The sequence below is a fragment of the Acipenser ruthenus genome, chromosome 58 (genome assembly GCF_902713425.1).
Source record: "Acipenser ruthenus chromosome 58, fAciRut3.2 maternal haplotype, whole genome shotgun sequence".
Taxonomy (NCBI): Eukaryota; Metazoa; Chordata; class Actinopteri; order Acipenseriformes; family Acipenseridae; genus Acipenser; species Acipenser ruthenus.
In genome coordinates this window covers 2,818,005-2,890,093 of record NC_081246.1, presented here as the reverse complement: position 1 = coordinate 2,890,093, position 72,089 = coordinate 2,818,005, and the positions used below count along the sequence as shown (strand labels likewise).

General features: G+C 38.3%; 2 protein-coding genes across 3 annotated transcripts in view; both read left to right on the top strand.

Annotated features, from left to right (window-relative positions):
• Nucleotides 1-7,021, top strand: part of LOC117407755 (myosin heavy chain, fast skeletal muscle) — a 21,550-nt gene extending 14,529 nt beyond the window's left edge. Inside the window, exons 31-39 of the mRNA XM_034914723.2 lie at nucleotides 2,519-2,643; nucleotides 3,322-3,630; nucleotides 3,726-3,929; nucleotides 4,021-4,146; nucleotides 4,378-4,548; nucleotides 4,625-4,729; nucleotides 4,860-4,955; nucleotides 5,849-5,980; nucleotides 6,503-7,021. Coding sequence (XP_034770614.2) covers nucleotides 2,519-2,643; nucleotides 3,322-3,630; nucleotides 3,726-3,929; nucleotides 4,021-4,146; nucleotides 4,378-4,548; nucleotides 4,625-4,729; nucleotides 4,860-4,955; nucleotides 5,849-5,980; nucleotides 6,503-6,523 — 1,289 coding nt within the window. The 3' untranslated portion in view covers nucleotides 6,524-7,021. The remainder of the gene's footprint in view (nucleotides 1-2,518; nucleotides 2,644-3,321; nucleotides 3,631-3,725; nucleotides 3,930-4,020; nucleotides 4,147-4,377; nucleotides 4,549-4,624; nucleotides 4,730-4,859; nucleotides 4,956-5,848; nucleotides 5,981-6,502) is intronic.
• A 20,425-nt stretch (nucleotides 7,022-27,446) lies between these two features.
• On the top strand, nucleotides 27,447-51,759 carry LOC117407654 (myosin heavy chain, fast skeletal muscle-like). 2 transcript variants are annotated; one of them, XM_059017920.1, is made up of 41 exons: nucleotides 27,447-27,478; nucleotides 28,566-28,615; nucleotides 29,676-29,891; nucleotides 30,272-30,415; nucleotides 30,507-30,663; nucleotides 30,974-31,001; nucleotides 31,087-31,201; nucleotides 31,293-31,385; nucleotides 31,494-31,557; nucleotides 31,650-31,748; nucleotides 31,842-31,945; nucleotides 32,019-32,157; nucleotides 33,052-33,170; nucleotides 33,263-33,412; nucleotides 33,507-33,677; nucleotides 33,763-34,066; nucleotides 34,420-34,493; nucleotides 34,618-34,705; nucleotides 34,791-34,908; nucleotides 35,018-35,141; nucleotides 37,640-37,776; nucleotides 38,191-38,446; nucleotides 39,337-39,579; nucleotides 39,672-39,848; nucleotides 39,937-40,082; nucleotides 40,247-40,337; nucleotides 40,426-40,815; nucleotides 40,897-41,023; nucleotides 41,113-41,231; nucleotides 41,323-41,519; nucleotides 41,608-41,791; nucleotides 43,017-43,182; nucleotides 45,981-46,105; nucleotides 47,790-48,098; nucleotides 48,194-48,397; nucleotides 48,490-48,615; nucleotides 48,847-49,017; nucleotides 49,094-49,198; nucleotides 49,340-49,435; nucleotides 50,608-50,739; nucleotides 51,278-51,759. In XM_059017920.1, exons 3-41 carry the CDS (start codon nucleotides 29,688-29,690, stop codon nucleotides 51,296-51,298), a joined length of 5,817 nt encoding a protein of 1,938 aa, XP_058873903.1. In that variant the 5' UTR covers nucleotides 27,447-27,478; nucleotides 28,566-28,615; nucleotides 29,676-29,687; the 3' UTR covers nucleotides 51,299-51,759. The 2 variants fall into 2 exon arrangements, with proteins under 2 accessions (XP_058873903.1, XP_058873902.1); XM_059017919.1 differs by having other exon boundaries at nucleotides 51,275-51,759.
• The last annotated feature ends 20,330 nt before the right edge of the window (nucleotides 51,760-72,089 follow it).

The window sequence follows — 72,089 nt, the reverse complement described above, 5'->3', positions numbered from 1 at the left end:
AAAATTGAAAGCATATGAAAGAAAAGGTTTTTTTACAAAATGTACACAAAAAGTTTAAAAGATTAAAAAATCTTTTATTTTCACGACGTTTCGGGCAAAATCCCTTCTTCAGCTGTTTAAAAAGAGAAGTAAACACAGTGCAGTAAACTTGTTGTTGTTCAAGAATTGTAATTATACAAAAGTTCTGTGGATGGTGTCATGATTATTAGAATGGAATGTTCATTCCCAGAGGTTCCAAAATTCCCAGTTTGAAGATAAACTCTCTTTCCATTCGTTTCCGAGCAACATTTGTTCCATAGCACTGATTGATCACACAGACTGTGATGTCTTCAGCAGTGTGATCATCACTGTTGAAGTGACGGGCTACTGGAAATGCAGTGGTGTTAATGCGAATGCTTCTTAAGTGTTCTACAAACTGGTCTGCTAAACGCCTTTTAGTTTCCCCAATATACAATTTGTTGCATTTCTTGCAGATAATGCAGTAGACTATTCCTTTAGAGGTACATGTAAAATGTTAATGAATGTTGAATGAATATTTAATGCCTCTAATCTCTGCTTTAGAATGAATGTATTTACTGATATTACATTGTGGTCTATTACATGGATATGTGCCTTTCAAAGGTTCTTCCGAAAGAACGAATAGCACTGTGTACCACATATTCTCTTATATTCTTGTCTCTTCTATATGACATCAAGGGGGGAGTCTTGAAAATAGATGCTGTAGATGGGTCTTGTTGTAAAATTGTAAAGTCTCTTTGCACGATTGTCTGTATCTTTCTGTTGGTAGGGTGGTAAGTGAAGACCAGAGGGATTCTATCATTTGTGTTTTGTATATTATTATTATATAAAGCATTTTTTCTATTTATATTTGAAATGCAGGATTTAGCTTTAGTCATGATCTTGTCCGGAAAGCCACAATTTCCAAAAAATACACACATTTCCTCACTTTTGACGAAAAAATTTTGATCGTCTCTGCAGATACGTCTGAGTCTTAACAGTTGTGAATAGGGAATCGAGTCACGGCAAGCCTTAGAGTGTGAGGAGTCATACTGCAGATATGAATGAGAATCAGCTGGTTTGTAGTAGACAGTGGTGTTAGTGGTGGAATTCAAAACAGTGATGGAATGTCTAAGAAAGATATACTGTTGCCAGTTTCTGATGTGTTCCATGTGAAATCCAGGGCTGGGTGGAAATGTGTTCCTGACTGAATGAACTGTTTTAAATCCTCACTGGAGTTGGTGAAAATTCCAAAGATGTCGTGAATGTACCTAAGAGATAGGTTAGGTGTGCTTCCATTATATTGCTGTAAAAATTTGTTTTCAACCGATCCCACAAAAAGGCAAGCATGTGATGGTCCCATTTTAGTTCCCATGCTAACAGCCCTCAATTAAAAACAAAGAAAAAACAATTAAATGTGAGCACAAGTTCAGCCAGTCTCAAAAGGATATCTTTGGAGGTTCTTTCTCTATCCGTTCATCAAGAAAGTGCTTTATTGCAAGTAACCCTTCATTATTCGGTATAACAGTGTAGAGGTTTTTAAATGTTGATTGTAAAAATAATGATATTATCACAAGGGTGTACTGTTGCTCCGCCCCCTTTCTAGATGGCCGACTTCCACCTTTCCCTGGAATGAATTGTCAGACCATCCAGTCCGGGGCACACTGTTCCCTTTACACAAATCAATGTCTAGTGTGGCATCCACGTGTTTGATGTGTGTCAGTTTGTTGTGTGGGGGGTGTGGAGCTGCATGCAGGGCAGCATGAGGGGAAGTGTATATGTATGGTAAATAGGGAGATACAGGTGCATGACAGAAGGATTACCAATAGTGCTTTAATATGAATCTATGTGCTAGCATAACTTTCTGTTTGTATGGAATTGCAGATGTTCAATGGCATACTACAGTCTTTTGCAACGGAGGAATGGGTGATGGGTCGGCATTAGCATGCATAATAACTTGTATAGGGGGAATGGGAGCACTTTAAGAACAGGACACGCATGTGACAGATGCATGACACAATGATATTGTCTCCTGCAAAAATGGTGTATGAGGTCCACTGTTATGAATCTGTGTCTTACATGGGTGAGTGCATGCCAGTTTGAGAAGGCAGCACCAACAACACAGATCAAACAAGTGTTTTTCAGTGTCATGCTAGATAAGCAGCAGAATACAGTTTAATGGGAGGGATGGCCTCACCATCACAGCTGTGCTGTATACGTTGTGGATCATGATGATGCATGTCTTGGAGACATTCAGACGCCATGCCATGGCGGACTGAGATTCGAAGGCTTCCAAATGTCCAATAGCATTATTCCGTTGAGCCACTGTAAGTCTAGGCATAACTTCAAATGTGTCTACAGCGAACACCAATAAGACATGCAAGCTTTTTTTACTCATATTGTCCTGTAGTAAAAACTGTAGTGTGTCTTTCACGACTGTAGGAGCCAGCAGCGTTATAGTCCATGCCTGTTTTAAAGTGCTCTGATATTAACAACATTCTTCATCTTCTTCATCTTGTAGAGGAGATCTCTGATCTGACTGAGCAGATTGGTGAGGGTGGGAAGGTTATTCATGAGCTGGAGAAGTCAAAGAAGCAGATTGAAACTGAAAAGTCAGAAATTCAAACCGCCTTGGAGGAAGCAGAGGTAATTCTTTAAAAACACACACCTTCTCGTCTCCATTTTCTGCATATCTCTCTCATTTTCATTCTCTTTATACTTTATAAGGCAAATGAAATAAATGCAGGAATGGGCTGCATGACTGTTCAGTCAAAAAAAAAAGTCAAAGTAAGCATCCCATAATAAAACACTACCAGTATACATTTCATGATCGCCTAGCAACTACAACAATACATACAACAATACATATTTTACAAAGCTGTGTAAGGTAAAGCAGAGTATGACATGTTAATAAATCACCATCAGGAAAAGGTAGCTTGTTAGGTGTGATTGTCATTTCCAATCATATGCTCACTATTATCACATCTGTTTGCATGTGCTACTGTTAAACAAATATTTTTCAAGTAACCAACGCTGTTGGAAAACATTTAAAAAATATATCCCTGCATCACATTTGTATAGGAGCAGTCTCGTGTAAGTACAATTATTTTAAATTAAATATTGTTTACTTGGTATAATTGGTGATGACTTCAGCATGATGTCATGTTTTTAGGTATGATATTAGGTATGATTTTTGAAACCTTACAAATGTAAATGATTCAGGTATAACAAAAGCTAGGGTAGCTAACCAATGTCTTTCTTACAACTGGAGTAATGTAAACACAGACATGTTTATAACAACTTTTACAATACTTTTTTTTATAGGCCTCGTTGGAGCATGAGGAGTCAAAGATTCTTCGCATCCAGCTTGAGCTGAACCAGGTGAAGTCTGAGGTTGACAGAAAGATTGCCGAGAAAGACGAGGAGCTTGAGCAGCTGAAGAGAAACAGTCAGAGAGTGATCGACTCAATGCAGAGCACTCTTGACTCTGAAATTAGGAGTCGCAACGACGCCCTGAGAGTGAAGAAGAAGATGGAGGGAGATCTGAATGAAATGGAAATTCAGCTGAGTCACTCCAACCGCCAAGCAGCTGAAGCTCAGAAACAACTGAGGAACGTCCAAGGTCAACTCAAGGTGCGGACTGTTTCTGTCATTGCAGCTATTAAAGAACACTTCCATTGTCTTAAAAATGTTCCTAATGATTTTACTAATTTCTATTTTCTATCCAGGATGCCCAACTGCACCTTGACGATGCTCTCCGAGGACAGGAAGACATGAAGGAACAGCTCGCCATGGTAGAACGCAGGAACACCCTGATGCAGGCTGAAATTGAAGAGATGAGGGTTGCTCTGGAACAGACAGAGAGAGGCCGCAAAGTGGCTGAACAGGAGCTCCTTGATGCCAGTGAGCGTGTGCAGCTGCTGCACTCCCAGGTTGGAAGATTTTCTTTCACACCTAATTTTTAAATTCTTGTTCTTTTTTATATTTATCATTGTCATCAACTTACAACCTTTACCTTGACAGAATACCAGTCTCATCAACACCAAGAAGAAGCTTGAGTCTGACATTTCCCAGCTGCAAGGTGAGGTAGAGGATGCCATCCAGGAAGCAAGAAATGCAGAAGAAAAAGCCAAGAAATCTATTACTGATGTGAGTCACAGTGTCTGTCCGTATGTCTGTCTGCCTCTCCAATTTTGACCAAGCTATTCAACACACCAGTGTAAGGTATACATTTCTGATTATAGTGTTCAGGGTCAGAGCCCTACCATCAAGCTATTGAGGTTAGCACCAGTGGCTAAATCCCTTACAATCCCCCCACTCCTACTGCTCCTACAGTTCTAAATCACTTCATTCCATTCATCTACTTTCTTCAAATATCAGGCTGCTATGATGGCAGAGGAGCTCAAGAAGGAACAGGACACCAGCTCTCACCTGGAGAGAATGAAGAAGAACATGGAGCAGACAGTGAAGGACCTGACCCACCGTCTGGATGAGGCTGAGCAGCTGGCCATGAAGGGTGGAAAGAAACAGCTCCAGAAACTGGAGACCAGGGTGAGCTGAACATAGAGACTAATAATTCCCTTGTACAAGAAACTGAACTGGGTTTAATATTTACAATAATTTCCAGGTGCGCGAGCTGGAAAATGAGCTTGAAGCTGAGCAAAGACGTAGTGCTGAGTCAGTCAAAGGACTCCGGAAATATGAAAGAAGGGCCAAGGAGCTCACCTACCAGGTAATACAGCAGCTTCTGAAAGTTTTAATGATGTTTCAGCATTACATTATCAGGCTTTGACATTTATTATTATTATTATTATTATTATTATTATTATTATTATTATTATTATTATTATTATTGCATGCAGGCTGAAGAAGACAAGAAGAATGTGTTCAGACTCCAGGATCTGGTTGATAAGCTGCAACTGAAAGTGAAGGCTTACAAGAGGCAGGCTGAGGAAGCTGTAAGTGACACTTTTGTTGTTTTCATATATTCCCTTTTTTTAGGACATTGTTGTTTTCTTGAATTACTACCCTTAAGCCCTTTGCAGACATATCATTATAATTTTGATACAATTAAATCGATGATGTAATTGCATGCAAAGTTTTTTTTTTTTTTATTAGCATAAAAGACTGGTATTTTTAAATTATTTTTATAAAGCAGCTTTTTTTCTGCTGGGAGATTCAGCGATCAAAAGGCAAACTTAGCAGAATTTACACTAAATCACCCAAAATGTTCATAAACCAAATATAAATTAGCAAGATATTTACTGCAGTGAAATATCTATAGGAGAAAATTCTGAGATAAAGCTCAGATAATGCATTTTACTAAGCCCCAAGCCAATAGAGATACTTTTTAATGTGGTGCAGCATTTCAGTAGCTATGGTTTGGATTACTGTATACCACGGCTTAAAAGTGCAAAAATTACTGGAACGCACACTAACAAAACATTCTTTAAAGTTTTATGATAGGCGTGATTCCCTTCTCTTAGCACTTTATTTATTTGCATGTCAAAACATATTCAACATTTAAAATGGCAGCTTTACCTACTAGTTAATTTGATTTTAAGAAACTGAATTCAAATGGATACACTCAGTGTTCATTTACACTGGCTAGTGCATATTGTTCATATCAAGTTATGTTTCCAATTGCTCCGGCACGCTCCTGAGAATGTGTTATAAACAGAAAACATGATCCATGGCTTTGGTGATGCAAAGAAACTGACAATTAACACACAGTCACAAGATCTGACAGTAACAAATTACTTTTCATTTTAATTCAACCCCTGATGTATTTGATAGGCACTGGCCCTCACAAGTAAACCAAATGTTCCTGTTCATTGTATTTGCCTTTCAGGAGGAACAAGTCAACACCCACCTGTCTAGGTTCAGGAAGGTGCAGCACGAGCTTGAGGAGAGTGAGGAGCGCGCTGATATCGCTGAATCCCAGGTCAACAAGCTGAGGACTAAAAGCCGTGATATGGGAAAGGTAAGTTAAAAAGTGAAATTACAGTGGTAGGGATGTCACACACAGTTTCTGGACTACAGTCTCACTACACCACCATGTTTATGATATGAGATACCTAAACAATTACTGATTACTCAAAGGAGTAGCCGAAACACAGTTTACATCTCAGAACTTGAGTGTAGTGTTACACACTATATAAAGTAACCTGCAACCTAACAGAGGTGTGCCTCAGGGTGCACACTATGAACAGGGTCCATGCCTGACTGTATAGTCTTTGCTGTCAGGTAGTGACACAAAAGGATTTGGCTGTTACACAATAACAAACAAAGCTGGCATAAACAGTGAACTCTGGAACAGTAACAACATGTAAGCTCATATTTTTCATTACATTAATTAACTATATATAAACAGGAATATCTGTGTCAAGCAGTGTGTCCTGTGTAATGGTCTAGCGTTTCTGTTTTTTAATTACTAGTTCAACAGTAAATCTGTGTTTGTGTTTTTCCTCAGTATTTAATGATACATTTATTTATTTTTCAAAAGGTTAAAGAAGCAGCAGAGTAGAAGAGCAGCAGAAGACTCAAGCTGAAATGTAGAGAGATTCATAAAATATGAATTTCACAGTGAGCTAGTTCCTGTAATAGCGCTGGTAGTTTTTAGTGTTGAAACAATAATTGATTATTGTGATGTTATCGATCATAATGTTCTATATTTGATTTATCAGCTGATAATAAGGCTGTCCAGTGGTTAAATAAAAGGGGCTTGTAACCAAGAGGTCCCTAGTTCAAATCCCGGCTCACTCACTGAAGCACTGTGTGACCCTGAGCAAGTCACTTAACCTCCTTATGCCCTGTCTTTCTGGTGAGACGTTGTTGTAAGTGACTCTGCAGCTGATGCATAGTTCACACACCCTAGTCTCTGTAAGTCGCCTTGGATAAAGGTGTCTGCTAAATAAACAAATAATAATAATGATTATTGTGATAATTTACAGCCGATAACAGAAAATGTCATTATCGTCCAGCACTAGTAGTTTTGAGAATAAAAGTGGCATGCAAGCATCTACTCAAGGCTTTGTGGTTTGTGTTTTTTTCTGCTAGTCTTTATTCTGCACATGAAACAAATTATTTAATTATTGGGCTGCTCAATATGAGAAATATATTTTATTAAAGAGTAAAAAGCATTGTTTGAGCAAATATATTGCCTTGCTGCACACATCAACTGCATAGACATCACTTCACTTACTTTAATAGGGAATCTAAGAAAACAGCAATTATGTAAACTATGATCTTGAGCTGGCCATTTCAAAACAGCTCAGAGATTTGAAAATATGAATTAAACTCAATATTTGAGCAGCTGCACTCAGACCTACTTGGAACGATTGCAGAGATCACAAAAAAGAGAGGGGAATTTGATAGGGTAGCTGATTCAGAAAATAGCACCAACACTGAATGAGGTCAAGGATGTCTGCTTACATTTATCTCCTAAAGATTCCAACAATGTGTTTCCTGGACCCCTTTAAAACGGGATGACTTACACAAGGGGTATATTCCTAGTAATTGAAATGTAAGTAAAATGCATAAAAAGAACAAACAAAAAAATGAATAAATGAAAATCCCCAGCAGTTTGGTAGCATTTATGCCAGTGCTGGAACAGCGCACTCCACAAACTGTACCTACAGCCTACCTCCTTGTCTCAGGGCAGCTTAAATTTGTCAAACGGGGTCAATTAACTGATCACCCCCAATCGACATATGTGTGATGTTCTGTTAGTTGGTGTGACAGAAATACAATGATTCTTGGTTGTAAATCTCCCTCCCGACCTGTGAGGGCGCTAAGCAGCGAGAACAGAGATCCCTGGATGGGCTGGCCTGACAGTTCTTTCCCAGGGTTCAAGGGAAGTCAGCCAGCTAGAAAGGGGGTGGGACTCCGTTGCATTAACGCATTGACCCGGAAGGGGAATGACGTGTCAGCAGCAAATTGAAGAGGCGGTTGCACTCGTTTAACAAGGGGTCATTTTGACAAAGTCCCGCATAAAAGATTAAGAAAGTTTACAAACGAGAGGAGGCCATTCAGCCCATCTTGCTCGTTTGGTTGTTAGTAGCTTATTGATCCCAGAATCTCATCAAGCAGCTTCTTGAAGGATCCCAGGGTGTCAGCTTCAACAACATTACTGGGGAGTTGGTTCCAGACCCTCACAATTCTCTGTGTAAAAAAGTGCCTCCTATTTTCTGTTCTGAATGCCCCTTTATCTAATCTCCATTTGTGACCCCTGGTCCTTGTTTCTTTTTTCAGGTCAAAAAAGTCCCCTGGGTCGACATTGTCTATACCTTTTAGGATTTTGAATGCTTGAATCAGATCGCCGCGTAGTCATCTTTGTTCAAGACTGAATAGATTTAATTATTTTAGCCTGTCTGCATACGACATGCCTTTTAAACCAGGAATAATTCTGGTCGCTCTTCATTGCGCTCTTTCTCGAGCAGATTCTGTGGGGAGATTCTGGGATCAATAAGCTACTAACAACCAAACGCACAAGATGGGCCGAATGGCCTCCTTTCGTTTGTAAATTCTCTTATGTTCTTCTTATGTTCTTATGTATGTACAGTGCCTATAGAAAGTCTACAAGCCCTTGAACTTTTTTGACATTTTGTTGTGTCAGTGCCTCAGAGTTTCATGCATTTAAATAAGGATTTTTGTCCACTTATCTACATACCATACTCTACACTGTTAAGGAGGAAAAAGTTTTTATTGAGAAAAAAATTATATATTAAAAATACAAAACTGAAAGTCATAATTGGATAAGTCTCCACCCCCCTGAGTTAATACTTGGTGGAAGCACCTTTGGCAGCAATTACAGCTGTGAGTCTGTTGGGATAGGTCTCTACCAACTTTGCACACCTAGATTTGGCAATATTTGACCATTCTACTTTACAAAACTGTTCAAGCTCTGTCAAATTCCTTGGGGTGCGTTGATGGACGGCAATCTTCAAGTCATGCCACAAATTTTCGATTGGATTTAGGTCGGGGCTCTGACTGGGTCACTCAAGGACAGTTACCTTTTTGTTCCTTAGCCACTCCAGTGTAGCTTTGGCTGTGTGCTTTGGGTCGTTGTCATGCTGAAAGGTGAACTTCCGTCCCAGTTTCAGTTTCTTGCAGAGGGCAGCAGGTTCTCCTCAAGGACTTTTATACTTTGCTCCATTCATTTTCCCTTCTATCCTGACAAGTGCCTGTGGCAAAGTGATTAACAGTGTGCAGATGAAGGTGATTAAAGAACAGACAGACAATTGTAATCCAGGTGTAAAGGTTTGTTTTATTTGTTTTTGTCCAGTGCCTGTTGGCCAAACAAACAGTAAACAATAATGAAGGTAAGTAATACTGCAGCGTGTGTTACTTCATTTATAATCCCCGGGTTTGCCCAGCAAATAATAGTCCTGTTTTTATTATACACCCACACAAAACACAAAACACATACACAAGTCTGATACGAGTGCAGTGCTGTTCTGGGTTTGTGCTGGCCTCTGGCGACAGCTCCGGAATGTGTTAGCTGTCTAGTGAATACAAACAAACAAATAGACAGAACAAGAGAAACAGTCACAATTTTCACAAAAATAAAACACTGGTCCTTCCAGGTCACTTCTTAATAACCAAAAACGAAGGAACTGATTACAAGTCTCCGTCCCCTTTTTATGCTGTCACACATGACCCCTTGGTAAACGAATGCAGCTGCCTTTACAATCACCGGCTGCTACATTGTTTACCTTCCGGGTCAATACGTTCTTTCAGCGGAGTCTCATCTTCTTTCAGACTGGCTGACTCCCCAACCCGGGAAAGAACTGTCAGTGCAGCCTGTCCTCGCTGCTTAGCGCCCTCACAGGTCGGGAGGGAGATTTACCACTAAGATTCATTATATTTCTGTCACAGTGCCCCAGTCCCTGCTGATGAGAAACATCTCCATAACATGATGCTGCCACCACCATGCTTCACAGTAGGGATGGTGTTCTTTGGGTGATGCGCTGTGTTGGGTTTGCGCCAAACATAACACTTTGCATTTAGGCCCAAAAAGTACAATTTTAGTTTCGTCAGACCACAAAATTTTTTGCCACATGGTTACAGAATCTCCTGAGTGTTTTTTGCATACTTTTTGGATTCAAGGTGGGCTTTCTTGAGTAATGGCTTCGTTCTTGCCACCCTACCATACAGACAGATTTGTGGAGTGCTTGGGATATTGTTGTCAGATGCACACTTTGACCATTCTTGGCCATAAAAGCCTATAGCTCTTGTAAAATTGCCTTTGGCCTCTTGGTAGCCTCCCTGATCAGTCTCCTTCTTGCTCGGTCATCCAGTTTGAAGGGACGGCCTGATCTAGGCAGGGTCTTGGTGGTGCCATACACCTTTCACTTCTTAATAATCATCTTGACCGTGCTCCAAGGGATTTTCAAGGCCTTTGATATTATTTTTATACCCATCCCCTGATCTGTGCCTTTCAACAACTTTGTGCCGGAGTTCTTTTGAAAGCGCCTTGGTGTGCATGGTTGAGTCTTTGCTTTGAAATGCACTACCTAGGGAACCTAGCAGTGTGGAGTAGTGGTTAGGGTTCTGGACACTTGACCGGAGGGTTGTGGGTTTAATCCCAGGTGGGGGACACTGCTGCTGTACCCTTGATCAAGGTACTTTACATAGATTGCTCCAGTAAAAACCTAACTGTATAAATTGGTAATTGTATGTAAAAATAATATGATATCTTGTAACAAATGTAAGAAATAAATAATAATACAGGAACTGCTGAATTTATCCTGAAATCATGTGAATCATTACAGTTTAACACAGGTGGAGGCCACTTAACTTTGTGTGTGATTTTGAAGGTGATTGGTTACACCTGAGTTAATTTAGGATTGCTATTACAAGGGGGGTGGACACTTATCCAACCAAGCTATTTCAGTTTTTATTTTTCATTAATTTACTACAAATTTCTAGAATATTTTTTTCACTTGGAAGTTGTGGTGTAGGATGTAAATAAATGAAAAAAATATTTTAATGCATTTTAATTCCAGGCTATAAGGCAACATAAGGTGAACATTTTGAAAGGGGGTGTAGATTTTCTATAGGCACTGTATATATGCATATACGTATTCAATAAGGCCTGGCTGGCCATCTGTATACGCTGAATATACGGACACATCGGGGTGTTGTGAGGCACTCGGAAGTCTGTATAGTCAGCATATACAGGACACCCTAAAGGGCCTTATTGCATTTATAATCCAAGTAAATCCACAGTGGATTTGAAGAAAAAAAGCAGAAATCATGATTGAGGCAAAAAATGTGTAGTGTTTTTTTTTATTAGATACCTTACGCCAAATAATGTAGCTCCATGTATAACTTTTGAACTACACACTAAGTGGAGTACATAAACTGAATTAAAACATGGAAAAGAAAGTAAATCTTTTTTTTTTTGATAGTGTGCACATTGCCATTGAAAAGAATACACCAGGGGGCAGAGTTGAGACGGCACAGTTTTATTTTTTTCTTTCTGTCAGTGCAGACACACTGAGCAGAACAGACGTGAGGAATAAAAAATAAATTCAGTGACGTCTCGGATTTTAATAATTTGTTCAAGATCTGTGTCAGAGAGGGGTGGATAATGTGCACACGTGTCTTTTTGTGTTTTTCTTTAGCGTTTACAAACCTCTAATAATACATTATTTGAAGTGTCAGTCGGGGTCACTGAGCATAAAGACAGTGATTTTCTTATTTTTTTTCTGTTTTGATATCTTCCAGTTGATGTAATTGTTCTTCAATGGCATGTCTACTTACTATTTGGGATTTTTTGAAGGTATACACACACACACACACACACACACACACACACACACACACACACACACACACACACACACACACACACACTGACACACAAGAAGAATCATTCGATCTCTGTCACACTTCCCCTGTGATATTATCTTGTACATGTGAGATAGTTTCTTGTATGTACAAGATAGTTTTCTCTTACGTACGAGAAACTATCTCTTATGTACGAGATAATCCCATTGAATTTATTTTTCACCTTGCGGTTCAGGGCTTACGTAGTTATGTACTATGTATAGCTTTACAGTGCGATAATAGGACAGAAAATGTACTGAATGATAATACACAAAAATAATCATAATATTTTTAAACAAAAGTAGCCGGCACAAATATAATTTTAGACGGTGAAGTGCGCAGTCGCTGGCTTATTTTGAAAACCTTGGTATCACAGTGCTTAAAAAACTTAGAACGCGGTTTAAATAGTAAAGAGAAAGGCTTTTTAAAAGCCAAATAATGACTCACTTGTTTACCATGCTGACATTATTTATTCCTCATCAAACCTAATGCAATACAGAAGAAATAAAAACTTGGTCTGCGATAGCTGCAGTTGGATTTGTGTGGGGGTGTGTTTACGCTACAACCTAACTCACTTCCAATTTCTTTTTCTTACTATGATTGGCTGCAAAGACAACATAGCTAACTAGTGATTGGATAGTATTTCGTTAGGTGTTTTTTTATTCTGCATATTTTCCTATGAACTGAAATATTACTTGTGTAATAGAAAATAAAAAGGACTCATCGTTAATATCGCCAAGTCACGGAGCCCGAATGTTCGAGTTCGTGTATATGTATGTATATATATATATATATATATATATATATATATATATATATATATATACACACCCATTTACACAGCTGGGTTTTTACTGGAGCAATCTAGGTAAAGTACCTTGCTCAGGGGTACAACAGCAGTGTTCCCCCACCTGGGATTGAACCCACAACCCTCTGGTCAAGAGTCCAGAGCCCTAACCACTGCTCACCTTTACAGTAGTAGCTTATTATTATTTGTTTATTTTGCAGAGACTCGGGTGTGTGAACTATGCATCAGCTGCAAAGTCACTAATTACGTCTCACCCGAAAGACGGAGCACAAGGAGGTTAAGTGACTTGCTCAGGGTCACACAGTGAGTCAGTGGCTGAGGTAGGATTTGAACCAGGGACCTCCTGGTTACAAGCCCTTTTCTTTAACCACTGGGCCACACAGCCTCCTACAACGCTTGCTGATAGACTTTTCACAGTTGCACACCCGAGATTAGCCAAGCCGAGCCCAGCCGAGCCCACCCAGCGCAGCTCGGGTTTGTTCGCACTACTGTTCAAAGTACAAACTGCACTGGGGAATGTGACGTCAAATTCAGTGGACACAGGCGCACAGAGGAGTGGTGTGGATTTGTTTTTGAGAATGGATCCCGAGGTCGCGGTTCTCTTCTTGTTTGTATTTATCAAAGTTAGATTAATAACTACGACTACTAATAATAATAACTTTAAAAAGTTACAGATAGTGCTTGGAAAATTTCAGTAAACACTTCAGAAAAATAGATTAAAGTCAATTAAAAACAAAATCTAAACGTAACATATTTAAAGATATTTTTCTTGTGTATGTTTTGATACATGCGATGTTAATATATGGTATTTTTTAATTACCATATTGAATGTGATTTTCAGATACTTTACACATTTCCAATATATGGAGCTTAATTTTATTTTCATTTTTTTCTGTTAAGGTCTGGTTTCTAAAGGAAACAAAAAAGACGCGCAATTACTGATCACTTTATTAATTAGAAAAAATATATGGAATACAATTAATGAAACAACAGTAGATCTTGCAGTTAAATTCTTGCAATGTTTTGTCTCTGTTTTAAATGATACCTGTCAGCGTTAAACAATTTAAAGGAGAAATACTTTTTTTAAAAAAGTGGCAAAGCTTAAAGAATGTTGTAATAATGTTGTCAAGAGCCCTAACCACTACTCCACACTGCTGCCACTGTGTGTGTACACACACACACACACACACACACACACACACACACACACACACACACACACACACACACACACACACACACACACACACACACACACACACACACACACACACACACACACACACACCTGTGCAAAAGTCTTAGACATGTTGCATTTTTCTACTCTGATGCATTATATGCATTATGAACATCAATAATTTACTCGAAGCCTCCACTAGTGTTTTCTACTATTATAACAACCTTGACTTGTATAAAGAAGGGAAAACATTGAATGAAATAGCTCACATCACTAGATTTTCAAGGTGTGGTATCCAAAGCATAATCAACAGCTACAGAGAAACATCACCTGTAATTGACAAACCCAGGACTGGAAGACCCAAAAAGCTGTCTAACAATAGAAAGAAGACAAGCGTTGAATTGCAACAGAACTGGCAGAAGGCACAGGTGTCGTTGTCCATCAAATCAACAGTACGAAGGTCACTCTTGAAATCAGAACTTAAAGGATGTGTTGCAGTAAGAATACCTCTGTTAAGAAAGGGGAACAAGGCTAACATATGCACAAGAACACAGAAATTGGACTCTGGAACAATGGTCAGAGGGGCTTTGGACAGTTGATGGATGGACAACGACACCTATATAACACCAGCTCTATTTGATTATATTAAGCTGAGTCAAAAAATATGTCCCTCTTAGCCACATATTATGTTAACATTTCAGTGTGTTGTCAATGGGTCAGTTTAACTTCATATACAAATGTGTGTTAAAGTATTTGACAAAGAGTGTAGGGGGTAATCATAAGCCTTTGAATAAGACCATTAAGCATACAGTAGCAAGTCTAGTTATTTTCATTTAAATTCAATATATAATAGCCTTTGGATTTTGTTACTGTAGAGTTTTAGAAATAACCATGTTTAAAACATCATGTTCATCATGTCACAATGGGGGAAACTACTGGGCCAGTAGATAAAGAAAAGGGCATGTAACTAGGAGGTCCATGGTTCAAAGCCTGCCTCTCTCACTGACTCACTGTGTGACCTTGAGCAAAGTCCCGCATAAAAGATTAATTCTCAAACTGAACGCAGTAGGGATTCAAGGAAATGCATGCACATGGATGAGGGAGTGGTTAACATGTAGAAAACAGAAAGTACTGATTAGAGGAGAAACCTCAAAATGGAGCGAGGTAACCAGTGGTGTACCACAGGGATTAGTATTAGGTCCTCTGCTATTCCTAATCTACATTAATGATTTAGATTCTGGTATAGTAAGCAAACTCGTTAAATTTGCAGACAACACAAAAATAGGAGGAGTGGCAAACACTGTTGCAGCAGCAAAGGTCATTCAAAATGATCTAGACAGCATTCAGAACTGGGCAGACACATGGCAAATGACATTTAATAGAGAAAAGTGTAAGGCACTGCATGTAGGCAATAAAAATGTCCATTATAAATACCACATGGGAGATACTGAAATTGAAGAAGGAATCTATGAAAAAGACCTAGGAGTTTATGTTGACTCAGAAATGTCTTCATCTAGACAATGTGTGGAAGCTATAATAAAGGCCAACAAGATGCTGGGATATATTGTGAGAAATGTTGAATTTAAATCAAGGGAAGTAATGTTAAAACTTTACAATGCATTAGTAAGACCTCACCTAGAATATTGTGTACAGTTTTGGTCACCTCATTACAAAAATGATATTGCTGCTCTAAAAGAGTGCAAAGAAGAGCAACCAGAATTACCCTGGATTTAAAAGGCATGTCGTATGCAGACAGGCTAAAAGAATTGAATCTATTCAGTCTTGAACAAGAAGACTATGCGGTGATCTGATTCAAGCATTCAAAATCCTAAAAGGTATAGACAATGTCGAACCAGGGGATTTTTTTGACCTGAAAAAAATGAAACAAGGACCAGGGTTCACAAATGGAGATTAGATAAAGGGGCATTCAGAACAGAAGATAGGAGGCATTTTTTTACACAGAGAATTGTGAGGGTCTGGAACCAACTCCCCAGTAATGCTGTTGAATCTGACACACTGGGATCCTTCAAGAAGCTGCTTGATGCGATTCTGGGATCAATAAGCTACTAACAACCAAACGAGCAAGATGGGCTGAATGGCCTCCTCTCGTTTGTAAACTTTCTTATGTTCTTATGTTCTTATCTGATACATAGTTCACACACCATAGTCTCTGTAAGTAGCCTTGGATAAAGGCTGTGTGTCCATTGGTTAAAGAAAAGGGCTTTGGGCTTGTAACCAGAAGTACCCTGGTTCAAATCATGCCTGTCTCAATCAGTCACTTAACCTCCTTGTGCTCTGTCTTTTGGGTGAGATGTTGTTTTAAGTGACTCTGCATCTGATGCATAGTTCACACACCCTAGTCTCTGTAAGTCACCTTGGATAAAGGCGTCTGCTAAATAAACAGAAAATAATACAATGGAAGCGGTTGTAGGTATGTCACACTTCACACATTTCCCGTTTAAAATTAACACAACACTTTCTACTGTCCTTCATTTATTTTGAACATCTGTAGAACCATATACAGTAGGTAGCCATGAGAATATTGATTTAATTGAAACAGAATTGAATAGCATAATTTGTTTTTTCATTCAAACTGCAATGATGTTATACAGTAGTTTTAGTACAACCATGTTATATTAAATGCTCCATCAATAAAATCATTTTATTTTCATATGGTAAGCTGTAATTCTACCTATGATGAGTCCACAGTTTATTGAAATACCAGCAGCATGATTTATAGTTTGTAATTGGCAGTAAACGTACATATCAAGGGGCTTAACTTTCCACTGCCATACATGGTAGGAAATATCGGCCATAAAACTGTTCCCTTGACTGCGCTCTACATTTGGATGTGTGACAGAATCTTAGAATATTTTTCTGACAGGTTCTGCTCGGGACAAGCAGAAGGCAAAATGTGTTTACCTCTGTCAGCCAAACTTTTATAGATTGAAACACATCCCACATAAAACGTTACAACCACCTGGTGCATCAATGCTTGCCTATATCCATGTATTTGATTAATCTTTCCTACCCTCCTGTCCCTACCTTTATAAAAGTTTCCCACAGTAAAAGCATAGCAAATTGTAATAAGCCATAGTGAAAGCATGTTAAAGTATACAGTAGCTAAGCATTGTAAAGCACAGAGAGGTGTGGTGGTGCACCCGATTTGTCTAATCAGTGCATTCCATAGGCGTACTCAAGTCACATTAGACGCATCTGAATAGTCTATGTGGTCCGCCATGAGCCACACATGGGGTCCGTAGGTGATCATTAACACATTAAATGGTGTTCACAGAATTTATCTTTTGTAGTTTTTAAGATATTATTGTTTTTGTAAAATAAATGCTGTTTAGCTTATTTGAGTATGTGTCGCTGACGTCACTGAGACAGGCAGAACAGTCTCTTCTGTACCAGCGTCCCCTGGTGGGCATTTTCCCGAAGGTGTTTTTGACAAAGTTGTATATTGGGATTATAGACACCATTATAAAGCGTGTCTTTAAAGTGACATACACCTAAAAATACTTTTTTTAAAGGATAGCAGGAGGCTGTGTGGTCCAGTGGTTAAAGAAAAGGGCTTGTAACCAGAAGGTCCCCAGTTCAAATCCCACCTCAGCCACTGACTCATTGTGTGACTCTGAGCAAGTCACTTAACCTCCTTGTGCGCCGTCTTTCGGGTGAGACGTAGTTGTAAGTGACTCTGCAGCTGATGCATAGTTCACACACCGAGTCTCTGTAAGTCGCCTTGGATAAAGGTGTCTGCTAAATAAACAAATAATAGCAATTGGGCATGCTACTCTGATCACAACACACTTTGAACAGAGTGCCTAGGTGCTGCGCTTCCAGATATACGGCTTAAAAATCAATATTAGGGTTGTGTTCAGATTAGGGTTGACAACTTTGCTTTTTTTTTTAATCGGACACATTTATAACAATCAACACTAACATGTATGCAAAAGCCAGCAAAATATTTTCTACACAATTAAAATGAACTACACTTTATTGTAGTAAAATAAAAATAATAATACATGACCTTTCACGGAGCATCTAAATATTTTATTGTGGTTACTAGTTCTAGTCATACACTGAACATGGCTTATTTTTTTACAAGAATTATACACTTATTCCATGAGAGAAATGTTTTATTCACATATATCTGTATACATTTAATTGCATATATATATATATATATATATATATATTATCAATATACTGTATATTAGCAATTGACCTTGATTCTTTTTGCTTTCTGTTTTTAAGGAACATAAAGCAGACAGACTATCACAGAACCAGCTGGCTTGCTACACAATGCAGACACTGCCTCTTCCTCTGTTTGGCTGCTAGCAAGATCTTTACAGCGATTTGCTGAAAATAATTGAAAGGCAGCATATATTAAATTATATTGCTATTAGAAGCTTAAATTGTGCTGCACATTGTGTTGAGATCAATTTGTCCAGCTCTTTCATTGTTTTAGCAACAGCAATTGATAATTAAAGACACAGCAGTCTGTAACAAATTTACACCACTGGCACAGAGCTTCGGCAACTTTTGTTAATGGAGTGTTAACGGGCAATGCGTGTCTGGTTTTCAGTGTACTAGAAAGGCGGTCAGCAAGTTTAAATTCTGGACTGTCCGGGCTAAAACCGGACAGTTGGCAACCCTACTTCAGATAGCTGCTGCACGGCAACCAAACAAGTCACAAACCTGAGCCTCTAGATAGATTATCTAGACACACTGTTATGCTATAAACATTCTCTGAGTTTCCAAATCTTCCCCCGTTCGAGGAGTTATAAAATATATTGTTTTCTATGGAAAAATACAGTTAGGCCTTGAGGCCTATGTAAAAAAATATATTTTTAGTTACTTCTCTCTCTTGTAATTCAGCGACCCCTGGGAGTTTTTCATGTGGGTGGTCTTTAGATGCATAAGGGTCTAAGGAAACAAAAATGGTGTTTTTCCGAACGTGTTTAAGTTCCACAAAATGTGACTGTTTATCAAAGTGTTTTTTCATAGAGATTCACGATCGGGGGAGGGGCTCGTATTTTACCCCTTAGCTCAACACTCCATGGGGCAACGAACTCGAGGGAGGTCTCTATATGTCCAAGGGTCTAAGGAAACAAAAACAACCTCTCGAGTGTCTACGCCCTTCCACTGACAAATGTCGGGCGTTTTCCAGAAGGTGTTTATAATGCGGTTTGCCACAGACATTTCTGGGAGCTGTATCTTGGGTCCTGGGGGTCCCTGACACTTCAGATTCACCACGGGGGTCGCACTCAGGCCCCTGGTCAATCCTTCCAAGTGACATGCCCCCAGCTGGGAAGGGCCCCAATTCTGACTTTTTTTGCCACCTGAGCTGAAAAGGTATTAGAAATCTACGATCACAAGTCCACTTGAGCGTGAAACTGTGAAAATAGGAAAATTTGTTTAAGAACGATAGGATGCCATTTGGCCCATCTTATTTGTTTGGTTGTTAGTAGTTTATTGATCCCAGAATCTCATCAAGCAGCTTCTTCAAGGATCCCAGGGTGTCAGCTTCAACAACATTACTGGGGAGTTGGTTCCAGACTCCCACAATGCCTCCTATTTTCTGTTCTGAATGCCCCTTTATCTAATCTCCATTTGTGATCCCTGGTCATTGTTTCTTTTTTCAGGTTGAAAAAGTCCACTGGGTTCACACTGTCAATACCTTTTAGAATTTTGAATGCTTGAATCAGATCGCAGCATAGTCTTCTTTGTTCAAGACTGAATAGATTTGATTATTTTAGCCTATCTGCATATTATTTTTTATTATATTTATTATTATTTATTTCTTAGCAGACACCCTTATCCAGAGCGACTTACAGTCGTAAACAAAAATACATTTCAAGAATCACAGTACAAGTATTAATACAATTAAGAGCAAGGTAAAATACAATGACTTTGGTTCCAGCAAGTACAAGTGTGACAAAATATGATTCAATAACGGAGCAGATAACAGTGTCAGTGATAGTTACATCAGGATATAATTAAATACAAAAAATACTACAGATTAAATTACACTTGGCAGATTACAGTACTCTAAAGTACAGGATTAAATGCAGTAAAATAGGGAGCAAATAAGAGCAAGTAAAGCGCATTTAAGGAAGAGTTGGAAGTGTCCAGAGGGAAGAGGAGTTCTACAGGTGCTGTCTGAAGAGGTGAGTCTTGCGGAGGCACCGGAAGGTGGTCAGGGACTGGGCAGTCCTGACATCTGTAGGAAGGTCATTCCACCACTGCGGGGCGAGGGTGGAGAAGGAGCGGGCTCTGGAGGCAGGGGAGCATAGAGGAGGTAGAGCCAGTCTTCTAGTGCAGGAGGAGCGGAGAGGTCGAGTGGGGGTGTAGGGGGAGATGAGGGTCTGGAGGTAGCTGGGTTCAGTCTGGTCAAGGCATTTGTAGGCAAGTACAAGAGTCTTGAACTGGATGTGAGCGGTGATCGGAAGCCAGTGGAGTGAACGGAGCAGTGGAGTTGCATGGGAGAAGCGAGGCAGAGAGAACACCAGGCGAGCAGCGGAGTTCTGGATGAGCTGGAGCGGATGGGTGGTGGACGCAGGGAGGCCAGCCAGCAGGGAGTTGCAGTAGTCTAGGCGGGAGAGTACCAGGGCCTGGACCAGGAGCTGGGTTGCGTAGCTGGTGAGGAAGGGTCGGATTCTTCGTATGTTGCTCAGGAAGAATCGGCAAGTGCGTGCCAGAGTGGAGATGTGCTGGGAATAAGAGAGGCAGGGTTCCAGGGTGTCTCTGAGGTTCTTAGCTGAGGAGGAGGGAGAGAGTCTGGTAGATTCCAGAGGAACGGAGATAGAGAGATCAGCGGAGGGGGAGGAGGAGGAGGAGGAGGGAAAGAAAAGGAGGTCAGATTTAGAGAGGTTGAGTTTGAGGTGATCCGAGTGCAACCAGGAGGAGATAGCAAACAGACAGGTAGAGATACGAGAGGGGATGGTGGAGTCAGAGGTGGGGAAGGAAAGGCGTATAACATACCTTTTAAACCAGGAATAATTCTAATCGCTCTTCTTTGCACTCATTCTACAGCAGCAATATCCCTTTTGTAGTGAGGTGACCAGAACTTAACACAATATTCTCGATAAGGTCTTGCATTGTAAAGTTTTAACATTACTTCCCTTGAATTAAATTCAACACTTTTCACTATATATCCGAGCATTTTGTTGGCCTTTTTATTGCTCCCTCACAATGTCTAGATGACGATATTTCTGAATCAACATAAACTCCTAGATCTTTTTCATAGATTCCTACTTCAGTTTCAGTATCTCCCATATGGTATTTATAATGGACATTTGTATTGCCTGTGTGCAGTACCTTACACTTTTCTATATTAATTGTCAGTTGCCATGTGCCTGCCCAGTTCTGAATGCTGTCTAGATCATTTTGAATGACCTTTGCTGCTGCAACAGTGTTTGCCACTCCTCCTATTTTTGTGATGTCTGCAAATTTAACAAGTTTGCTTACTATACCAGAATCTAAATCATTAATGTAGATTAGGAATAGCAGAGGACGTAATACTAATCCCTGTGGTACACCATTGGTTACCTTGCTCCATTTTGAGGTTTCTCCTCTAATCAGTACTTTCTGTTTTCTACATGTTAACTCTCCCTCGTCCATGTGCATGCATTTCCTTGAATCCCTACTGTGTTCAGTTTGAGAATTAATCTTTTATGCAGGACTTTGTCAAAAGCTTTCTGGAAATCTAAATAAACCATGTCATATGCTTTGCAATTATCCATTGTCAATGTTGCTTCCTCAAGAAAATCAAGCAGGTTAGTTAGACATGATCTCCCTTTCCTAAAACCATGCTGACTGTCTCCCAGGATATTGTTCCCCTATAGGTAATTTTCCATTTTGGATCTTATTATAGTTTCCATAAGTTTACATTTAATAGAAGTCAGGCTTATTGGTCTGTAGTTACCTGGTTCGGTTTTGTCTCCCTTTTGCTATTAAGTATTACGTTTGCTATTTTCCAGTCTGTCGGTACAACCCCTGTGTCAAGAGACTGTTGCATGATCTTGGTTAGCTGTTTGTAAATAACTTCTTTCATTTCTTTGAGTACTATAGGGAGGATCTCATCCGGCACAGGGAATTTGTTTAATTTAAGAGCTACTAGTCCCTTTAACACTTCTGCCTCTGTTATGCTAAAGTTATTTAAAACTGGATAGGAACAGGTCAACATGTGGGGCATGTTGTCCGTGTCCTCCTTTGTAAAAACCTTTTGAAAAGTAATCATTTAATATATTTGCTGTTTTTTTTTCTTTGTCTATGATTTTACCATTTGTGTCTCTTAGACATTTAACCTCTTCGTTGAATGTTCTCTTGCTGTTATAATATTGGAAAAACATTTTAGAATTGGTTTTAGCCCCCTTAGCAATATTGATTTCTATCTCTCTCTTGGCTTTTCTAACTTCCTTTTTGACTTGTGTTTGCAGTTCCAAGTGCTCTTTCTGTGTACTTTGTTTGTGGTCCTTTTTAAATGCTTTGTAAAGTGCCTTTTTTCGCTGAATATTTTTTTTAATTGATCTATTAAACCATTTTGGCCATTTTGTTTTAGATTTAGATTTGTCTACTTTTGGGATGTAATTGTTTTGCGCCTCTAGTACTACATTTTTTAAAAACAGCCATCCCTTTTCTGTGGATGTTTTCTCTATTTTTCTCCAATCCTTGTCTGTTAGTCTCTGTTTCATACCTTCATAGTTTGCTTTTCTAAAATTGTAAACCTTAGCCTTAGTCATTACTTTTGGGGTTTTAAAAATCACTTTGAATGAGACCATGTTGTGGTCTGAGTTTGCCAATGGCTCACTGACCTCTGCTTTTTTTTTTGCTACAGGATGCAGCCTGTCTCTCTGTGCACACCATTCAGTGTGTTAATGATCACTTACAGACCCCATGTGTGGCTCATGGGGGAACACATAGACAATTCAAATGTGTCTGATGTGTCTTGATTACGCCTATGGAATACACTGATTACAGTCAAATCGGGTGCTTTACCACACCTCTCTATGATTTACAGTGCTTACCTACTGTATACTTTAACATGCTTTCACTATGGCTTATTACAATTTGCTATACTATTACAGTGGGAAACTTTTATAAAAGGTAGGGACAGGAGGGTAGGAAAGATTAATCAAATACATGGATATAGGCAAGCATTGATGCACCAGATGGTTGTAACGGTTTATGCGGGATGTGTTTCAATCTATAAAAGTTTGGCTGACAGAGGTAAACACATTTTGCCTTCTGCTTGTCCAGAGCAGAACCTGGCAGAAAAATATTCTAAGATTCTGTCACACATCCAAATGTAGAGTGCCGTCAAGGGAACAGTTTTATGGCCGATAATTCCTACCATGTATGGCAGTGGAAAGTTAAGCCCCTTGAAATGTACGTTTACTGCCAATTACAAACTATAAATCATGCTGCTGGTATTTCAATAAACTGTGGACTCATCATAGGTAGAATTACAGCTTGCCATATGAAAATAAAATGATTTTATTGATGGAGCATTTAATATAACATGGCTGTATTAAAACTGCAGTATAACATCATTGCAGTTTGAATGAAAAAACAAATTAAGCTATTCAATTCTGTTTCAATTAAATCAATTTTCTCATGGCTACCTGCTGTATATTGTTCTACAGATGTTCAAAATAAATGAAGGACAGTAGAAAGTGTTGATTAAATTTTAAACGGGAAATGTGTGAAGTGTGACATACCTACAACCGCTTCCATTATATTATTTGTTAATTTAGCAGACGCCTTTATGCAAGGTGACTTACAGAGACTAGGGTGTGTGAGCTATGTATCAGATTCAGAGTCACTTACAACATCATCTCACCCAAAAGACAGAGCACAAGGAGGTTAAGTGACTAAGGGTCACAGAGTGAGGCAGTGAGACAGGCAGGATTTGAACCAGGGTCCTCCTGGTTACAAGCCCTAAGCCCTTTTCTTTAAATGTGTTCTGCCATTGTTATAGCGATCCAGATGTTTTGACATCTGCACTGCTGGACCCATGCATTTTGGCAAGCTGGGCTTTCACGTTGATAAATGATATTGCCATGTGAAAGAAATCCAAAAGGCTCCATTGAAACTTCAGCAGGAAAAATTATTTAATTTCCTGCTTTAACGATTGGACAGTGATCAAAACACCTTGTTTCGTATACGCAACGTCACTTCTTATGAAATCAGCTTGTGTCAAGTCCCGAGTCAGATTTTTAAAATGTTTTTGCTGTGACTATGTAGAGATCCAGTGCATTCAAAGTGTCTGTTTTAACCTCTGGGCCTAGCCGCTGTTTTCACATCTCACAAACACAGGAGCTCTGAAGCAGTTCAATCTGACTCCTTTCATCTTGTTTATTATCCCTCTCTTGAACTCGGTCAGTGAACAGGCCCAATTTGTAGTATTGATTATATTATGCACATATTTAGAGGTGAACTCTCGACTGCAATGTTATTTTCCAGTAGGATTCTGGGAAGGAGAAGGACTGAATCATTAGGGACTGTACATTCACACGAAAATGGGGCAGAAATCAGGAGTTCACTGATGAACAGAACAGTATAACGAGACTTAAATGTATGATTAGCCACATATTAAAGCAGTGGTGGGCAACCTAAGCTAATCAGAGGGCCGCATGTCGAGCCCTCAAACAACTCCAAGGGCCGCAAGACCCCCTTTACCGCAATTACAAGGCAAAATGAAACATTTTAAGTTAAAGAGCTATATATTACATTATATAAGCATTAAGAATGAATAAAGGATTGAACACATCAATACAAAAGAAAAAGCATATAAAATCATAAATATAATATTTACTGAATGCGACTTCTCTGTGATCATATTTTCTACCAGCTTTTTTATGTTAGGAGTAAGGCAGGTGCAGGCACATCGCACCTCAGCAGTGAGGTTTCCATCTGTCAGTCTGTTGTGTTTGTTGTTTTTGATGTTTCCCATCACAGACAATGTCTGTTCGCATGTATAGGTTGAATTAAAAATGGACAACAGCTTTGCAGCGCAAAGGCGGAGAACAGGGCCTGGAAAGGTTTGCCATAGTTGCCCTCTTTCTTCAGCTGGTTGATGACGTCTTCATCCAGTGCACGCATGTGAAGGAGTTCCTCCTCAAAGTTTTTCTTGTCAAGCCCAAGCCTCTGGCACACAGTTCCACTGTTAGCAAAGTCAAATCCGAACTAGTTTGTAAGCAATGACATAACTGGCTTCAGCTCATTCAGTGATGAAAACCGTTTCTCAAAATGCTCCGCCGGCATCAGAGCAGTTTGTTGCTTCTTTAAGATGCTAGAAATGTGTGAAATCGTGAAACTGCAGCTGAGCTGACATTAACTGTAAATGTAGGTGATATCAATGAGAAATTCCAAATCCAGCACTCACTGTTCATTGTCAAGTTCAGCCTGTGCATGGGAAAACTGAATAAGAAACTGGTGCATAGATGGGATTAGTGTAGTGAAATGTTCCAGTACCTTTCCCTTGCTTAGCCAACGTACTTCAGTGTGGAAGATGAGGTTCCCATATTCAGTATCCAGTTGATTCAAAAGTTCGATAAACAGCCGATGGTGCAATGGCCGCGCTCATATAAAATTAACAGTATGCACCATTTTGTCTATCACAGCTTTCAGTCCATCTCCCTAGTCTAGCTTTGCACAAAGTGCCTCCTGGTGGATTATGCAATGCACCCCAAAAGTGAGGTATGTGAGATCAAAAATGTCACAAATCAATCTGTTTATTTTTTCTCCTTTTTTTGAAACTATAATTATTACCACAGAGAAGAATTCAAATAAACTGTCGGGTTTAACCAGCAACAAAACTCTTGCGTGAACTGAAATGTCATACCTTGCAACAGCACTCTGTTAACACAGTAAATGATTCACTTTTTAAAGAAGCAGTGTACGTTCTTGTTTTGATTTTATATTCATCAATGGAATAGAGCATTAACTCACTTTCGTTCTTTGGGAATTTTTTTTGGGTGGATGAGTGGGGCAGGTAGATGCGGGCCAAGGGGTTTGTAATTTTGTTTTTCATCTGGACGAGGGGGCCACAGGTACATGCTTTGTGGTCTGCAAGTGGATCACTAGCCGTGGGTTGCCCACCACTATATTAGAGCAATAAACACTAAATGCCTCCAGAAATGTCTTCTTGGTCCTTAGCTTTACAAACTACTTCAGGCAGTTCTAAATTGGAACAACCAGTGACCCAACAGATTAGTATGGGACTAGTACCAAGATTGGGTAAAGTTACAGGGTAATTAAATGCAAAATATCGAGCCAATTCTTTTTGGATAGGCTGACAAGATTCCTTTTGAGTGAATGTGTGTCTGCTAATGTCCAAAACAGCTGTTTGACTACATTACAAGAAGTGAAATATTCATTAGCCTTGCAGTTAGCACATAATCAGTACAAAATGAAGTTATTTTAATGTAAATGCTGAAATTTTTCTAATAAACTAATGCAGAATTTTGTAGCCTAAAACTGAAAACAATTATTCCTTAGTTTTTCATTAACTACAATGTACTTCTTTAATAAAGTGGTGACTTACATCTTCTTTTGGAAGATATAGTTTCACACATTTCACTGTAAACAAAATCTGCTGTATATAGGCTGAAGCTATCCTCCTAACGAGGAGTTCCACACCGTATCGATGGGATTCCTATTCAGTCAGCAGGTGGTACAAACCCTGTTGTTTCCACAATTCTGTTATTATTTGTTCTCTACTTACCATTTGTCGATTCCTATTTACCTCCATGGAGATTTAAGCTGCTCGGCTTCTCCCAGCCTGTTCATTCTCACATTGAGCGCTCCTTGGGTGTTACACAGATCAAAGCTAGGAACCCCCTTTCTTTCCATTCCCCGCTCACTTTTAAACTTGAGGGTCACTTGAGTGCCCACCTGCTGGATGAATATTGCTCTACTTCAGTGTCCCTGTTTTGCTGCGCACATGTGACACTAACTTTCTAACATTCACACACAGCCTGAGGCCAAGTTGCCAAACATAGGTAAAAGTTAACTCTTTCTTAGAGTTCCTATAGCAGGTAACAATAGGTAACTTCCTCAAACCCACGATGATCCATGGAAAGTAGGCAACCTTAATATCTATAGAATTATAAAAAAATACAGCTTCATGAGTAGTAAATTGCATCCTCATGTATGTTTTTAATGTGCATGGTCATGTTCTAAGTGACTGTGTGTGTGTGAATGTGTTAATATTGAATTAAAACAAGGAAGAAGTGAAAAGTTGAATGGTGTCTGTTCTGTTAATTTGGGTAAGTTCTTCTTTATAAGCTATATTTACTGGATGCATGTAGTTTACCCTGATAAATCCGATAGGGGCCTCAGTCATTAATGGCACAACATCTAACCCCCAATATGACCTGCCTATGAGGCATAAATAGAAGATCATATGAAATAACAAACTTAACTGGATCAGTTTCAATAAATATTGTGTTATCATCATAACCTTTAGCCAAATCTTGTGGACACACGCAAATAGTAAATGGAATAAAGTTTCATATGGGTGTGTGGGTATCTTTAGTGAGTAAAGTTTCATGACCTTATACAGAAGCCAGTTTTGCTGGGCTGGCAAAATGTTCTTAATAAAATCAGAAGAGCAGAGCCTTCACCCTCACTGATAGGCGTGTCAAGTAGTGGTAAGTTGCTTTAGGTTTAAGTGTCTGTATTAAGTTGTTGTACTTTGATGGCAGCCTTAGAATAAGCAGCACAGCTAATAATACAGAGTGAATATGTTAATATTAGAACAATATATGGATTAGCATTTGAACATGATTAGGACAGAAGTGTTTACATGCTTGGAAGAAGAATTTGCAAACACAAACAAGTTGCACAGATTACTATTTGTCAAACTGTTAAAACTTAATCTATTTAGCCTAAAACAGAGAAGATTTTTAAAAAGCACATATAAATAGATAAACACATAGATATATCTCACATTTTTATAATTCAGGGCTTTAAACATTTGCAAAATAAATGAGATTTTTTTTTTACGAGAATGCTTTTTTGAAATTACAAAATAATGAAAACTTTCAATACAATAAAACGAAAAATAAAAGCATATATAAGAACATAAGAACATAACGTTTACACACGAGAGGAGGCCATTCGGCCCATCTTGCTCATGTACCAGAAAATGCTAAGCTAGAAAAAATATGTATTATTATGTTTTCTTTTTTAAATCTATATTATTTTTATACATGAATTTCTTTACATCAAATTCCATAATTTCTTTAAATGGTTTGGTATTGTGTTTTAATCTCTAGATATTACTGCTAATATAATCCCACAACATTGCATAATTGCTAATTCGACAACCATATTTTTTGTTATGATTTACTTTATTGTTCTTTGTAAGGATAGGTCAGCTCATTGTGGATTAGACTTGTGTTATGAATTTCATTACTAGACATTGTAAATATATACATTATTGTTTATACCTATCAATACGACTAATAATGTCACATTAATATTGTTTTTTTATGGCCATGCTCTAAACATTTCACACAAACTTGTGTGTTTTAATTGGGTTTCATATCACTGGAGTGTTGTATTTTCTTCATTTCAGTGGTCTAGTGGAGTCCAGTGAAAACCTCTATTGAGAGTTATCTACAGTGACAGGGAGTCAGTATTAATGCACTGAATAAATGGGAAGTCCAGAACGAGCAATATAAAAAAAGAATCACAACAGGAAGAATAAATTGCTTTTCTCTTTTTTATTTGCAGTGCTGTGGAGTATCAAAATTATCATCTTCCTGCGCATGTTGTGAAGGAAGGTAAGGAATATTTGTAAAATCTGCCTTGTGAATGATATCATTGATAAGATCATCTGTGATGAGTCAATTACAACACAATGGTCTTTGTCTTGGTGAGCCTGTTCCAGTTATATCCCCCCCCCCACCCCCATTGGGTATTTGGAGCTTATATTTTTGTGACTGCCATTCAAAACTAATGTCAAATGTTTTTGTATTACTGGGGTGGCTGAAATCGTATCAGCCAATCACCCAAACTTTGTGTCATCTGAAAATTTGACAAACTTGCTAATTATTCCCTGATCTAAGTCATTGATGTAGATCAGTGGAAACATCAGTGGTCCAAGGACAGAGCCATGTGCCACCCTACTTTGTACATTGCCCAGACAGAGGTTTCACCTCTTAAAGATACTCTTCGCTTCCTATGTTTTAACCAGTTATGTATCCATTTGCAAGTATTTACTTGTATTCCTATGGCAAAATCCATATGTTAAAGGCAATAATTAATTTTGTATTCAGTGACTGGAATGGAAACATCTCTTTTTCATCTGCCGAGTTCTAAAGTACTGTGTTTTGCTGAATAGTGTTGTTATTTTTTAACACAAGAACATAATAAAATGTACAAACGAGTGGAGGCCATTTGGCCCATCTAGGCTCATTGGGATCCTAGTAGCAGATCACAGAACTTTGTCAAGTTGGGTCTTAAAGGATCCAAGTGATTCTGCCTCAACAACATGACTAGGTAGCCATTTCCACACACACGCCACTCTGCGTGTCTCATTCCCTTTGTCTTATGTAAATCTCCAACTGTCATTTTCAACTCTGTCCTCTGGTCCTGGTTTCTGTACTGCACTGATTGGTTTGGGTTAACTTTTTCCATGTTTGAGATCAGATCTATTGGACTTGGCAGGAGGGTGTCAATGTTATACGTAGAATGGAACCACAAGGTTTAAACCAAAACAATTGATTTAATTTGTTACACCAGCTTACCACTGATCACTGGGTTTTACATTACTGTACTCCAGATATAATATAATAATGACCAACATGTTCAGTTTGCTGTCTTCATTATGCATTTCCACAGTAAACCGTCATCATGAGTACGGACGCAGAGATGCAGTTATACGGGGAGGCGGCCATCTACCTCCGGAAGCCCGAGAAGGAAAGAATTGAGGCGCAAAGCAAACCCTTTGATGCAAAAACTGCCTGCTACGTAGCAGATGCCAAAGAGATGTACTTAAAAGGTGTTATCCAGAGTAAAGAAGGTGGCAAAGTCACTGTAAAAACTGATGAAGGACAAGTAAGTCACATTAGAGTAAAAACAGCATCTTCTTATTGGCTTAGATTTCTATTATTTACTACTGCATTGTATACTGCATGCACTTTCCTTATGCTAGATAAATGCTTCCAATTACCTGGATAACCTTAGTTTTTTTTTAATAGTTTTCTAACATTGAAATTTTGTTTAAAAAACATGCAAATTGCATATTAGTGAGGATATACCCCAATATTCTGAGTACCAGCAATTATAATATCTTGATATGAAACACATAAAAATGGTTATGAACTTACATAGACAGTTACAACAATTGTGTTGTAAATATGTATGATGTATTAAACCTTTGCCTTTCAAAAACTTTTGTTTCTCAGGATTTAAGTTTGTCTTTTTTTGCATTTCAGACCGTCACTGTTAAAGAAGATGACGTCTACCCTATGAACCCTCCCAAGTATGATAAAATTGAGGACATGGCCATGATGACCCACCTCAGTGAACCAACTGTGCTGTATAACCTCAAAGAGCGTTATGCCGCATGGATGATCTACGTAAGAGTGTTCATACAAAATAAATAAATACAATCAAAAGACTATTTACTTATGAATGAACTGTATGTAATATTCCATTGTACAATTTCAGACTTACTCTGGGCTGTTTTGTGCTACTGTGAATCCATACAAGTGGCTTCCAGTGTACGACCAGTCTTGTGTTAATGCATACAGAGGCAAGAAGCGTATGGAGGCTCCACCACACATCTTCTCTGTCTCTGACAATGCCTATCAGTTCATGCTTACTGGTAAGTATTTCAAAAACAAGCTGATTTTATCTGGGGTAAGTACATTAAATTAATTCCTTCTGTTTCTATATCTCATGCCTTTTGGTGAAGTAATGGATCTTATATCATGCAGTTCTGATCCTAAATGGAATGAGTTATGAAAAGCATTGTTTTTGTAAATTCTAATATCATGACAGGGGAAAGAAATTAAAATATGGACATTGATTTACTGTGACCCCACACTGGATCTGTTACTCATTATTATCAGTTAAACTAAATAATAATTCAGATACCATCTTTAATCAAATTCTTAATATAATTACCTTTACAGATCGTGAAAACCAGTCAGTCCTGATCACGTAAGTATGGGTAAAATTACAAACATTATTAAAAAATAAATCTCTCAAGAAATATCATCTTAACATGTTTTTCTGTTTTATTTAGTGGAGAATCTGGTGCAGGAAAGACTGTGAACACCAAACGTGTCATCCAGTACTTTGCGACAATCGCAGTGGCTGGTGGTGAGAAGAAGAAAGAGGCGGCTCCTGGAAAAGTCCAGGTTGGAAACTATTGCCATTGACATCAAATAGTACGGAACATTCAATGGGTTCCAGTTCCATTATCTAACTCTAGGATTGTGTCTTATACAGGGAACCCTGGAGGATCAGATCATTTCAGCTAACCCTCTGCTGGAAGCTTTTGGTAATGCAAAAACTGTGAGAAATGACAACTCGTCTCGCTTTGTAAGTGACAATGCTTTTGTTCCCATTATATTACTACATGTTTGGACTTTCATAAACCATTAACAGTGCATTAACATATGTGCGTGATTTTATTTTATTTTCATTAAGGGTAAATTTATCAGAATTCACTTCGGAGCAACAGGAAAACTGGCTTCCGCTGATATTGAGACATGTACGTTTATTTCTTCTACTGTAGTATCTCTTTACATTTGTGTCTTAGTTTTAGACATTTCAAATTCTGACTGTAATACTTACTCATCACAGACTTGCTGGAAAAATCCAGAGTCACGTTTCAGTTGAAAGAAGAAAGGAGCTACCATATCTTCTATCAGATCATGACCAACCACAAGCCAGAGCTTATTGGTAGGTGAAACTAAATCATTCTGTTAAACTGGCTGATTGATCTGTCTGTCTCAAAATAACCAATTTTGTGTTTGTTGCTGTTCTTCCTTCCAGACATGCTTCTCATTACCACCAACCCCTATGATTTCCCTCTGATCAGTCAAGGGCAGATCACCGTCGCCAGCATTGACGACAAAGAGGAGTTGGATGCCACAGATGTAAGTTCCATCGATTAGCTTTGCTTAATGATTTCATTACCTTTATGTGCCTAATGTTCTTTTTATTATCCAGTCTGCCATTGACATTCTTGGATTCACCAATGAAGAGAAAATGGGCATCTACAAACTAACTGGTGCGGTGATGCACTATGGTAACATGAAGTTCAAGCAGAAGCAGCGTGAGGAGCAGGCTGAACCAGATGGCACTGAAGGTAACTTTGATTTACAAGCACAGGCAATATGTGCTTTAAATCATACTTAAAAAAACATTTGCTGTTCCTATCATAGCTATCTTAATTCATGTTAATTATCATTTAGCAGTTATCTGAATATGCATTATGTTGTCATTAACATTATATTCAATATAATGACTTCTTATGTTGTGATCACAATATTAAAAAAGCACTGCTTGTTCCTGCTCATAGATGTACCATATTTGGTGAAAGATCATTTGTTACACATTTCAATACAATAATATGTAACTATTACATCAATTTAAAGATTGAAATGGATTTAGGATCTAAACTGGAAAGTACAGAAAATATCTTCTCTTTCACTGGTAAATAAGTCAGTTATCTAGTGGGACTAAAGTCAGCCGAATTGCTGAAAGCCTTATGCTACCCAAGAGTGAAAGATATCGCTATTGCTTTATTCTGGTACTTGATGGGACATTAATTTATATTATAAGCCTTCGGATGAGAAGTAAAACTGAGGTCCTTTTGTAAGTGACTTTTCAGCAGCAGTAGTTGAGATGCATAGTTCTCACCCTGGTCTCTTGTAAGTCGCTTTGGATAAAAGCATCTGCTAAATGACTAATTAATAATAATAATAATAATAATAATAATAATAATAATAATAATAATAAAAAGTTGGAAACTAAAACAACCTGATTGATTACTGAACAGGTGTGATTCTCTAGAAATGGTCTGCAAAGCCCAAAACATTTACATCACAAAACATTCAGCTTACATGACAGTTAAAAAGAGTTTGAGAAACACATGGGCTAACAGCTATGAAATACAGATGTAGATATTCTATCGATATCAACCCATTTAAACATCTAAGATTACCAGATGTCATCAACAAGATTTTGTGTTTGATTTCAGTGGCTGATAAAGTCAGTTATCTGATGGGATTGAACTCAGCCGACTTGCTCAAATCCTTGTGCTTCCCGAGAGTGAAAGTGGGGAATGAGTATGTGACCAAGGGGCAGACTGTCCCCCAGGTAATGTGTTTGCTCTAGACCTCCATGCACATTGCACACAATTCAACTTCATATTATTTTCATTTAACAATTATTCTTGTATCTTTTATTAGGTAAATCATGCTGTTGGTGCTCTCTCTAAATCTGTCTATGAGAAATTGTTCTTGTGGATGGTTATCCGTATCAACGAGATGCTGGCTACAAAGCAGACAAGACAATTCTACATTGGAGTCCTGGATATTGCAGGATTTGAGATCTTTGATGTAAGTTTAATTTGTCATACTGCTTATATATTTTTTACTCCTTTGTTTTATTATTGCTATTGTTAATATTCAAATATTTCATACATGTATTTAGTACAATAGCTTGGAGCAGCTGTGCATCAACTTCACCAATGAAAAACTGCAACAGTTCTTCAATCATACCATGTTTGTACTGGAACAAGAAGAGTACAAGAAAGAAGGGATTATTTGGGACTTCATTGACTTCGGTATGGACTTGGCTGCTTGTATTGAGCTTATTGAAAAGGTATGTAAAAGAACATAGTAACCATTGCACCATCCTTGGTCTCTTGCTATTCTCTTTTTAACACTTGAATTTTAATTCTCACTAGCCTATGGGAATATTCTCCATCCTTGAAGAGGAGTGCATGTTCCCCAAGGCCTCAGACGCTTCTTTCAAGAACAAGCTGTTTGACCAGCACCTTGGCAAGAGCAACGCCTTCCAGAAACCTAAACCAGTCAAAGGCAAACCTGAGGCCCACTTCTCCCTGGTGCACTATGCTGGCACTGTGGACTACAACGTCACTGGCTGGCTGGACAAGAACAAGGACCCACTGAACGACACTGTAGTGGGGCTGTACCAGAAATCATCCATGAAACTCCTGGCCCACCTTTATGCCGCTTTTCCAGCTGCAGGTGCTTGAAAAATGCCATACCTTCATTCACCTTTGAAATCACATTATGTGTGACTCATTTCATTACTGTAACACTTTCACTTATTATACTGAATGTTCATTGCTGTTTAGGGCGTTGAGTGTATTTTCTTTTTGACAGCGGCTAAATGCTATTGTTATTCATAATATCTAAATGTGTTTCAACGCATCTTAGAAAAGTAGCATTATTACCCCTCTTTTCAGGTAGACACATGTTCAGTTCAAGCACCCCCCTAGAAATAGGAACAGATGCTAGGAATCAATTTTGGAGTATTAAAGATTGTTTTAGAATCAATTGTATCATATCAGTCTGAAGTTTATTCTTTGTATTTAAAGAGGCTGCTGCTGCAAAGGGGGGTGGAAAGAAGAAGAAGGGTGGCTCCTTTCAAACAGTGTCAGCCCTTTTCAGGGTATGTGTTTTTGCTTTCTCTTCTGCAGTCTTGTCAGTTTATTTCTGATCCTCCCACCATTTAAAGTCTGTGCTAGTTATTAAATTACAAATGTTAAATATATCATATATTTGTCACTCTATAGGAGAACTTGAACAAACTGATGACCAACTTAAGAAGTACCCATCCACACTTTGTGCGTTGCTTAATTCCCAATGAGACAAAGACTCCAGGTAATTATAATATGATCATGTATGTCTGTGACAGGTATCATGATTTTAAAATAAGTTTGTGACACACTTCTAATTCTAATTGTAGGTTTAATGGAAAACTTCTTGGTCATCCACCAGCTGAGATGCAATGGTGTGCTAGAAGGTATCAGAATTTGCAGAAAGGGATTTCCAAGCAGAATCTTATATGGTGACTTCAAGCAAAGGTATCAACACCATTGAGTTTACCCTCTCATTCATGTTTTTTCTTTCTTTTACAATTCTCTTTGCAACTATTAAAAGTATATCATCACACATATTTGCTATTTTTGACAGATACAAAGTGTTAAATGCAAGTGTCATCCCTGAGGGTCAGTTCATGGACAACAAGAAAGCATCAGAGAAGCTTTTGGCCTCAATTGAAGTAAATCACGAGGAGTATAAATTTGGGCACACCAAGGTTAGTATACATAAATATATCTTTGCAATTAGCATTACCTTGAGAATAGTATTGCATAGTGTAACAGGGTTGGAACAGAGTCTGGAACCAACTCCCCAGTAATGTTGTTGTTGACACCCTGGGATCCTTCAAGAAGCTGCTTGATGAGATTCTGGGATCAATAAGCTACTAACAACCAAACGAGCAAGATGGGCTGAATGGCCTCCTCTCGTTTGTAAACGTTCTTATGTTCTTAAAGTCTGGAAAGTAGGGATTTATTTTGCTTAAAACTTTTATTTTGAACCTTGTTCTTGTGTTCTTTATTTATTTATTTTTTTCATTCCTTGCCATTGCCATTTCTTCACAGTAAACAATGGCCATAGACATGTTTTGATAAACTAATAATACAAGGTTTACTTGTGACTTTTTGTAGCTGAACAAGCAAATGAAAACTGAAATTTAAACTTTAAACACTTCAAATAAAACAAAAGTTGGAAATGGCATGGTAAAATTAAAGGTAACAAAAAAACTCAATTTTGCTTCTCGTTTGTTACATTCCATATAACAGAAAGTCACAACAAAAAACAGTAGTGAGGATTTGCTACCTGCCAGGAAAGTAGGTAGCAATATGGTCTTATTCTGTAGCGGTTTATTCCACTAAATTTTATATATAAAAAAATTAAAAAAATAAACACCTACTGACTCTTTTAAATAGTGAATAACCCAAACTATCACATACTTCACAAAAGGGGGAGGGGAGGGCAAAGAATGCATTTGGGGACCCTCTCCAGAATAATAAAACTCTGCAACAAATGTACAAAAGAAAACCTCAGTCACATTGCATGGATAAACCTAGTGAAGCAGAGGATATCGTCTAGGCTTCATGTCAGATATCAGCAGAACCACCAGTTACTACAGCTAGTAGTTTAAAGCAAAGATATCAGCCAGAACAATCAATCTTTTTTTACCAATAATTTTCAGCTGCCATTACAAGCAGTTCACTCAGATGAGGACTGGTCATGGAAGTTCGTAAATAGATTTTAACCAAACTTAAAACAGAAAACAGACGTTCATTGCTTGCAGTGGTTACTGAAAGAGTGATGACTACCTTGATGATTTTAATAATATATAAGTATAAGTAATAGCAAGTATCCTTTTAGAGTTGTACCAGCTCAAAAAGAGAATAAAAACTACCGGTGGCGCGAGTTTAGTTTTTTGTTCCCCTCTTCAACTCAGTAACTTCTTAATTAGTTAAAATGGCACTGCTATTATCAGGGCTGGCACCAGGCTTTTGTGGGCCTGGGCAATGGACCTACGCGGTGATCTGATTCAAGCATTCAAAATCCTAAACGGTATAGACAAAGTCGACCCAGGGGACTTTTTTGACCTGAAAAAAGAAACAAGGACCAGGGGTCACAAATGGAGATTAGATAAAGGGTCATTCAGAACAGAAAATAGGAGGCACTTTTTTACACAGAGAATTGTGAGGGTCTGGAACCAGCTCCCCAGTAATGTTGTTGAAGCTGTCACCCTGGGATCCTTCAAGAAGCTGCTTGATGAGATTCTGGGATCAATAAGCTACTAACAACCAAACGAGCAAGATGGGCTGAATGGCCTCCTCTCGTTTGGAAACTTTCTTATGTTCTTATGACTGAGTCGTCGATAGACAAACCACAGCGTTAGGTCCAAATTGGTGCATCTCCTTTGCGAAGCCAGGTTTGAAACACAGCAAATAATGTCTGTCACTGGTCACAGGTGTGAGGGAAGCCTTAAAAATTACTGGGCACCTTCTTCAAATGATCACAGACAGTGGAGCCACACTCTGCCCTACACTTCCTTAGACAACGACAAGGACAACAATGATCAAACACCATGTTGCTCAAAATCGCTTGTACGGTGTCCATATTAGGACATCTTTGTACATCAGGCAAAAAGGAGTCATTATGTGCTCCCTCCTCTGTAACTCCCTCCTCCCTCCTCTGAAACCCCCTCTTCCCTCCTCTGAAATTCCCTTCAACCTCCTCCCTTCTCTAAAACTCCCTCCTCCCTCTATCATGCTCCATGATCCCTCCTTCGTCCCACATCATTGTTGCTGGTCTGAAGAAATCAGCCAATAAATAACCGTTTCCAACTTTTATGTGTTTTCATTGGTGTATATTCCACACCCTGCCGTGCCTTATTGCTTACATATCACACATAGTTCTTTTTCATTTGCCATTTCTTATACAGTCGTGCAAATTCTGGTGAGGCGGTAAATAAGTGCAAGGTATTTTTTGTCATTTGTAGCGAATACGAACACCTGATTTTTGTATCTGAATACATGTAAAACAATATTCGTTCGGATATTCGGATATTTGTCCCAGCACTAATTTATAGGTCAATGTAAAGCACATTACACTTATGAAAATCAATCATTTTCAAGATGTTTATTACATGATTAAGTGAACTCCCTTCTCTTAATTGAATGTGGTGCCATGATAAGACAAAACCATATTTTACCGTGAATCTCTTGAATACAGGTGTTCTTTAAAGCTGGTCTGCTGGGTGTACTTGAGGAGATGCGAGATGAAAAATTGGCCGCACTCATGACTACTACCCAGGCTCGCTGTCGTGGGTTTCTGATGAGAAGGGAATTCCAAAAGATGATGGAAAGGAGGTGAATGAAGAAATACTGTAACCTCAGAAGAATTGCAAAAACATTTGAACTGCTTGATTTATTTGAGTTACTGAGGAGATTCATTTCAAGAGATAATTAAAAAAGTAAACCCCCCAGATCAATGTAATTATGTAATATGACTGAAAGCAGGTCATAAGAGGTATTAATATATAGTCATGACTACACCAAGGCTTGTTCTTAATAGAGTCAAAAATCAGTTTAACTAACGGTTCCCCACGCTATTTTTTTTATTTTATTTTTTTGGTAATGGTCTTTTTCACAACAGCCCAGCTTATGAAGTAGCCATATGGTGCATTGTATTATTCAGATTGCATGTAGTATTTAGTCAGCATTTGCACTTAAGTAAAACAAGTAATCTAGAACTGAAGTTATTACCTTGTTCTTGTATTGTAGGGAGTCTATTTTCACCATCCAGTACAACATTCGTTCATTCATGAATGTGAAACACTGGCCATGGATGAAGCTCTACTTCAAGATCAAGCCACTCCTGAAGAGTGCTGAATCTGAAAAGGAAATGTCCAACATGAAGGAAGAATTTGAAAAGTGCAAAGAAAATCTGGCCAAAGCAGAAGCAAAACGAAAGGAGCTTGAGGAGAAAATGAATTCTGTGATGCAGGAAAAGAATGACCTGCTGCTTCAAGTCCAGTCGGTACGAGTCTATTTTGTACTATGGCTTTTTAGTCCACATACATAATGTTACTTTCAATGTTAGTCACAGCCTAGATAAATTAGCGATGCACTAGATTTAAAAGTGTCTTCTTATGGACTAAATAAGTACAATTTATGGACAGGAGTCTGCTATTTGAGGACTGTGGAGACCCATAAAAAGTATTAAGTCACAATGGGCCCCATTGTACAGTATTGATTAAGAGTTACTCAATTAAGTGGTCAGGTTATAATTGAGCTTTATTAACTATTTTATATACTTTCTCTTAAAGTAATTCAAGCATTTCCATTAGCAACATAGGCCATAAATGTGCACTTTTGAAAGAAACACATTATAGCACACAGGTATTTTCTATTTAAAACATGAAGCTGGAAGCTCTCAGTTTCTAAGCCGTATTCTCTGGTTATCTGTTTGCACTTACTGGGTCATTTCACCTCAATAGTGTTTTCTGGGCTAAAACAAGTTACTGTCTGAAAGCATGTCAATCAATAGGGGCAGCAGCTGATTGGTTATTTACAGGAAAGAAGCCAGTGAAGGGGTGAGAAAACATACTTTAGAAAACAAAATTTGATTGTTGAGACAGTGAATCCCAATCTCTATCAAAGATGCTCTCTGTGGATTTAATAAAGTGTCTTCTGTTACACTTGCCTACTATTAAATGGGTGGCAATGTTTGCATCAGCATGATCCCATTATTAGTGACATGTAGTGACTCTGTACTGAAGATTCATTTTTGGAAGTGGGGAATGGGCCCATTTTAACTGATATCTCAGGAGATTGCTGTATCAGTATCATGTAAATGTGCTGTGCTAAATAAGTTATGCATTCAAATCTACATTTGTTGATAACAATACTTTGACAATGTCTTAACAGGAATCGGAAAGTCGCTCTGATGTTGAAGAAAGATGTGAAGGGCTTATCAAAAACAAAATCCAGCTTGAGGCTAAAGTTAAAGAGATTACTGAGAGATTGGAAGATGAGGAGGAAATGAATGCTGAGCTGACTGCCAAGAAGAGGAAACTGGAAGATGAGTGCAGTGAGCTCAAGAAAGACATTGATGACCTAGAGCTTACATTGGCCAAAGTTGAGAAGGAGAAGCATGCCACGGAAAATAAGGTTAGGATTTTAACAAAAGACATACAATTATTTACTGAAAAAACTGGACAGCAAATACATCAGTTTATTTGGTTTCTAACCCTTTCATATAGGTTAAAAACCTTACTGAAGAAATGGCTGCTCAGGATGAAAGTCTTGCAAAATTAACCAAGGAAAAGAAAGCCCTCCAAGAGGCACACCAACAGACCCTTGATGACCTGCAAGCAGAGGAGGACAAAGTCAACACTCTGACCAAAGCAAAGACTAAGCTGGAACAACAAGTGGACGATGTGAGTGAAGCCGACGGTGCAGGCTCTCAAGGGGTTTCACTTAATCAAATATATTAATATAATATAATTTGCTGTTCCTTTTATTTAGCTTGAAGGTTCATTGGAGCAAGAAAAGAAACTCCGTATGGACCTTGAGAGAGCCAAAAGAAAGCTTGAGGGAGATCTGAAACTAGCCCAGGAATCCATAATGGATCTGGAAAATGACAAGCAGCAATCAGATGAGAAGATAAAAAAGTAATTTTGTATTTTGTAAAATGTATATCCTAAAGATACATAACAAAAGAACCATGTAAAAAGAAATACATACATATATATATATATATATATATATATATATATATATATATATATATATATATATATATATATATATATATATATATATTTATACTTTACAGGAAGGACTTTGAAACAAGTCAGCTGCTGAGCAAAATTGAAGATGAACAAGCTTTGGGTGCTCAACTTCAAAAGAAGATTAAAGAGCTTCAGGTATTGTGCGGAAACAAAATCTTTTAATTCACAGATGAGAAATGATTATAAATGTTTAATTTCAACCGCTCAATTTTTTATTTTCTAGGCACGCATTGAAGAACTTGAAGAAGAAATCGAGGCCGAACGAGCATCTCGGGCAAAGATTGAAAAGCAGAGAGCTGATCTTTCCAGGGAACTTGAAGAGATCAGTGAAAGGCTTGAGGAAGCTGGCGGTGCAACTTCAGCTCAGATTGAAATGAACAAGAAACGTGAAGCTGAGTTTCAGAAGCTCAGACGAGACCTGGAGGAGTCCACTCTGCAGCATGAAGCTACTGCCTCTGCTCTTCGCAAAAAGCAAGCCGACAGCGTGGCGGAACTGGGAGAACAGATTGACAACCTCCAGCGTGTGAAACAGAAGCTTGAGAAAGAAAAGAGTGAATATAAAATGGAGCTTGATGACCTCTCCAGCAACATGGAATCTGTAGCCAAATCCAAGGTAAACAGCACAAGTGTGTGATCTCAATATACAATAAAGAATTGAGTTCTTGTACACATCTTTTTCAACTTTTAATTAAAGGCAAACCTGGAAAAGATGTGTCGTTCTCTGGAAGACCAATATAGTGAAATTAAGACGAAGAACGATGAGAATATCCGTCAGATCAATGACATCAGTGCTCAAAGAGCCCGTCTCCTGACAGAGAATGGTATGCTTTTACTGCAGTTACTGCATGATGTTATTCTACATGTTGTAAAGGAAGGACTTTTTAAATAGCTATGAATATTTTTACTTCAGGTGAATTCTCTCGCCAACTGGATGAGAAAGAATCTTTAATTTCTCAGCTTACAAGAGGAAAACAGGCTTTCACTCAGCAAATTGAGGAGCTCAAGAGGCACATTGAGGAAGAAACAAAAGTAATACATGTCTCCTTCCTTTCTATATACAGTGTTTTTGTCTTGCACTGTTTTTAAATGTAATGTGTAACATTCCCATAATTCTTTAAAGGCCAAGACTGCCCTGGCTCATGGTGTGCAATCTGCCCGCCATGACTGTGACCTGCTTCGTGAGCAATATGAGGAGGAGCAGGAAGCCAAGGCTGAGCTGCAGCGTGCAATGTCAAAGGCTAACAGTGAGGTGGCTCAGTGGAGATCAAAATACGAAACTGATGCTATCCAGCGCACGGAGGAGCTTGAAGAAGCAAAGTAAATAGTCATAGTTAACTTACAACTTTATCTTCATTTAAATTATTTCATTCTTTAACCGTTTTCTGTACTTGAACACTTTTCCCAGGAAAAAGCTAGCACAACGCCTTCAAGATGCTGAGGAACACATTGAGGCTGTGAACTCAAAGTGTGCCTCTCTGGAAAAAACAAAACTGAGACTCCAGAGTGAAGTTGAAGATCTCATGGTTGATGTAGAAAGAGCAAATGCACAAGCCTCTGCTCTTGACAAGAAGCAGAGAAACTTCGACAAGGTACCAAAAAGATGTTTATCACAAAGGCAGCTATAGAGGGATAAGATATTGTCTTATATTGTCTGCTGTTTCCACAAATACATAATGACAGCTGGAGGATTGATTGTTCTCACACATACGTTGATGAGTTGATTAATGTGTTTTACAGGCACGAATGATCATTAATGCCCAGTAAAACAGACAATGGGTTCTCTCTTAAATCTAGAAACGATCCCCTTGTACATGTATTTAAAAGACTCTCACACTAATCACTTCACTCTGCAGGTGTGATTGAATAGTTTGTTTCACTGTGCTGTTTTAGAACAAGCATGAACTTCTTGATTGTTTTAGGTTGTTAAGAATGATGACATATTAAAAAAACTAAAAATCTGTGTACTTGGAGAACCGCAACCCTCCCTCCCCCCGAAAACAAAGAACATTCGTATTTTTATTGTAAGCCTGTTGCAATCCCACAGCTAAATTAGTTTACAGAATTAAAAGGAGTTGACACAGTTAACCCGAACCAATACTTTAAGCATGGTACAGTAACCAGAACCAGCGGACTTAGTTGGAAAATAAGCAGAAATAGACTTAGGACAGTGTAGGGAAAAATTAAACCGATAAACAAAATTATTCAAGTTAAATATGTTTCTTTGTATAGCTTAGAAATAATAATTTTAAATGGATGGAGTTATAGGCCTCAGGCTACAGCGAGATCAACTGAGCTCCGAGAAATACATTCAATGCAGTTTTATAACTTTCAACACACGCGCTTGTAGTGACATCATTTATGATCCTTCCTTCTTCTATTTTTGCACACTTGGCACTATCTATTCTGCATAGGCAATACAACCAAAGCAGAACAAACACATTGCTTTGCTTCATAAAGAGGCCCCTATTGCATTCCTGGCTCAAACTCGACAAACATCTTCTCAATTTTCTGTTGCAGAAAATAACATTTATAAAGAAATAGTTGTTCTAATATATATATATATATATATATATATATATATATATATATATATATATATATATAACCTATTACGAAATTCCTACATCAAAGAGAAGGAGACATTTCTTCAGACAGAGAGTGGTGAGGGTATGGCATGGACTACCTAGTCATGTTGTTGAGGCAGAATAACTTGGATTCTTTAAGACCAAACTTCACAAAGTTCTGAGATCAATCAGCTACTACGAATATTAATAGAATACTATTGATGCATATTTATGACACATATTCATTCAGGTTCTAGCTGACTGGAAGCAGAAATTTGAAGAAGCCCAGGCAGAGCTGGAGGCTGCACTGAAAGAGACTCGCTCTCTCAGCACTGAACTTTTCAAGATGAAGAACTCCTATGAAGAAGTTTTGGACCACCTTGAAACCCTTAAACGGGAGAACAAGAATTTACAGCGTAAGCCCCGTTGCATTGCATGCCGCAGGGTATTTACCTTGACGTTACTTACTAAAACATATCTTGCATTACATCTACCTGCCCCAGCAAGTAAAACCAGGGACACCCCTCAATGAAAAAGAAGAAACAAATGGCCTTGGCACAAACTGCCTCGCAGACTGGTCCCTGGATAGGTAGATGAGGCAGGGGGCATTATGTGTGAGGCTGTATTTTATCGTGGTCATCGCACAGTATAGGATTCCAGGGGGATTTATCGAATGCTGTGTAATACGTACTTCCCTGTGAAAATCCCCATTTCTGAAGGAATAATGTAAATATTTTTTAGCACTTACAAAGAGATACAGCAAAGGTTTGCTTTACTGACGCACTTACAATTACAGAACATGTAAGAACCTAACCTTAAGACTACACTATTTTCTTCAACTTCAGGGCAGTTTCCTAACAGCAGCTTTAGAATAGTACAACTTCTTATCATGTCAACACAATGACCCTCAAGTCAATTAAATAAATCTCCCTTTGAATTGCAGTGTACAAAATTGAAAGCATATGAAAAAAAAGGTTTTTTTACAAAATGTACACAAAAAGTTTAAAAGATTAAAAAATCTTTTATTTTCACGACGTTTCGGGCAAAATCCCTTCTTCAGCTGTTTAAAAAGAGAAGTAAACACAGTGCAGTAAACTTGTTGTTATTCAAGAATTGTAATTATACAAAAGTTCTGTGGATGGTGTTATGATTATTAGAATGGAATGTTCATTCCCAGAGGTTCCAAAATTCCCAGTTTGAAGATAAACTCTCTTTCCATTTGTTTCCGAGCAACATTTGTTCCATAGCACTGATTGATCACACAGACTGTGATGTCTTCAGCAGTGTGATCATCACTGTTGAAGTGACGGGCTACTGGAAATGCAGTGGTGTTAATGCGAATGCTTCTTAAGTGTTCTACAAACTGGTCTGCCAAACGCCTTTTAGTTTCCCCAATATACAGTTTGTTGCATTTCTTGCAGATAATGCAGTAGACTATTCCTTTAGAGGTACATGTAAAATGTTAATGAATGTTGAATGAATATTTAATGCCTCCAATCTCTGCTTTAGAATGAATGTATTTACTGATATTACATTGTGGTCTATTACATGGATATGTGCCTTTCAAAGGTTCTTCCGAAAGAACGAATAGCACTGTGTACCAGATATTCTCTTATATTCTTGTCTCTTCTATATGACATCAAGGGGGAGTCTTGATAATAGATGCTGTGGATGGGTCTTGTTGTAAAATTGTAAAGTTTCTTTGCACAGTTGTCTGTATCTTTCTGTTGGTAGGGTGGTAAGTGAAGACCAGAGGGATTCTATCAGCTGCGAGTTGTATATTATTATTATTATATAAAGCATTTTTTTCTATTTATATTTGATGCAGGATTTAGCTTTAGTCGTGATTTTTTCCGGAAAGCCACAATTTCCAAAAAATACACACATTTCCTCACTTTTGACAAAAAAATTTTGATTGTCGCTGCAAATACGTCTTAACAGTTGTGAATAGGGAATCAAGTCACTGCAAGCCTTAGGGTGTGAGGAGTCATACTGCAGATATGAATGAGAATCAGCTGGTTTGTAGTAGACAGTGGTGTTAGTGGTGGAATTCAAAACAGTGATGGTAATGTCTAAGAAAGATATGCTATTGCCAGTTTCTGCTCTGTTCCATGTGAAATCCAGGGCTGGGTGGAAATGTGTTCCTGACTGAATGAACTGTTTTAAATCCTCACTGGAGTTGGTGAAAATTCCAAAGATGTCGTGAATGTACCTAAGAGATAGGTTAGGTGTGCTTCCATTATATTGCTGTAAAAATGTGTTTTCAACCGGTCCCACAAAAAGGCAAGCATGTGATGGTCCCATTTTAGTTCCCATGCTAACACCCCTCAATTGAGTATAAAAATTACCATCAAAGAAAAAACAATTCAATGTGAGCACAAGTTCAGCCAGTCTCGGAAGGATATCTGTTCGAGGTTCTTTCACTGTCGGTTCATCAAGAAAGTGCTTTATTGTAATTAGCCCTTCATTATTCGGTATAACAGTGTAGAGGTTTTTAATGTTGATTGTAAAAATAATTATATTATCACAAGGGTGTTGTTCTTTGAAATTATCCAATTGTTTTAGAAAATATGTAGAGTCTAACATAAGAAGGCAGTGATTCAACAAGGGGTTTGAAGATTTCATCAAGAAATTTGGAGATCAGTTCTGTTGGACAGGAACAGGCAGATACAATTGGGTGACCTGGATTGTTTGTTTTGTGGATTTTTGTAAGTAAGTAAAAACAACTGCAACAGGGTTTTCCACTATTAGATTACTTGAATATGTGGGTAACAAATTGTTTGAGATAGCATCATGAATAGTGGAAATGACAGTGGCCTGTAAACAGTGAGTGAGATCTTTGCAGATCTATATATTCTTATAGATATATTCTTTACAAAAAACTTTGACAATGCATCTGTTAGGGTTGATATAAAAACGACAAAAGAGGGAAATGCAATGTCAGGGTTTTTAACCCAAACTCTGCATTCCCTCCCACCCCCTTATATGCAGTGGAAGGTGCAAGGCAACACAAGCAACCACAGACAGTCATCATCACTTAAGACGAACAACATACTACTCATTTACCATTTTTAACCAATTTTATACTCATATTGTACTGTAGTAAAAACAGTAGTGTGTCTTTCACGACTGTAGGAGCCAGCAGAGTTATAGTCCCTGCCTGTTTTAAAGTACTCTGATATTAACAACATTCTTCATCTTCTTCATCTTGTAGAGGAGATCTCTGATCTGACGGAACAGATTGGTGAGGGTGGGAAAATTATTCATGAGCTGGAGAAGTCAAAGAAGCAGATTGAAACTGAAAAGTCAGAAATCCAAACCGCCTTGGAGGAAGCAGAGGTAATTATTTAAAAACACACATCTTCTCGTCTCCATTTTCTGCATATCTCTCTCATTTTCATCCTCTTTATACTTTATAAGGCAAATTAAATAAATGTAGGAATGGGCTGCATGACTGTTCAGTTAAAAAACTGAAATAGTGTCCATTAAAAGATCCCAGCGATTGACCATTTAGAAAGGTGTCTCTGTACTTTCCAAACATATGGCAGACAATCTGTTTTATAAGCAGGGATTCGGGTCTGCGTGTCCACATGAGGTATACAATTTTGATTTGTCTATCAAAAATGGCAATTTTCAAGTGCTTCAAAAAGGTATTTCATGATGACCTGGTAACCAAAACAACAATGGCTATCACCCCAGGTATAACATAATAGATGAAATGGTGATGTGTTTAAAGGTGAACCAGCTCTCGTATTTTCTGAGAAATTATCTTTAAGAAATTTGGAATTGCTAGGTACTAATTTAATGGAATTAACCTAATTGCTCAACACAAAACAATACAGTCTCTCGGTTGCCCTTGTTTACAATTATTGAGTATTAATCAGGAACAATCAGTGTGATTTAAATATAAAACCTGTCATGATCAAAACTATTCATATTTTCCAAGTTATTATTTGTTTTCATCAAATGAAATCCAATTTTATTTATAAAGGGCCACTTACACCAAAGGCATCTCAAGATGCTGTACAGCAACAACACTTCATAGTTAAATACAATCCAAAAAACACAAACAATATACAGGAATGTTTAAAAAGACAGTAAAGGCACACTAGGATAGAAAGGCCAATGTATAAAAGTAAGTCTTAAGATTAGATTTAAAAGCTGTAACAGTCCCAGACCTTTCAGATATGTCCTCCACATACGAGACGAACTGGAATCTGTCTGCAAGATAGGACTTAAACCATGAAAGAACAGTGTTAGACAGTCCGGCAGGCTGCATTTACATGCACGTGAAAATCGACTCTACAGTCATGACTGTGTGACGTTGTCACGCGAATACATCGTGAAACAGCAAAACGACATCCTTTTGACAGTGTGACTTTAAGGGCAGGGTCAATCGCTTTCTCATGATAAAAATAGCTGTAAAAACCCATGTAAACCGGAGCAGGAATCGTGCTTGTGGCTCACGAGGTTTCAGGAGTCAAGATCCAGTTCTTCTGACTTAATATCACGTAATCTTCTGCAGAAAGGACGTAAAAAACAGAATCACACAAACACAAAATGTACAAAACACTACCAGTATACATTTTATGATCACCAACAGGAAAAGGTAGCTTTTTAGGTGTTATTGTCATTTCCAATCATATGCTCAGTATTATCACATCTGTTTGCATGTGCTACTGTTAAACAAATATTTTTCAAGTAACCAACGCTGTTAGTAAACATTTAAATATATCCATGCATCACATTGGTATAGGAGCAGTCTCGTGTAAGTACAATTATTTTAAATTAAATATTGTTTACTTGGTATAATTGGTGATGACTTCAGCATGATGTCATGTTTTTAGGTATGATATTAGGTATGATTTTTGAAACCATAGAAATGTGAATGATTCAGGTATAACAAAAGCTAGGGTAGCTAAACCAACGTCTTTCCTACAACTGGAGTAATGTGAACACAGACATGTTTATAACAATTTTTACAATGCTTATTTATGTATTGATTTTTTTTTTCTTTTTATAGGCCTCGTTGGAGCATGAGGAGTCAAAGATTCTTCGCGTCCAGCTTGAGCTGAACCAGGTGAAGTCTGAGGTTGACAGAAAGATCGCTGAGAAAGACGAGGAGCTTGAACAGCTGAAGAGAAACAGTCAGAGAGTGATCGACTCTATGCAGAGCACTCTCGACTCTGAAATTAGGAGTCGCAACGACGCCCTGAGAGTGAAGAAGAAGATGGAGGGAGATCTGAATGAAATGGAAATTCAGCTGAGTCACTCCAACCGCCAAGCAGCTGAAGCTCAGAAACAACTGAGAAACGTCCAAGGTCAACTCAAGGTGCGGACTGTTTCTGTCATTGCAGCTATTAAAGTACACTTCCATTGTCTTAAAAATGTTCCTAATGATTTTACTGATTTCTGTGTTTTGTCCAGGATGCCCAACTGCACCTTGACGATGCTCTCCGAGGACAGGAAGACATGAAGGAACAGCTCGCCATGGTAGAACGCAGGAACACCCTGATGCAGGCTGAAATTGAAGAGATGAGGGCTGCCCTAGAACAGACAGAGAGAGGCCGCAAAGTGGCTGAACAGGAGCTCCTTGATGCCAGTGAGCGTGTGCAGCTGCTGCACTCCCAGGTTGGAAGATTTTGTTTCCCACCTAATTTTTAAATTATTGTTCTTTTTTATATTTATCAGTTGTCATAATCTTACAACCTTTACCTTGACAGAATACCAGTCTTATCAACACCAAGAAGAAGCTTGAGAATGACATTTCCCAGCTGCAAGGTGAGGTAGAGGATGCCATCCAAGAAGCAAGAAATGCAGAAGAAAAAGCCAAGAAATCTATTACTGATGTGAGTCACAGTGTCTGTCCGTATGTCTGTCTGCCTCTCCAATTGTGACCAAGCTATTCAACAGACCAGTATAAGGTATACATTTCTGATTATAGTGTTCAGGGTCAGAGCTCTACCATCAAGCTATTGCATTTAGCTCCAGTGGCTGAATCCCTTACAATCCCCCCACTCCTACTGCTGCTACAGTTCTAAATCACTTCATTCCATTAATCTACTTTCTTCAATTATCAGGCTGCCATGATGGCAGAGGAGCTCAAGAAGGAACAGGACACCAGCTCTCACCTGGAGAGAATGAAGAAGAACATGGAGCAGACAGTGAAGGACCTGACCCACCGTCTGGATGAGGCTGAGCAGCTGGCCATGAAGGGTGGAAAGAAACAGCTCCAGAAACTGGAGACCAGGGTGAGCTGAACATGCAGACTAATAATTCCCTTGTACAAGAAACTGAACTGGGTTTAATATTTACAATAATTTCCAGGTGCGCGAGCTGGAAAATGAGCTTGAAGCCGAGCAAAGACGTAGTGCTGAGTCAGTTAAAGGAGTCCGGAAATATGAAAGAAGGGCCAAGGAGCTCACCTACCAGGTAATACAGCAGCTTCTGAAAGTTTTAATGAAGTTTCAGCTTTACATTATCAGGTTTAGACATTTATTATTATTATTATTATTATTATTATTATTATTATTATTATTATTATTATTATTATTATTATTTTATTGCATGCAGGCTGAAGAAGACAAGAAGAATGTGTTCAGACTTCAGGATCTGGTTGATAAGCTGCAACTGAAAGTGAAGACTTACAAGAGGCAGGCTGAGGAAGCTGTAAGTGACACTTTTGTTGTTTTCATATATTCCCTTTTTTTAGGACATTGTTGTTTTCTTGAATTACTACCCTTAAGCCCTTTGCAGACATATCATTATAATTTTGATACAATTAAATCGATGATGTAATTGCATACAAAGTGTTTTTTTTTTATTAGCATAAAAGACTTGGGTGATATTTTTTAATAATTTTTATAAAGCAGCTTTTGCTTTTTTCTGCTGGGAGATTCAGTGATCAAAAGGCAAAGCTTAACCGAATTAACACTCAATTGCCCAAAATGTTTATAAACCAAATATAAATTATTATTATTATTATTTATTTCTTAGCAGACGCCCTTATCCAGGGCGACTTACAATTGTTACAAGATATCACATTATACATTATTTCACATTATACAGATATCACATTATTTTACATACAATTACCCATTTATACAGTTGGGTTTTTATTGGAGCAATCTAGGTAAAGTACCTTGCTCAAGGGTACAGCAGCAGTGTCCCCCACTGGGGATTGAACCCACAACCCTCTGGTCAAGAGTCTAGAGCCCTAACCACTACTCCACACTGCTGCCCTAAATTAGCATCTATTGGAGAAAAATTCAGGGATAAAACTCCAAAATGCATTTTACTAAGCCCCAAGCCAATAGAGACTTTTTAATGTGGTGCAGCATTTCAGTAGCTATGGTTTGGATTACTGTATACCACGGCTTCAAAGTGCAAAAATTACTGGAATGCACACTAACAAAACATTCTTTAAAGTTGTATGATAGACGTGATTCCCTTCTCTTAGCACTTTATTTACTTGCATGTCAAAACATATTCAACATTTAAAATGGCAGCTTTACCTACTAGTTAATTTGATTTTAAGAAACTGAATTCAAATGGATACACTCAGTGTTCATTTACACTGGCTAGTGCATATTGTTCATATCAAGTTATGTTTTCAATTGCTCCGGCACGCTCCTGAGAATGTGTTATAAACAGAAAACATGATCCATGGCTTTGGTGATGCAAATAAACTGACAATTAAATCTGTCCGTGTGGATATGCACAGTCACAAGATCTGACAGTAACACATTACTTTTCATTTTAATTCAACCCCTGATGTATTTGATAGGCACTGGCCCTCACAAGTAAAACAAATGTTCCTGTTCATTGTATTTGCCTTTCAGGAGGAACAAGTCAACACCCACCTGTCTAGGTTCAGGAAGGTGCAGCACGAGCTTGAGGAGACCGAGGAGCGCGCTGATATCGCTGAATCCCAGGTCAACAAGTTGAGGACTAAAACCCGTGATATGGGAAAGGTAAGTTAAAAGGTGAAATCACAGTGGTAGGGATGTCACACACAGTTTCTGGACTACAGTCTCACTACACCACCATGTTTTATGATATGAGATATCTAAACAATTACTTATTACTCAAAGGAGTAGCCGAAACACAGTTTACATCTCAGAACTCTATTCTTGAGTGTAGTGTTACACACTATATAAAGTAACCTGTAACCTAACAGAGGTGTGCCTCAGGGTGCATACTATGAACAGGGTCCATGCCTGACTGTATAGTCTTTGCTGTCAGGTAGTGACACAAAAGGATTTGTCTGTTACACAATAACAAACAAAGCTGGCATAAACAGTGAACTCTGGAACAGTAACACATCCACCATGTAAGCTCATACTTTTCATTACATTGATTAACTATATATAAACAGGAATATCTGTGTCAAGCAGTGTGTCCTGTGTAATGCTCTAGCATGTTTCTGTTTTTTAATTACTAGTTCAACAGTAAATCTGTGTTTGTGTTTTTCCTCAGTATTTAATGATGCATTTATTTCTTTTTCAGAAGGTTAAAGAATCAGCAGAGTAGAAGAGCAGCAGAAGAGTCAAGCTGAAATGTAGAGAGATTCATAAAATATGAATTTCACAGTGAACTAGTTCCTGTAATAGTGCTGGTAGTTTTTAGTGTTGAAACAATAATTGATTATTGTGATGTTATCGATCATATTTTTGCATTGATTAAAAAAAGACACGGTACAAGAAATGTTCTATATTTGATTTATCAGCTGAAAATAAGGCTGTCCAGTGGTTAAAGAAAACGACTTGTAACCAAGAGGTCCCCGGTTCAAATCCCGGCTCACTCACTGACGCACTGTGTGACCCTGAGCAAGTCACTTAACCTCCTTATGCCCTGTCTTTCTGGTGAGACGTTGTTGTAAGTGACTTTGCAGCTGATGCATAGTTCACACACCCTAGTCTCTGTAAGTCGCCTTGGATAAAGGCGTCTGCTAAATAAACAAATAATAATAATGATTATTGTGATAATTTACAGCTGATAACAGAAAATGTCATTATTGTCCGGCACTAGTAGTTTTGAGAATAAAAGTGGCATGCAAGCATCTACTCAAGGCTTTGTGGTTTGTGTTTTTTTCTGCTAGTCTTTATTCTGCACATGAAACAAATTATTTAATTATTGGGCTGCTCAATATGAGAAATATATTTTATTAAAGAGTAAAAAGCATTGTTTGAGCAAATATATTGCCTTGCTGCACACATCAACTGCATAGACATCACTTCACTTACTTTAATAGAGAATCTAAGAAAACAGCAATTATGTCAACTATGATCTTGAGCTGGCCATTTCAAAACAGCTCAGAGATTTGAAAATATGAATTAAACTCAATATTTGAGCAGCTGCACTCAGACCCACTTGGAACAATTGCAGAGATCACAAAAAAGAGAGGGGAATTTGATAGGGTAGCTGATTCAGAAAATCACACCAACACTGAATGAGGTCAAGGATGTCTGCTTGCATTTATCTCCTAAAGATTCCAACAATGTGTTTCCTGGACCCCTTTAAAATGGGATGACTTACACAAGGGGTATATTCCTAGTAATTGAAATGTAAGTAAAATGCATAAAAAGAACAAACAAAAAATGAATAAATGAAAATCCCCAGCAGTTTGGTAGCATTTATGCCAGTGCTGGAACAGCACACTCCACAAACTGTACCTACAGCCTACTTCCTTGTCTCAGGGCAGCTTGTTTATCTGAAGTAGTGCTTTAATTTGTCAATCGGGGTTAATTAACTGATCACCCACAATCGACATATGTGTGATGCTCTGTTAGTTGGTGTGACAGAAATACAATGATTCTTGGTTGTAAATCTCCCTCCCGACCTGTGAGGGCGCTAAGCAGTGAGAACAGAGATACCTAGATGGGCTGGCCTGACAGTTCTTTCCCAGGGTTCAAGGGAAGTCAGCCAGCTAGAAAGGGGGTGGGACTCCGTTGCATTAACATAAGAACATAAGAACATAAAAAAGTGTGGGAGGGTGCGGGTATTCACTGACACGGGAAACAGAAATGGCAGTTGACAACACCACACAGGTGCTTGGTTTTATTATTTTCTTTTGTACTCTGGTGAGGTGTACCGATTTCTCTGAGCCTGTAGAGGGCGCTTGTGGTCCGTGGTCTGGCTACCAGCTATGGTATCCAGAACCAACGGGGAATACCACGGCAGGGTACTCAGCTACAGTCCGGCACTCGCAGGTGCTCACAAATTATAAAAACGAAAAAGGCAAAAGGAAACAGGGAAAATAAAACACAGTAAGGAAAAACTACAAAATAAATGTGCTGCACTTCGCAGCGTGAATCTCCCCAGTCGCCGCTACCCGTACGACCCGGGACTCCGTCCTACACTCTGCTGTCTCACTGTACAACAAATACTGGGGCCGCCCAACGATCCCCCACTTTTCCCTTTCTTTCTTTAAAATTATTTTCTTTGATTTTTCTTTCCGGGCGTTTGTTATCCTCCCGTCTTTCGGTAGTCAACGCGAGACCGCCTTGTTCGCTGTTCCAGTTTAAAGGGGCAGATCTGAGGAAACAACAGAGTGTTACTTTATAGGTTAGCAATCCCATTAAAGTCTGCCTCCCAGCCACTCAGAGAGGGGAAAAGCGCACACACCCCCTTCCCCACCTCTCCGTGTCACCGCCATGACTGGCAGGCAGACCCCACGGGACTGCCGCCCCCTTCCTGCAGCATCGTGCATGCGTCAGACGGCCAGTCCAGGTCTCTCCCTGTTACAAAAGTTTACAAACGAGAGAAGGCAATTCAGCCCATCTCGCTCGTTTGTTTGTTAGTAGCTTATTGATCCCAGAATCTCATCAAGCAGCTTCTTGAAGGATCCCAGGGTGTCAGCTTCAACAACATTACTGGGGAGTTGCTTTCAGACCCTCACAATTCTATGTGTAAAAAAGTGCCTCCTATTTTCTGTTCTGAATGCCCCTTTACCTAATCTCCATTTGTGACCCCTGGTCCTTGTTTCTTTTTTCACGTCAAAAAAGTCCCCTGGGTCGACATTGTCTATACCTTTTAGGATTTTGAATGTTTGAATCAGATCGCAGCGTAGTCTTCTTCATGGGGGTTGGGTGATTTTAAAACATTAGTGCTAATAAATACAAAAACACATCATACAAATCAATTCTACATAAGAGTGCTCTGTTAAAATAAACTCAGTGATTAAAGAAAAAAATATATAAAACTATACACAAGCAAACTACTTCAAAATAAAATCAGAACTACAGTGTTTATAGACACCTGTAACATGGGGCATCCACAAGGAGGCCTGAGTTCCCCGTGTGACACGGGTGGCAGCGTTCTCTTGCAGCCCATTGGCTGACTCCAGCTCAGGTGAGAGGGTGGCCCTGGGGCTGTGTGGCGGAGTGTCCCGCCCCTATTTATTATTATTTGTATTTTTGTTTGCGGCGAGGATAAAAGCGCTGTGTCTTTTATTATATTTAAAAACCCCGTGAGGATGCATGGCTGATCAGCTACTGATTATTTAACTACCTGACAGTCATGCATCCTTACCAAACGCGTGCAAACTCTGGCTGAGGGATAATAAGATAATTAACTACTAGTTAATCCCTCGGCCAGAGTATATAAACCTGCAGCTCTCTGCACTCGAGGTTGGGTGTACAGAGGAGAGTACGGGGAGCGGATAGAGCGAGCAACATTTAAAAAAACAATTGTTAAAACATGCTGGATTATCCAGCACGACACTTACTTGTTTGTTTGTTTATTCGTTTGGCCCTCGTGCCCTTTTGTTTTGTGTTTTGTTGTTTTGTTTATTAATAAATACGCTGAGTGCCGTTGCACTCAGCTTCAACCGCCCATCCATTGTTTTGGTTTCTACTTCCTGGTCCGTGACGTCACCACTGTGAGCCAGACTGTCACAGGCTGTTACATCAGAAAACAAGGGTCGGGGAGGTGTCTGTGCCTGCTGAACAGGGGCAACCCCCTGGAGTTGAAAGTGAAGAGAAAAATTATTGAATTCTATCGATTATACAGATGTGCTCAAATTTGTTGGTACCCCTCCACAAAAAACGAAGGATGCACAATTTTCTCTGAAATAACTTGAAACTGACAAAAGTAATTGGCATCCACCATTGTTTATTCCATATTTAACATAGAGCTGATGTGACTTGCCAAAAAGCTCCAGTTTTGACTCATCTGTCCAAAGGACATTCTCCCAGAAGGATTGTGGCTTGTCAATATGCATTTTAGCAAATTCCAGTCTGGCTTTTTTATGTTTTTCTTTCAAAAGTGGAGTCCTCCTGGGTCTTCTTCCATGGAGCCCACTTTCGCTCAAAAAGCGACAGATGGTGCGATCAGAAACTGACGTACCTTCACCTTGGAGTTCAGCTTGTATCTCTTTGGCAGTTATCCTTGGTTGTTTTTCTACCATTCGCACTATCCTTCTGTTCAATCTGGGGTCGATTTTCCTCTTGCGGCAGCACCCAGGGAGGTTGGCTACATTTCCATGGACCTTAAACTTCTTAATAATATTTGCAGCTGTTGTCACAGGAACATCAAGCTGCTTGGAGATAGTCTTGTAGCCTTTACCTTTACCATGCTTGTCTATTATTTTCTTTCTGATCTCCTCAGACAACTCTCTCCTTTGCTTTCTTTGGTCCATGTTCAGTGTGGTGCACACAATGATACCAAACAGCACAGTGACTACTTTTCTCCATTTAAATAGTCTGAATGACTGATTACAAGATTGGAGACATGTGTGATACTAATTAAAGAAACTAATTAGTTTGAAATATCACTATAATCCAATTATTTATTATCTTTTCTAAGGGGTACCAACAAATGTGTCCAGGCCATTTTAGAATATCTTTGTAGAATAAGCAATAATTCATCTCTTTTCACAGCTTCTTTGCTTTATTCTATGACATACCAAAGGCATGCAAGAATACATGATAAAATAGCTTTTAATTTCATCACTTTTAAAGAGGAATGAAGCATTATTTCAATGAGCTGTAAGGGTACCAACAAATTTGAGCACGTCTGTGTATATATATATATATTATGTGATATGATGAGGGGATTGGTGCAAAATGGGAGATACATTAGGGCAGTCTTGATGGCAAATTCTGGCTTCAGTCATACCGGAAGCAAGATGGCTGCCAAACAGGAAGTGACTAGTTTTAATGCCACATCATCAAAAGGGGCGTTCCCAGGGGGATAAAAAGGGAGGCCCAGGCAAGTACCAGGGGGAAAAAGAGTTGGGAGAGTGGTATGCTACAGGAAGTGAGTACTGAGAATTGTTGGATTACTTGTTATTGACCTTGGATTGTTTGACTGCCTGCTGTGTGCTTAATACCTGGACTGTTTTGAAAACCCTGGATTGTGTATGAACCTTTGCCTGTTTCACCGACTACCCTATGCTGGATGGACATGTAAATAAAGCACTAACAGGTACCGCCCTGTTTGGAACTAACTTTACAGTATTTTGTCTCTGTTTACACACTGTTCCGCTACAAAGTACTGTATGCATATTCTACACAGCCTATGAAGTTGCTACAATATATATATATATATATATATATATATATATATATTTAACTGAATAAGAAATGCTTTTCAGTCTATAGCATTATATCAGCTAAGGGTAATAGTTAACCCTCGAGCCTCTGAACAACATTACACCCCACACTTAGGCCCTCAGGGGGGAAAAAAAAACAGAAGGGAGACCACATCAAACAACTCAGGTAAGACAGCCATGAAATGTATTTATCTTAATGCTAGAAGTCTCAGAAACAAAATGTTAGAACTTGGAGCTACTGCACTAACAAGTAACTACGATGTGATAGGTGTTACAGAAAAATTGTTGTCTGAGAGTGATGGAGACGCATATAATATTAGTGAGTACACACTGTATAGGAAAGACAGGCAGGGCAGAAAAGGCGGAGGGGTAGCGCTATACATAAGAAATAGTCTTGAAGCCCAGGTGTTAAATCTGGACAAAGAAAACAACGGAGAATCAACATGGGTCAGAATAATGGACAAAAAATTCAAAGGGCATAATAAAGGGAGCATGCTACTGACTGCCAAATTCAGAATTTGTTATACAATGACATTAGAAATGCGTGTAGCAAAGGAGAAGCCATACTAATGGGGGATTATAACTTCCCCCATATAAAATGAGAAAACCCGGTGGGGAGCACGACAGACGAAATTGAAATGGTGGAAATGACAAATTGTTTTCCAATATTATAACAGCAAGAGAACATTCAAAGAGGAGGTTAAATGTCTAAGAGACACAAATGGCAAAATCATAGACGAAGAAAAAAAAATAGCAAATATATTAAATCATTACTTTTCACAGGTTTTTACATAGGAGGACATGGACAACATGCCCCACATGTCGACCTGTTCCTATCCAGTTTTAAATAACTATCATAACAGAGGCAGATATGTTAAGGGACCAGGAGCTCTTAAAATAAACAAATCACCTAGGCCAGATGAGATCCTCCCAATAGTATTCAAAGAAATGAGAGTATTCAAAGAAATGAGAGAAGTTATTTCCAAACCACTAACCAAGATCATGCTACAGTCTCTTGACACAGGGGTTGTACCGACAGACTGGAAAATTGCAAACGTAATACTGATCCACAAAAAGGAAGACAAAACCGAACCAGGTAACTACAGACCAATAAGCCTGACTTCTATTATATGTAACTTATGGAAACTATAATACAACATCAACAATGGATAATTGCAAAGCTTACAACATGGTTTATTTATATTTCCAGAAAGCCTCCATAAAAGATTAATTCTCAAACTGAACGCAGTAGGGATTCAAGGAAATGCATGCACATGGATTAGGGAGTGGTTAACATTTAGAAAACATAAAGTACTGATTAGAGGAGAAACCTCAAAATGGAGCGAGGTAACCAGTGGTGTACCACAGGGATCAGTATTAGGTCCTCTGCTATTCCTAATCTACATTAATGATTTAGATTCTGGTATAGTAAGCAAACTTGTTAAATTTGCAGACGACACAAAAATAGGAGGAGTGGCAAACACTGTTGTAGCAGTGTGATAAAGAGAGAAAGAATCGATGCTGTAAATCTCCCTCCCGATTAGAAAGGGCGCTGTGTAAGGGGGAAGGTAAACTGCCTCCGAGATCTGCAACCTCGGTGGTAGGTGGAAACCGGAAGGTGTCCAAATTAGGAGGGGCGGTCAGCTGCGGGTCAGCCCTCAATTGTAGAAAACATGGCGACGCGCTGACTGCAGGGAGGAGTTTGCTGGGAACAAAGGGAAGCAGCTATGTCAAAACCTCCCCTTGTGCTGAGAGGTTAAACGACCAGAAGGAGTTGTTGTGTTTGTTTTTGTGTATTCTGCAGAGGAGCCGGAGGACGGGAGGCTGTAGCTACGAACCCAGCACAAACCCCAGAGCACAGCACAGTACAGCGCACGCACCACAAATCCCGGAGGAGAAGAACACATTTTCATGCACGGAGGATTGTAGTTTAGGAGTGTCGTTTTGTTTATTTTTCAGAGACTGGACCCTTTCTGTTTTTACCCTGATACCATCGCTGGTAGAAAGGTGGATTATTATTTTTGATTTTGGATTACTTTGTGCTATTTTTGTTGTGATAATAAAAGGATTATTTTTGGGAGAATTCTGTTTGTACATCCTTTGCACTACACCGTTCACAACTTGTCACAAGCAGCAAAGGTAATTCAAAATGATCTAGACAGCATTTAGAACTGGGCAGACACATGGGAAATTTAATATTTAATAGAGAAATGTGTAAAGTACTGCACGCAGGCAATAAAAATGTGCATTATAAATATCATATGGGAAATACTGAAATTGAAGAAGGGACCTATGAAAAAGACCTGGGAGTTTATGTTGACTCAGAAATGTCTTCATCTAGACAATGTGGGGAAGCTACAAAAAAGGCCCACAAGATGCTCGGATATATTGTGAGAAGTGTTGAATTTAAATCAAGGGAAGTAATATTAAAATTACAATGCATTAGTAAGACCTCATCTAGAATACTGTGTTAAGTTCTGCTCATCTAGTTACAAAAAGGATATTACTGCTCTAGAAAGAGTGCACAGAAGAGTAACCAGCATTATCCAGGGTTTAAAAGGCATGTCGTATGCAGACAGGCTAAAAGAATTGAGTCTATTCAGTCTTGAACAAAGACTACGCAGTGATCTGGTTCAAGCATTCAAAATTCTAAAAAGCATAGACAATGTCGACCCAGGGGACTTTTCGATCTGAAAAAAGAAAGAAGGACCAGGGGTCAGAAATGGAGATTAGATAAAGGGGCATTCAGAACAGAATTTTTTTTTTGCACAGAAAATTGTGAGGGTCTGGAACCAGCTCCCCAGTAATGTTGTTGAAGCTGACACCCTGGGATCCTTCAAGAAGCTGCTTGATGAGATTCTGGGATCAATAAGCTACTAACGACCAAACGAGCAAGATGGGCTGATAGTGTGCACATTGCCATTGAAAAGAATACACCAGGGGGCAGAGTTGAGACGGCACAGAGTTACTTTTTTCTTTCTGTCAGTGCAGACACACTGAGCAGAACAGACGTGAGGAATAAAAAATAAATTCAGTGACGTCTTGGATTTTAATAATTTGTTCAAGATCTGTGTCAGAGAGGGGTGGATAATGTGCACACGTGTCTTTTTGTGTTTTTCTTTAGCGTTTACAAACCTCTAACAATACATTATTATAAGTGTCAGTCGGGGCGACTGAGCATAAAGACAGTGATTTTATTTATCTTTTTTTGGTATTTGTTTCCTGTTTTGCTATCTTCCTTCATCGGCACGTCTACTTACTACTTGGGATTTTTCGCAGGTAATTGGTCTCTCAGTTTCATAGTTATTGCTGTACATCTGTAAGTGAGTGTAAGCAAGATGGCTATTATTAATAACATTTTCCCAGGAACCAATCCCGTCCCATAGACTTTAATGTTAATCGAATTCCGATATTAGCCACGGCACACCGCTTATTGACAACGTTATTACTGGCTGACAGTGTTGCAGAGCGCACTTACATGATGCACGTGGATACTTCATGCAGCTGTTACAACACTGACTTGGCAACTGCGTATTTCTGGCGGACTGAGGCAGAATCGTGCCATTTAAACTGGCTACTGCACGCAAAATTGAGGATTTACAGCGGGAGGTGATACATTGTAAAAAGCAGACCGCGTAGGACAATTTCTTTTTTTTAAAAGTGTGTTCTTTAGAATTGATTGTAAGTACAACACATTTTTCATGTTTGCTTTACTCATTGTAAGGAGAATTGTAGTACTATTTAAGCCTACTGCCTTTTTTTTGTTTTACACACAGGTGAAGTAAACAGTTCTATGTTTGGGTATTTTGTGTTTCTCCTGTTCATTTTTTAACACTCACGTTTAAAACGCATGTATTTCAGAGCCATATTTGTACAACTACAGTATATATCGGTGTTCCATAAAAATACAAGTGAAAACGGGGGCTTTTCACATATTGGCAACTTTCGGTTAATGACAGCTTTTTGCGGCATCTACTGTATATATAAAAACGTGTTTTTTTCAGTTAACACAGTCATTTTATATATATATATATATATATATATATATATATATATATATATATATATATATATATATATTAACAATAACTTGCAATCTAAAAAATAGTGTGCACTATTAAGAAATATTCAATACTTTTTAAAAATTGAATTATTAAATACTTTTTTTCTACTTCTTTACAGCCAAAGACCCTGAAGGAGTTATTGAGAGGTATAGGAAGGTGTTGAGAACATTCCAAAGGGTGAAAATAATCTCTGTAGCTTTTTCTCATCATAATGTCGATGTTATTGAGGAGCTCGCAAAAGCAGCTCCACAAAAGTTTGAAACAATGTAATTCAAATCCTCTGAAGAAACACTTCTGGCATTTGCCCAAAGGTGCTCAGGTGCCATTGATGAGCAAACTAAAGAAAATATTACCAAAATGAAAAGAAGCCTTTTGCTACCATTGTGAATAAAGAATTAAGATGTTTTGAGCACCTTTTTTTATTTTAGAATCACTTGCTAGTTTTAACGTTTCTATTTCTTACATGTATTAGACATGTAGTTCTGAACAGCTACCTCTGAGTTTGTTGATGACCACAGAATAATAGATTCTTTGGTAGTTGTTACATGTAGAACACCTTTTGAACTCTGGAGTTATGTTAATTAAAAAATATATAACCAATAAATTACACTGTGGGTCTCTGCAGTTCAGTATACTGTTAGTCTGAAAAGCATGCCTTAAAAGGAACGTGTTCTGAACCATTTTGATACACTATGGAGAATTCTAATGTTCACTTTAGAAAACAACACCATTTGTATGATTCATCTTTGACATACTTTACTAACTACCTTGTTAGCTTGCTCCTTGACGTTTGAAGTTTTGTTGTTGAAGGTCTATGTTTGTAATGAATCATTAAAGGCTGTTGTGTATTTTTAGCAATGGAAAAAAGCATTATGTAGCAATGTAAGATTACATTTTGTGAGTTTAAATGTCCACATTTCAAAACGAAAATGCATTTGTAGCATCCATGTTTGAAAACAAAACAAATTAAAGGAATGCTTGGTAAAAAAAAGGTCTTATACTTCAGGTGCTAACACATTTTTGTTGGTTTTATTAATGCATGTTATCTATGTATTTTTCACTTTACTATGTGACTAAAGCTATTCTTGTACCTTTAGTGGCATGATTCCTTCTTTGAACCTTGTGTGTTTGCTGAATATCAAGCTCAGTTGTACTTAACAGACTGCAAGTAAGTGATGGAATGGGTTTAACTTCAGAATAGGAGCTGCACAAGTCTTATCTGTGACCTATAACCTGCTAATAAGTTATTTTTAATGTAAATGTAGTCTCGTAGTTTATTCCTAAAGAACATTTTATCGATAAACCCTCCACTTTGATTAGTTGCTTTACTATGGAGGTATTTATTATTATTAATATTATTATTTATTTCTTATGATTAACAATTATTTATGATTAACAAGCAGCCAATAAGCCCTTACCTGGACAAGAACAGTCTTCACTACCGAATAGGAGGGGCAAATCCTTTATTAACACCCAATTAGCTGTTAATAAGGCATGTGTGGTAATAGGTGTAATAACTACCTTGCAAAGCCTTATTCAGTGCTTATAAACACTATATTAAGTGTTTGTTAGTTACAAGTAAATGACTAATACTTGCGTAATAAGTGATGCTTAAAATAAAGTGTTACCAAATAAAATATATGGTAGTATATATCGGGTCACAATGGGGAAATGCAATATGGGGTGTTTTGGAAACATAGTATCTCAAGCATGTGAAATAGTGCATTAACTGTTGTTATTTATTAGTAACATAGTGTTTTTATAATATATGTACAGGTAATTTGGGGATGTTTTACTATACAGTGTTGGAAGCAAATGCATTTAAAACAGCCATGTCTCATCATTTGTCACAAAGGGAAAACACAATGTGGTTTGTTTTGGAAAATGAATACCACAAACTTATTAAATAGTGCATTGACTGATTTTATTTATTAGGGAAATAGAGTATTTAGGGATTCAAGGAAATGCATGCACATGGATTAGAGAGTGGTTAACATGTAGAAAACAGAAACTACTGATTAGAGGGGAAACCTCAAAATGGAGCGAGGTAACCAGTGGTGTACCACAGGGATCAGTATTAATGATTTAGATTCTGGTATAGTAAGCAAACTTGTTAAATTTGCAGACAGCACAAACATACGAGGAGTAGAAAACACTGTTGCAGCAGCAAAGGTCATTCAAAAGGATCTAGACAGCATTCAGACCTGGGCAGACACATGGCAAATGACATTTAATAGAGAAAAGTGTAAGGTACTGCACACAGGGAATACAAATGTGCATTATATATATATATATATATATATATATATATATATATATATATATATATATATATATATATATCACATGGGAGATACTGAAATTGAAGAAGGAATCTATGAAAAAGACCTAGGAGTTTATGTTGACTCAGAAATGTATTCATCTAGACAATGTGGGGAAGCTATAAAAAAGGCCAACAAGATGTTCGGATATATTGTGAGAAGTGTTGAATTAAAATCAAGGGAAGTAATGTTAAAACTTTACAATGCATTAGTAAGACCTCACCTAGAATATTGTGTTCAGTTCTGGTCACCTCGTTACAAAAAGGATATTGCTGCTCTAGAAAGAGTGCAAAGAAGAGCAAACAGAATTATCCCGGGTTTAAAAGGCATGTCGTATGCAGACAGGCTAAAATAATTGAATCTATTTGGCGATCTGATTCAAGCATTCAAAATCCTAAAAGGTATTGACAATGTCAACCCAAGGGAGTTTTTCAACCAGAAAAGAAACAAGGACCAGGGGTCACAAATGGAGATTAGATAAAGGTGCATTCAGAACAGAAAATAGGAGGCACTTTTTTACACAGAGAATTGTGAGTGTCTGGAATCAACTCCCCAGTAATGTTGTTGAAGCTAACACCCTGAGATCCTTCAAGAAGCTGTTTGATGAGATTCTGGGATCAATAAGCTACTAACAACCAAACAAGCAAGATGGGCCGAATGGCCTCCTCTCGTTTGTAACCTTTCTTATGTTCTTATGGAAGTGTGAAAAAGCTATGAGTCTCTCTCCCTGCCGGTAAATTCTTGGGCTGACGCTACCCTGTCACAAGCCTGTAACTAAGAGCTGGAGATTGGATTAAAATGCTTCAATCTTAGCAAGCGTTATCAAAAGAACGTGACAGAGACCATGACCACAGGACATAGTTAGAAACTGGTGGACACAGATTTACCCTTATAAAAGTTTACCACAGTATTTTTACACTATAATTTTGAAGTTTTCCATTAGCTTTTCACATTGTTATACTATGCACTTAATATAATTTACAATGTTTTTAAATATGCTTTATGCACCTGATTTGACTGTAATCAGTGCATTCCATAGGCGTTATCAAGAAACATCAGACACACTTCAGTAGTCTATGTGTTCCCCCGTGTGCCACACATGGGGTATGTAGGTGATTATTAACCCATTGAATGGTGTTCACACCATGACAGGCTGCACCCTGTACAATTAAATGATATTTTTGTGTCAAAATAATTATAGAAACGTGTTATACTCAATCCAGAGACAATTATAATTAAATTTATCTTACATAATGAGGAGGCTGTGTGGGCCAGTAGTTAAAGAAAAGGGCATGTAGCCAGGAGGTCCATGGTTCAAGGCCTGCCTCTCTCACTGACTCACTGTGAGACCGTGAGCAAGTCGCTTAACCTCCTTGTGCTCCATCTTTCAGATGAGATGTTGTTGTAAGTGACTCTGCATCTGATACATAGCTCACACACCCTAGTCTCTGTAAGTCACCTTGGATAAAGGCGTCTGCTAAATAAACAGATAATAATATCATGGAAGCGGTTGTAGGTATGTCACACTTCACACATTTCCCGTTTAAAATTAAATCAACACTTTCTACTGTCCTTCCTTTGTTTTGAATATCTGTAGAACCATATGCAGTAGGTAGCCATGAGAATATGGATTTAATTGAAACAGAATTGAAAAGCATAATTTGTTTTTTCATTCAAACTGCAATGATGTTATACTGCAGTTTTAATACAGCCATGGTATATTAAATGCTCCATCAATAAAATCATTTTATTTTCATATGGTAAGCTGTAATTCTACCTATGATGAGTCCACAGTTTATTGAAATACCAGCAGCATGATTTATAGTTTGTAATTGGCAGTAACCGTACATTTCAAGGGGCTTAACTTTCCACTGCCATACATGGTAGGAAATATCGGCCATAAATCTGTTCCCTTGACTGCGCTCTACATTTGGATGTGTGACAAAATCTTAGAATATTTTTCTGACAGGTTCTGCTTGGGACAAGCAGAATGCAAAATGTGTTTACCTCTGTCAGCCAAACTTTTATAGATTGAAACACATCCCACATAAAACGTTAAAACCATCTGTTGCATCAATGATTGCCTATTTCCAAGTATTCGATTATTATTTCCTGCCCTCCTGACACTACCTTTATAAAAGTTTCCCACAGTAAAAGCATAGCAAATTGTAATAAGCCATAGTGAAAGCATGTTAAAGTATACAGTAGCTAAGCATTGTAAAGCACAGAGAGGTGTGGTGGTGCACCCGAATTGTCTAATCAGTGCATTCCATAGGTGTACTCAAGTCACATCAGACGCATCTGAATAGTCTATGTGGTCCGCCATGAGCCACATATGGGGTCCGTAGGTGATCATTAATGCATTAAATGGTGTTCACAGAATTGATCTTTTGTAGTTTTTAAGATAAGAACATAAGAACATAAGAAAGTTTACAAACAAGAGGAGGCCATTCAGCCCATCTTGCTCGTTTGGTTGTTAGTAGCTTATTGATCCTAGAATCTCATCAAGCAGCTTCTTGAAGGATCCCAGGGTGTCAACTTCAACAACATTACTGGGGAGTTGCTTCCAGACCCGCACAATTCTTTTTGTAAAAAAGTGCCTCTTATTTTCTGTTCTGAATGCTCCTTTTTCTAATCTCATTTTGTGACCCCTGGTCCTTGTTTCTTTTTTCAGTTCAAAAAAGTCCCCTGGGTCGACATTGTCTATACCTTTTAGGATTTTGAATGCTTGAATCAGATCACCACATAGTCTTTGCTCAAGACTGAATAGATTAAATTATTTTAGCCTGTCTGCATACGACATGCCTTTTAAACCCGAGATAATTCTGGTTGCTCTTCTTTGCACTCTTTATAGAGCAGCAATATCCTTTTTGTAACGAGGTGACCAGAACTGAACACAATATTCCAGGTGAGGTCTTACTAATGCATTGTAAAGTTTTAACATTACTTTATAAATTTTTATAAAAGGTCTTTATAAAAGGTCTTTTTTATAAATCCCTTCTTCAATTTCTCATGTGCTATTTATAATGGACGTTTTTATTGCCTGCGTGCAGTACCTTACACTTTTCTATATTAAATGTCATTTGCCATGTGTCTGCCCAGTTCTGAATGCTGTCTAGATCATTTTGAATGACCTTTGCTGCTGCGATGTTGTTTGCCAGTCCTCCTATTTTTGCGTTGTCTGCAAATTTAACAAGTTTGCTTACTATACCAGAATCTAAATCATTAATGTAGATTAGGAATAGCAGAGGACCTAATACTGATCCCTGTGGTACTCCACTGGTTACCTCGCTCCATTTTGAGGTTTCTCCTCTAATCAGTACTTTATGTTTTCTAAATGTTAACCACTGTCTAATCCATGTGCATGCATTTCCTTGAATCCCTAGTTTGAGAATTAATCTTTTCTGCTGGACTTTGTCAAAAGCTTTCTGGAAATCTAAATAAACCATGTCATATGCTTTGCAATTATCCATTGTCAATGTTGCATCCTCAAAAAAATTAAGCAGGTTAGTTAGACACGTACCATTTTGGTTCCCTGTGAAAGAGGAGCCCCAGACATGACCCTGAGATATTGAACGGGGGGGTTAGCCCCCAGGGTCCTAGAGATATGACCCAGAACAATCCTTTAAAAAAAGTATTTGTGGGTGTATGTCACTTTAACAAATTTATAATGTTGTCTATAATCTCTATATACAACTTTGATATAAACACCTTTGTGAAAACGCTTGCAAGGGGACGCTGGTACAGGAGATAGAAAACCTCAAGCCTGACTCTTCTGCCCTTCTCAGTGACGTCAGCGACACATACGCAAATAAGCTAAACAGCATTTATTTAACAAAAACAATAATATCTTAAAAACAGCAAAAGATAAAATTCTGATATTATCAGCTTTTGTTCTCTACACCTCCATGAAATTCATGGTGTTATGTTTGGAATTACTATTTTAATTTAAAAAAATACACAAGGGATTTTTAATAATAACTGACATCAAGCATATAATTCATGTCTCTAAAATGTGTAATATTTATTTATTATTATTTATTTCTTAGCAGACGCCCTTATCCAGGGCGACTTACAATCGTAAGCAAAAACATTTCAAGCGTTACAATACAAGTAATACAATAAGAGCAAGAAATACAATAACTTTTGTTCAAGTAAAGTACAAGTTTGACAAACCACAATTCAATAATACAGCAGGTAATAGTGATAGTTACATCAGGATATGATTAAATAGTGATAGTTACATCAGGATGTGATTAAATACAAAGTACTACAGGTTAAACACTTGGCAGATTACAGTATTCTGAAGTACAGGATTAAATGCAGTAAAATAGGGGCTGATAAGAGCAAAATAAAGCACATTTACATGAAGGGTGATAGTGTCCCAGGATACAAACAGAGGAGTTCTACAGGTGCTCTTTGAAGAGGTGAGTCTTAAGGAGGCGCCGGAATGTAATAGAAGTTGAATAGTAATTGTCTCTGGACTGAGTATAACTAGGCCTTCTGTTTTGTGGTTTTTATTAATTGTATTTTTCGGTGCTTATTTTTTAGTTATTTTCGAGCTTTATGTAAATCATTTTTTTCGGGGCTTTCGTTTTTGATATACTGTATGAAATTAATCTTTTCGATTACTTTCCAAAATGCTTGAGCTTTTTTTCTGTCTAAATATGTATAGTAGTAACTCGACAGTACTTGCACGCTTAAGTTGTACCTTCTTTCCTTTGCTGTCTTCCACAGAGAAATCCCTATGGTCACGGGCACATTATTCTGGAGTTTTTGTGTGTAGGCATTTTTGTACATTTCGCCACAATTCTGTTTTAAATCATCCGTATCTTAACTATTACAGCTTGAAATCCCGCTAACAAGCCTCCATCCTGGTTGTAAGCTTGTTTTAAATCTCGCAAGTGGAGTCTCCAATAGAAATGTAGGAATGTGCGGTCTCTCAGTAGTTGGAGCAGGTTTAAAGTATTCAGAATGAATCAATGATAGATACAAGTCAGGAAGACGGGACATTATTTTTTAATGGAAAAAAAGGTAAAGTCAATGTGAATTGATTAAATATTTCCATAGATTTTCCGGTGTTTTCCAGTGTTTATTGCCTACCCACCAATTTGATTTTTTTTTGTATCAGGGGTGTTTTATCGGGTTTTATCGGTTAAAACTGAAAATCAGAAGCCCCAAGTATAACATGTTTCTATAATTATTTTGCTACAGGATGCAGCCTGTCTGTCTGTGAACACCATTCAGTGTGTTAATGATCACCTACGGACCTCATGTGTGGCTCATGGGGGACCACAGAGACTATTCAAATGCGTCTGATGTGACTTGAGTACGCCTATGGAATGCACTGATTACAGTCAAATCGGGTGCTTTACCACAAATCTCTATGATTTACAGTGCTTACCTACTGTATACTTTAACATGCTTTCACTATGGCTTATTACAATTTGCTATGCTTTTACTGTGGGAAACTTTTACAAAGGTAGGGACAGGAGGGTATGAAACATTAATCAAATAATTGGAAATAGGCAAGCATTGATGCACCAGATGGTTGTAACATTTTATGTGGGATGTGTTTCAATCTATAAAAGTTTGGCTGACAGAGTTAAAACACATTTTGCCATCTGCTTGTCCTGAGCAGAACCTGGCAGAAAAATATTCTAAGATTCTGTCACACATCCAAATGTAGAGCGCAGTCAAGGGAACAGTTTTATGGCCGATAATTCCTACCATGTACTGCAGTGGAAAGTTAAGCCCCTTGAAATGTACGTTTACTGCCAATTACGAACTATAAAACATGCTTCTGATATTTCGATAAACTGTGGACTCAGCACAGGTAGAATTACAGCTTACCATATGAAAATAAAATGATTTTATTGATGGAGCATTTAATATAACATGGCTGTATTAAAACTGCAGTATAACATCATTGCAGTTTGAATGAAAAAATGAATTATGCTATTCAATTCTGTTTCAATTAAATCCATATTCTCTTGGCTACCTGCTGTATATGGTTTTACAAATGTTCAAAATAAATGAAGGACAGTAGAAAGTGTTGAGTTAATTTTAAACGGGAAATGTGTGAAGTGTGACATACCTACAACCGCTTTCATATATTATTATTTGTTTATTTGTGCAATGGCCGCGTTCACATAAAATTAACAGTATGCACCATTTTGTTCATAACAGCTTTCAGTCCATCTCCCTAGTCTAGCTTTGCACAAAGTGCCTCCTGGTGGATTATGCAATGCACCCCAAAAGTGAGGTATGTGAGATCAAAAATGTCACAAATCAATCCATTTATTTTTTCTCCTTCTTTTGAAACTATAATTATTACCACAGAGAAGAATTCAAATAAACTCTTGCGCGAACTGAAATGTCATACCTTGCAACAGCACTCTGTTAACACAGTAAATGATTCACTTTTTAAAGAAGCAGTGTACGTTCTTGTTTTGATTTTATATTCATCAATGGAAGAGAGCATTAACTCACTTTCGTTCTTACAGATTTTTTTTGGATGGATGAGTGGGGCAGGTAGATGCGGGCCGAGGGGTTTGTAATTTTTTTTCATCTGGACAAGGGGGCCACAGGTACATGCTTTGTGGGCTGCAAGCGGATCACATGCCGTGGGTTACCCACCACTATATTAGAGCAATAAACAATAATTGGCTCCAGAAATGTCTTCTTGTTCCTTAGCTTCACTAACTACTTCAGGTAGTTCTAAATTGGAACAACCAGCGACCCAACAGCTTAGTATGGGACTAGTACCAAGATTGGGTAATGTTACAGGGTAATTAAATGCAAAATATCAAGCCAATTCTGTTTGGGTACGCTGACAAGATTCCTTTTGAGCAATGTGTGTTTGCTAATGTCCAAAACAGCTGTTTGACTACATTACAAGAAATGTAATATTCAGTAGCCTTGCAGTTAGCACATAATCAGCACAAAATGAACAGTTATCTAAATTATTATTATTATTATTATTATTATTATTATTATTATTATTATTATTATAGTTTTGTGTATTTATTTTGTATTATGTATTATTATTTTGAATTGTGTGTTGTAACAAGGATGGTATTAATTCCCCATCCACTAAAACAGCTTGTGAAGAATGTGGCTGGAGCCTTAATAAGGTAATTGTTTTATTGATGGGCCGTTAAGGCTCCAGCCACAGTATAAAATGACCCACTGTGGGATTGTTAAGGGGTTGGTTGGAGGAGAGAGAGTGCCAAATGGGCGATTGCGACTAAGTTTGTGAAGTAGTTATAAAGGTACTCGTTTCTTCATTTTGTATTTAGTTTTTGTGAATTTGGTTTTGGCTCGCCTGCCCTTTTGATTGTGTTTTTTGTAAAGTCTTTTTATTTTATAAATATACGGCTACATCCGTTTCAACCCGTATCATGACATCACCGTGAGGGACATTACAGCGCCGACCATTACAGCGACTGCCCATAACAGCGCTATGACATCACCGCGCCGAACTATAATTCATTTCCCAGAAGACTCTGCAAAGTTCACAAACACGTCACTTGCCAGGAACTCCCCCACCCCCTCAGTATGCAGGTTTTAATATGACTTAGCAGTGTCAGGGAGACTCGTATTGCACAATTGTAAAGCAGTTGCATATCAGGTTTGATGAAGATCTCTTGCAGATCGAAACGTTGATCTTGGATGTGCGAATGTTTTTTCTTTGTTTACTAACAGCCCCCCATCCCATTTCTCAGAGCGTCCATTTCTCAAGGAAGAAATAAACAGTTGTTGTTGTTGGCGCTATTTTGGTCCCAAAAACTATTGTCTTCTGCAATCAGAAAATCTGTGGTGAACCCCGCTCTAACTGCATCGTGTGTCCGAGCTCCTGGGAAGTGACGCTTTTGTGAACTTTGCAGTGTCTTCTGGGAATTGTAGTTTGGCATGGTGATGTCGTAGAACTGTTATGGGCAGTCACTGTAATGGTCGGTAATGTAATGTCCTTCGCGGTGATGTCGGTGCAGTTTTGGACTCGCTGTTATGTCATGTAACCGTTTCAACCCCGTATCCCTGGTTGTTTGTGTGCTTCTTCCTGGATACTGACGTCACCACCCACGCCACTCAAAGCCATTTTTACCACACTAATGCAGACATTTTTTCACAATAATGAAAATAATTATTCCTTAGTTGTTCATTAACTATAATGTACTTCTTTAGTAAAGTGGTGATTTACATCTTATTTTGGACGGTATAATTTCACACATTTCACTTTCTCAGTCAAAACAAAATCTGCTGTATACAGGCTGAAGCTATCATCATAATGAGGAGTTCCACACCATATCGGTCGGATTCCTATTCAGTCAGCAGGTGGTACAAACCCTGTTGTTTCCACAATTCTGTTATTATTTGTTCTCTATTTACCATTTGTCGATTCCTGTTTACCTCTACAGAGATTTTTTGCATTTATAGCAATTTAGTAGTCACCAATTTTACCCCGTTTTTCTCCCAATTTGAAATGTCCAATTGTATTTTAGGCTCAGCTCACCGCTACCATCCCTGTGCTGACTTGGGAGCGGCAAAGACGAACACACGCTGTCCTCCGAAGAGTGTGCCATCAGCTGACTGCTTATTTTCACTCTGCAGGCCTGCCATGCAGCCAACCCAAAGATACAGTGTCACAGCTCTGGCACCAACCCCCCCGGCAAGGCTTAGCCAATTGTGCGCCGCCCCCTGGGAGCTACTGTCTACAGTCAGCAGAGGAATAGCCTGGATTCGAACCGGCGACCTCCAGGCTATAGGGCGCATCCTGCACTCTACGCCTTTAGCGGATGCGCCACTCGGGAGCCCCTCTCCTTGGATTTAAGCTGCTCGGCTTCTCCCAGCCTGTTCATTCTCACATTGAATGCTCCTTGGGTGTTACACAGATGAAAGCTAGGAACCCCCTTTCTTTCCATTCCCCGCTCACTTTTAAACTTGAGGATCACTTGAGTGCCCACCTGCTGGATGAAAATTGCTCTACTTCAGTGTCCCCGTTTTGCTGCGCACATGTGACACTAACTTTCTAACATTCACACACAGCCTGAGGCCAAGTTGCCAAACATAGGTAAAAGTTAACTCTTTCTTAGAGTTCCTATAGCAGGTAACAATAGGTAACTTCCTCAAACCCGCGATGATCCATGGAAAGTAGGCAACCTTAATATCTATAGAATTATAAAAAAATACAGCTTCATGAGTAGTAAATTGCATCCTCATGTATGTTTTCAATGTGCATGGTCATGTTCTAAGTGACTGTGTGTGTGTGTGAATGTGTTAATATTGAATTAAAACAAGGAAGAAGTGAAAAGTTGAATGGTGTCTGTTCTGTTAATTTGGGTAAGTTCTTCTTTATAAGCTATATTTACTGGATGCATTTA

Bases quoted from the DNA above. Each gene is read 5' to 3' on its own strand.
- LOC117407654 (XM_059017919.1), top strand. From the start codon at position 29,688: ATGAGTACGGACGCAGAGATGCAGTTATACGGGGAGGCGGCCATCTAC. The intron at 33,678-33,762 runs GTATGTAAAAGA...AATTCTCACTAG, and splicing joins GTATTGAGCTTATTGAAAAG to CCTATGGGAATATTCTCCAT. The intron at 37,777-38,190 runs GTGAATGAAGAA...CTTGTATTGTAG, and splicing joins CAAAAGATGATGGAAAGGAG to GGAGTCTATTTTCACCATCC.